The sequence below is a fragment of the Pinus tabuliformis genome, chromosome 1_2, assembly GCF_031772625.1.
Source record: "Pinus tabuliformis cultivar Carrire ecotype Pingquan chromosome 1_2, CPIR1, whole genome shotgun sequence".
In the NCBI taxonomy this organism is placed as follows: Eukaryota; Viridiplantae; Streptophyta; class Pinopsida; order Pinales; family Pinaceae; genus Pinus; species Pinus tabuliformis.
The window spans coordinates 778,707,461-778,772,839 of NC_142298.1; the positions used below are offsets into that span (position 1 = coordinate 778,707,461).

The 65,379-nt window shown below is 35.5% G+C and overlaps 2 protein-coding genes across 2 annotated transcripts; both read right to left on the minus strand.

Annotated features, from left to right (window-relative positions):
- Nucleotides 1-33,987: 33,987 nt before the first annotated feature.
- Nucleotides 33,988-34,794, minus strand: LOC149208178 (uncharacterized). Its single transcript, XM_089394027.1, has one exon. It carries the CDS (start codon nucleotides 34,681-34,683, stop codon nucleotides 34,132-34,134), a length of 552 nt encoding a protein of 183 aa, XP_089250153.1. The 5' UTR covers nucleotides 34,684-34,794; the 3' UTR covers nucleotides 33,988-34,131.
- An 18,518-nt stretch (nucleotides 34,795-53,312) lies between these two features.
- On the minus strand, nucleotides 53,313-55,705 carry LOC149208179 (uncharacterized). The gene is made up of 3 exons (XM_089398255.1): nucleotides 55,604-55,705; nucleotides 53,733-53,864; nucleotides 53,313-53,555 (listed from the first exon to the last, which is right to left on the minus strand). Exons 1-3 carry the CDS (start codon nucleotides 55,703-55,705, stop codon nucleotides 53,313-53,315), a joined length of 477 nt encoding a protein of 158 aa, XP_089254381.1.
- Between the last annotated feature and the right edge of the window lie 9,674 nt (nucleotides 55,706-65,379).

Below are 65,379 nucleotides of genomic sequence, written 5' to 3' on the forward strand. Positions count from 1 at the left end.
AAATGTATAAGATTGCATACATTCATCGTAATGTTGAAATTGAAGTGAAGAAAATAATGGTGCAACCACATCCATGAACCTTAGGAATATAATACAAATATGCATTTTTGTTTTATTATCTACATTCTCTTGCTGACTCTTCCAGTTTATGTTACACAATAATTTGACGATGTTAGATCAACAATTACTGCATTTTCTTGTAAACCTAAATCTTCAAATAGTGTTTCAAACATATCATTGCCATCTAAAATTGCCATCTAAAGCGCCAGTATTTCAGCCATAATGACCTATGTCTCACTTATTTCAGTGAGAAGTAAGGGCTATAGTGACTGAAAAAATAAATATATTCATTTGTTTTCTTTCATAATAGTTCTCATCATAGATATAAGTCAAAACATTTGTTATCACTTTCTTTTTTTCTTTTTTGTTTAAATTACAAGATCAACTCCCTATGATATTTTAATTTCCACACTCAGAACTTCAATTTAAAACTTAGTAAATTCTATTGCAATAGCCTTCAAGGAATATTAATGGGGATTCTCTCTACCTTACATGTTTCTTCTCTAATACTGATTGATTATTATTTGCTTCCTTAAGAAACTCCCCTTGAGATTAGTCTAACATTGTTCACTTTATTATTGAATTGATATGTTGCTCCTTTTAATAACTCTTCCCCACTTTAGAAGTTTTCTTTGTACTATTTTCAGTTCTTTCTGATTCGGTGTTTGCATTGATTTGCTTAGCTTTCATCATTTGTGTACGTTTCCTTAAGGTATTTGGAAATCTGGGGTCTTTGGCTTTGTGTCTAAGATTGCTACATAAATAAGACCTTATTTGACCAAGATATGGTGGAAATGGTTTGTACTCTTTTCTCTTCTTTTCATACAATTTACATTCAACAACTTGATGACCAAATCCATTGCACAAATAACAGTAACAAAGGAAATGATTTGTGTACTCAGTGAATGATTGTCTTCTCCGCTTTCTTGCTTGAGGAACCCATCTTATTTACCATATCTTCTGCTGAATAATTTTGATTTGATTTTTCTTAAATTTTGTTGCCACATGTCGAGGTTCATTGCAATGGAAGCATGAGACATGTTTCCTCCTATTAAACCTTGCAGACTTTGTAACCTCATCTCTTTGAGAAGATTGTGTCCTTTCAATGTAGACTTTCTTTATTTCATTCTTCTGCTTATGGTTATGTTGTTTGTTTCTTTTTCCTTGCTAATCACGTTGCTTGTACCTTCTTCTATATGTATTTTTGATGTTGTATCTTCTTTAATGGTTGCATTTTCTAAGTTCAGCACAAAGGCTATCTCCTCTTCTAGGTTTCTATCTAGTGATTTATTTTCATCTAACTCACTTCTAGATAAGATAATCTCAACCTCTAATATTTCACACTATACCTCTTTCTGCTTTAGCTAACTATTCGTCATTTATTCTACTCTCCTTGCCTCTTCAACTTATGTCTTCATATTAAAAATTTATTCCTTGTATTGATGCTCTCTCTCATCACATATTTGCACAAGTCTCTTCAGCTATTTGTTTTCATTCTTTACTCTATATATTTTTGTCAATGTTAAGTTAAGCCTAGATTGATTTTTATTTGTCTTTTCTTTGTGAGAGTCACGTACATTCACACATGTATATATTTCATTTTACTAAACACTTTCCTTTTGATAGGGTTTTTTCTTCTTCCTCTTTCTCTTTTCTTTCTCTGCACTTTTGCTACTAGTCTCTCCTTCATGCATGAGTTGAAATCATTTCCAAATTTATTTTGAAGAATTTAGTTCTGTTAGTGTATGAAGATTTTTATACATAATAAATTTTTCCTTAGCATTCCACTGTTGTTCTTGCATAGATGAAGAGTTCTTATAGTAGGCATTACATACTAGTTTCCATACACCAGGTCCATAAGCTACTAGTTCATATTTTACCTTATCTCTCCATTAATGAAAGTTTGTTACACTTAGAACATGTACACTTTGATATTCCATGATTGAATTGAGTTTAATTTCAAGTTCTTAGGCTTGCACCAAAGGAATTGACTCTGATACCAACTCATAAAAACTCAACTAAACTGAGAGGGGTGTGGGTGGGATGGAGGAGAAGGGATTGAATCAATTAGTACATTCATGGAAATTGAATTATTTTCTTTAAAATTGAGTAACTAAACTTTAAATGAGCAACATAACACATAATGACCAACATATTTAATATGTGAACAACAAGTAATAAGTATTTCAAAACATCACATAAACACTTAACATAAACACATATGGAGACCAAATTCAAGTGGAAACCTATAAAGGGCGAAAATCATTATTTTGTTATATCTTTTATGCAAAGACAAGATACTACTCCCTTGTTACATCTGGTTTTAAGTAGGCTCCAACCTGCAGGAGGTTGCTACCTCAATTTTTCTACAAGCTACCATAAGCAAGGAAGCTCCAACATCCATAATTTTTTTGTAGGTTACAATCCACAGGAGTCTCCTACCTCAACAGGATACAACCTGTTATTTATCATGCTCCAACTTGAAGGGAGACTACAATACTCTAGTACATACAAGAAATAACAATGTGTAGGGTTACATGGTCTATAAATATGCATTCTTCCATCTATGTTCCTGCTTCTTCTTCTCCTCAAATATGCTTCACATCTAATCCATATGTGCCAAGTAATAAACAACTAAAATCAACTCACATACTCTCTCGCTCTCTAACCCCATTTTCCTTCTAAAAACACATATTCTATAAAGACAATTTTCTAGTTGTTTGTATTCAACATAAGAATATGAAGTGAACACTCTTGACTCTTTTCCTTCCACTCATTCATTTCCAAAATTCTCATATTTTGAATATAAGAACACAAACAAGTGCTTAAATATTATTTTCAACCAGATATAATGTTTATATACACCAACATAAATATAATGCCAACATATGCAAGAAACACATTACAACATCATAACACATGTAAAAATTCACACAACATATGAAAGAAATGTATCACTTTCCAAAGCCAATATCTATTCTGGAAAATATTATATCTGTACTTCTTCTTGTCATTGCCTCAACAACATTGAGTCTTTATTTCGCTGTCATGGAGTTTTTCCTTTGCCTTGCATTGCAAGAGTGGTCATGCTTTTTCCTTTGCCTAGCATCACATCAATCTCCTCAAAGAAGCTAGTCTTAAAATCAGCCTTACACAAAACATATGCAAGCAGAAATCACCAACCCAACATATGCAAGCATAACTCAAAGAACATCTTTACAAAACTATGTGTGCACCAACTGTGCCATGATTTTCATTGCTCCTTTGTTTTTTTTTCAATAGTTCAATACCAATTTAAGCATATGCAATTATTGCCTTGCTTTGCACCTTTTCAACAAACATACCCAAGGTGTTGGTTCTCCTTTACCTTGCTACCGCTCCTTTGTCAACATGCCATATCACCTATTGTTTCTCCTTTTCCATGCTTCTTCTCCTTTGTTAGCATGCCATATAACCTATTACTACTCATTTGTTGTTCCTCTTCCCAATATGCTTTTACCTTGATGCTCTTGCATACCTTATTTCTCCTATTGTCTCTTTTCTATCAATGACAACAATGCCAACAAAATCACGATGGTTGAGAATTTTGTTCCATGTTTATTTAAATGTATATATGTTTAACTATATATTAATTATTTTATAATTAATAATAATTATTATTTAAAAGAAAGTTTTAATTTAGTTGAACTTCAAGTTTTTTTAAATTTTAGCAATGTGATATATATAATGAAGTGCTTTCATATTATTAGTCTCTACCTAGGAAGGATTGTAACAATCAATTTGCACGTTGACTACTATTAGTTTAGCTTTGATTGGACAAAAAAATTGATGTCTTATTTAAGTCTGACTCTCATATGCATTAGAGGTAATTTCAGCCTAAAAGTGTCGATGAAATTTTCACGTAATTTCCATGTCATAATATGTAAACCAATCAAAATCCTCTAAATTTAAAAGAAGGTACATGTAAATATTTTGGAGGGTCTTAGCACTCTAATCATTCCTTTGAAGGAAAAACCAAAGGTAACCACTATCAACTTTTGGAGATCAGGACCTAGTCTTCCTGATGCTCAGAGAGGGCTCTCTCTTTAAGTTTTAACTTTGTTTTAGTTAAGATGTTTTTTGCTAGCTATGATTGTTCGAGGGGTTTTGATTTTTTTTGAAATTGGGTGGTGGGATCTCTTAAACAAATGGATAGATTGATGTCTTTTGGACCATTGGGCTATGGAGTCAATCGATAAGGAAGCAAGGCTGGATAAACTCACTAAAGGGGATGTTCCAAGGGCAAGATAACAGAGTGTATTTCAGAATGTTTGAGACAGAGGGGTGAAAGGGTTTCACTTAGGGTGAGAGAGCAGTTAAGGGTTCTGAGACCCAGATAATGAATGAGGAAGGAAGGGGTAATCAAAATCAAAGGGTGGTTAAGAATCCTTTAACCTGGATTATTTATGAAATCAATATAAACCAAAGAGAAATTAAGAATTCTTTAATTTAAATATCAGAAGAAAACATTCAAATTCTTAACTATTAAAACAGAGTGTGATTTAAACAAGTTCTAAAATATTATTCCAGTTATAGCATTTAGATTGAAACATATAAGATTATGAAGAACTTTGAGAAATTGACAAAGACACATGAAAATACTTGTCTGAAATTCGCTCAACACATGAACCTTCAAATAATCTGATCTTTATTAATCAATCCAGCTTGATGGCTCATCAACTGATACAATCACCTTCTGGGGTCTTCTTGATCACAAAGTCTATAGAAATGTCTAATAGAATCCACCCTACATACTTCGAATTGTGAAGTATTTATTACAAAATATCTCAAACTAATTTGAGATTTAATATAGGAAATTAAAATATCATCTTGCAAGAAGATAGAGAAAACTATTGAATTGTTTCATGCTGTCCTTTTTATTTTGGTACTGCTGGCTTTTATGGTTTGATTTTAGCCCTTTATGTTGCTTTGTTGTTTGATCTTTCACGCTGGAAGCTTCATTTACTTTAGGCTTTCATCTGATACACTTTGACACTGATACACTTCAACTCTACTAATCTGTCTTCATCCTTTTACTTGGTTGTTTTACTTTTACTGTACATTAACCTTTTTACTGCATATTTCTTACAGTAAATCAGTTAATTTCTCCCATGCTTCAGCATCAAGTAATTGGATTTTTAGCATCCTCCTATATATTTCATCTGCCTCAGTGTATTTTGCGAAAGTAGGCTTGTTGATAAACAAGTGTTTTACCTCATGCTGGAGGTAAAACAAGTTTTCAAATGTATGATAGAGTATTTTATATGTTGGAAACGCCTTGACTGATGATGTATTGACCTGTTCTTTTGCTAGCTCTATGATTTTGTTGTTCTAATCCTGTTGTGTCATGAGCTTGCCATTTATCACTAAGGGACTCCGTAACCCTTTCTCTCTCAAAATTTGAAACTTAGCCATAAATATATCAAGGGCTACCTGCATATTCTGACACTTGTCCTCCAAGTTTAGCATTAAGTTTCTCTTGGAGAGGATCTTTCTCACATCCAAAATTGTCTCTGTTCTATCCTCTATTTCCAATTCCTGAAGCTCATACTTATTCTTACTGTTTGATCCGAATTGGATCCTTAAACTCTCTTGAAGCTACCCGAACTCTGTAAAAAATCATACCAAAGTTTAAAGTCTTGTGGATGTCGAAGCCTATTAGGAATAACCTTTGAACAACGACAATTTGCATCCAACACGGAGCAATGAGGACCTTCGGTCAAAAGCATGCTGACCGAGGCCCATGGAGACCACGCAATGGCACAAACTAGCAATTGGGAAGCTCAAACCCATAAATGGAGGCTATTTTTTATGTGTGATTAGCACTAATTGTGCATTGCTAGGCAAAAACCCTCGAGAAGGAAAATTCCCAAGTGCACGGTCACAAGGGAAACCAAGAAACCATAGGAAAAGCATTGAAACGACAGGTAGGTCCCACGCTCCAAAACCAACAAAGTATCGAAGGTGTTTCAGGCAGTAAGTGGGTTTTTCAAAAGACCCAGCGATTCCATACATTGCATGACGCATGTCCGACAGATGAGAGAGAAAAACCACTCTCATTGCAGGCTAATGTTCGAGCAAGTCAACCATGCGATAAGAGTGATAACCGTAGGATCTAGAGGCCCCAGATGTAACGACGAAGATTCCACCTAATGGGAGACCGGACCTGGAGGAAGAAAGAAGCCACGACGCATAAAGGTTTGAAGTCTAATTTGACCGCTGAGATGGCAGATGAATCATTTCATAAAGTAACCAAAATAACGACCGTTTGAGGAAGAGCTGGCACTCAGTTTGTGAAGGGACATGTGGCCACCACTTTGTGAGACATTACATAATGGCGATGATGCAGAGGCAAGGAATTCCAAGCAGAAAGAGGTAGGCGAACTGAAGGGATAGAAGAGGAAGCAAATAGTCAAGAGACAAATTGGCTTTAAGCCACGAACAAACAATGAGAAAGAAGAGACCGAAAAAGAGAGTAGCCTAGGAAGTAGTAAGTAGACCTAGAAGCAGAGAAACTAGAGCCGAGCTTACTGTAATCGGCAGAGCCACTAGAGGTTGGAGGCAGAGCCACAAAGCCAGAGAGCTCTAAAAGACTTCTAAGAGCCACGACGCTGTAGTGAAGTTACAACACAGCAGGAGATCGAATGATCAAGTTGTGGCTGGTTGTCTAAGGTGTGGCAAAGACAGGAGAAGGAGTTCCAGAGACAAAGGAAGAATTCTGAGGGAGTCAAAGAAGCTAGAAGCTCGAGAAGCTCAGAGCACTGATAGAAGGAGTTCAGTCCAAATAAGCCTAGACCTGTCTACAGAACAAGGAAAACCAGGGGTAAGATGTCATTCTAAGCCCATTTGTTCATCTGTAAACCAATGGATTTAAGTGTAGCACTTGTAAAAGAATTGAAGCCATAATCCCAGAGAGCCTAATCGAGTTGATTAGAGCTCAAGGAGACATAGCCCAAGATATCAGGGTGAACTCCATATTATATTGTTGTTTTATGTGTTTGTTTTTACTGCTACCTTAACTACTGTTATATGCATTTATATATCAGTTTAAGTACCTTCCCATATCAGCACAAACAACAGATTTTTAAAGTAAATAATTAGCTAAAAACAAATACAACCATCCAACCATATTTTCAAGCATTTCTTATTTCCGCATTGGTTGATCAAATGGACTTGGGAAAATTTAAAGCTTTGGAAGTGGGAGAGATTCCTGTAAGTTAGACAAGAAGCCTAAGAGCCCCATTTTCAGATGAGGTGGTATCAGAGCTTAAGATTGGTTAACCCCATCTTCAAAGAAGGTTGTATCAGAATGCTTGATTGACAGGGCAAAGATTTCTTGTCTAAAAGGTGTCTGGACAGTCAAGGATTGATTACCTCATCGATTGTATGCTTGGTTGCAGACTGACTATTGTTTGAGTTTGCAGAAGTGAAGAGAAAGCTATTGATAGCTCAGTCGAGGAAGGACAAGAAGGAAGAAGGGTGGAACGCATTCTTCTATCCCAAAGGACCTCAAAACAAGCCTTGAAGCACAAGAGGTTTGTTGCAAAAGATTGCTTGAGTAAGCTCTTTATTAATCTTGTTTGAAGTTCTTTTGTTCATTGGCATAATGACAAATTCTACAAATGAGTCCTCAAATTCTTCTTTCTTCACAAGTTCCTTTGATGGAGACATGAAACAAGACTTGTCCACCATGATGGAGATGGTGAGAGAAATGTATGAGGATGGAAGGAAGAGCAGCATACTTAGAGAGAAGTTGAATTCTGTGGAGGAAGAGAAGCAAATGCTTTCTGGAAAATTGCAGGAAATGGAGAGGCAACTTCATATTGCAAGTATGAACCTGAAAAGGGTGCATGAGTTGGAGTCACAACACTTTGCTGCAAAAGAAGCCTTGGCCAAGTATCAGCTTGAAGAAGAGGTAAACCATTCCTATTTGTCTTCATATTCTTCTAAGAATGCTTATATTGGTTCTTTTGAAAAACATACCAGAGACAGAGGTTCCAAGCTAATGTCTAAGATAGGCTATGAAGGAAAAGGATTGGGCAGACATGCACAAGGTATTGTTGAGCCAATAATGGTTGAGGAAAGGCCTAAGTATTTGGGTCTTGGCTATGGAAAGTCTTATGGAGAGAGTTCCAAAGCTTCCATGAATTCCATTGAAACAGTTCCCAAAAGGAGTTTCATTGCAGGTCCTCTACCTCAGAAGTGTGAGGATTATATTCCGGAGGAATGCAATAGCTCGAAACATCATTCGCAGGATACAGGTGTTTAGAAGCACATACTTGAACTAGAGGGTTGTGGAAACTCTAATAGCGTTGAAGAAAGTGATAGTGTTCCAAAGGGAGCTACTTCTTCATTTGTATCACCTCCTCATGAAGGCAATAAAGGTGAAAGAGGCAAGTATAAATCTGGTTCTAAACACATTCCTTTTGATTTTGTAAAGCATGGAAAAATAATTGCATGTTCCTTTTGTGGTTTGGATAACCATTATGTTTGTAGATGTTGGAAGAGGATGGCCACATACAGGAAACTTTTGAAGGAAAAGAAGCAAGCAGCCAAAGGTCCACAGGATGAGGAAAATCATGTTGGCAAAAGGATGCACATGTGTTGTACTTACTGCCATAAGAAAGGGCAGCTTACTGAAAGCTGTTGGACTTTGAATCCAGCACTACTTCCACCAAAGTTGAAGGAGAAGGTGGAAAAAGAAAATGGCAAGGATGGAAATAAAGATTCCATGATTGTTGTGGTTCAGGATGATTCACATATTGGTGTTGATGTGCAAACAAAGGAGGGACCTTTGAAATGGATTGGTAAGAAATGGTTAGAATTCTTATCCAATTAAGGCTGCATGTCTAGTGATGCATCTGTTTGCATTTCTTTGTGGAATAAATGCAAGTTGCAGGATCTTACCAAAATGGTAAATAGAAAGAAGTTGAGTAAGAAACTCACTTTATTGCTACAACAGTATGTTAATTTCAGCTTCGAAAGTACAGTGTACTTAAGCGAAAGTTGAAAGATGGAATGCATGCATGAGCATGAGATGCATGTGATGCTGGCTTGGGAGAAGTTAACTTGGTTTCTAAAATGGAGATAAGGATGAAGTGTTTCATCTTTTGGAAAAGAGTCCTAAAGGTCTTTTTCCTACATGCTTGACTTGAAGGGTCATTTTTTGAAAAGGCATGTTTTATTAATCATTTGTATGTAGATATAAGACATGGAAGGGTTCACACGATGTGAAATCTGTTCCTTTGTTGAAGCAGGAGTTAGCCCATGCAGTTGTTGTCTATATGCCTGCTGTTGTTAATAGCTGTTGTTGGCAGCTTTTCAAACAAGTACAAATGAAAGTTTTGTGGAGTAGATGTACTTCACATTTGTTTGAGCTACCTTAGATCAAGGATCAAGGCAAAGAAGTTCAAACTACCTTCTGTAAACTTCACAGCAGAAGTTCTGCATGATGTCAAGGAGGAAAATAGTTTTTCCTGAGATGACCAACCCATCCGAGAAGGGAAGTGGTCAGAGATTTTGGTTCAGAGGCACTATGCAAAGGAAAGTGTAGGGAGGCTAAAAGAAGAGGGTGTTTTTACTCTCATTTACTGCTCAGATCAGTATATCAGTCTTTTGGTGGACCAAAAGTTCTTTTAGTGGGAAGGCATGATCCGAATTAGATCCTTAAACTCTCTTGAACCTACCTAAACTCTATAAAAACTCATACCAAAGTTTAAAGTTTTATGGATGATGAAGCCTATCAAGAATAACGTCTGAACAATGACAAATTGTAGCCAGCATGGAGCAACGAGGACCTTCGGTCAAAGCATGCTGACCGAGGCCCATGGAGACCATGCAGTGGCATAAACTAGCAATTGGGAAGCTCAAACCCAAAAACGGAGGCTGTTTCTGATCGCTAATCGTGCATTGCTGGGAAAAACCCCTCGAGAAGGAAAAGCATAAAGCGCATGGTCACAAGGGAAACCAAGAAACTATGGGAAAAGAGCTGAAACAATAGGCGAGTCCTGCGCTCCAAAACCGGCAGAATGTCGAAGGCGTTTCAGGAGGTAAGCGGGTTTGTCAGAAGACCCAGCGATTCCATACATTGCATGATGTGTGTCCAGCGGATGAGAGAGAAAAACCGCTCTCATCACAGGCTAACATTCGAGAAAGTCAATCGCGCGATAACAGCGATAACCGTAGGATCTGGAGGCCTCAGATTTAATGGCGGAGATTGCACCCGATGGGAGATCAGATCTGGAGGAAGAAATAAGCCAAGATGCATAAAGGTTTGAAGTCCGATTTGACCGTTGAGTTGGCGGATGAATCATTTCATAAAGTAACCGAAATAACGACCATGGCCAAGTGGTGATGACGCAGATGCAGGGAATTCAAAGCAAACAGAGGCAGGTGAACCAAAGGGGCGGAAGAGGAAGTGAACAGTCAAGAGACAGATTGGCTTTAAGCCATGAACAGATAGTGAGAAACAAGAGGGAGAAAAAGAGAGCAGCCTAGGAAGAAGTAAGTAAACCTGGAAGCAAAGAAGCCAGAGCCAAGCTCATTGTAATAGGCAGAGCCACTAGAGGTTGGAGGCAGAGCCACAGAACCAAAGAGCTCTAATAGACTTCTAAGAGCCACGAGGCTGTAGTGAAGTTACAGCATAGCAGAATATCAAATGATCAAGCTGTGGTTGGTTGTCTGAGGTTTACCAAAGACAGGAGAAGGAGTTCCAAAGACAAAGGCATAATTTTGAGGGAGTCGGAGAAGCTCGAGAAGGAGTCCAGTCCAGAGATGCCTAGACCTGTCTACAGAACAAGGACAACCAGGGGTAAGATGGCATTCTAAGCCCATTGGTTCAGCTATAAACCAATGGAGTTAAGTGTAGCACTTGTAAAAGAATTGAAGCCATAATCCCAAAGAGCCTAATTGAGTTGATTAGATCTCAAGGAGACGTAGCCCAAGATATCAAGGTGAAATCCATATTATATTTTTGTCTTATGTGGTTGTTTTTACTGTTGCTTTAACTACTGTTATATGCATTTATATATCAATTTAAGTACCTTCCCATATCAGCACAAACAACAGATTTTAAAGTAAATAATCAACTAAAAACAAATACAAGCATACACCCATATTTTCAAGCATTTCTTATTTCCACATTGGTTGATCAAATAGACTTGGGAAAATTTAAAGCTTTGGAAGTGGGAGAGGTTCTTGTAAGTTAGAAAAGAAGCCTAAGAGCCCCATTTTCAGATCATTGTTAAGGAATTGGATAATCCTGGTAGCTTCTTTTGGCATTTATCCTAATTCTTCTTTTACTCTTTCGATGGCCTATGTAGCCATCTTTATTAAATATATCTGTTCAAAAATCACTTGAGAATATGGCCAAATATCATTGACCGAGTCAATGATATTGGCCCATAGTAGTTCCTTAGCCTATGCAAGGGGTTCCTTTAGTGTTAGGTCCTTCTCCATGGATTTTAATCCCTCACTCATCCTGGCAGCTTTTTGCACTTCTTCTTTGTGCATGATCTTGGCAAGCTTGTAATCAGTTTCCAAGCTTCTCACCTTTTCTTTGAGCTTATTCATCTTTGTTGTCTGTATGGACATTTCTTCCATAGCTCTAACAAAATTTGTTGCTTCCTCACATGATGTATCTACTGCTAATGTAGACTCTATGGTAATTGGTTGTGATGTGGCCATAGGAGCTGTGGGACCCAATGAGGCCACCAATGTAGAAGGAACAACCATAGTGACTACTGGGATGACATTCACTGAGGTAGAGGCAATATCAGTTTGCTTTAATTGGATTAGGCTATCCAATTCCTTCTTTGTCTCCCTCAACTGATCATTTATTTTGAGGACTAAGTCCATCAAATCTTCATGCCTAGTTTGGTTTTCCAAAACTTCCTATGTCTAGGGATGTTGTAGTTGAGGTATCTTCAATTTCTTTTTGAGTGCTAGAAGGTCATCATTATTTTTCTTGATCAGTTTTTCAGTAGCCATGATGTCTTTGGGACCATGTCCCAATTCAATCACTAAGTCTTCCAAAGACTTGATTCTAGTGTCTTTGGCCTGTGAACAGGCCCTTTCCAACTGATACTAGGCTGAAATGTTATTCAATGAATTCTAGAATTGATGGGAAACTATGGCTTTTCATGTAAGCGTGGAGTAAATCATTTCTCCAGCCTGTTTGTGAAATTCAATTTGTTCATTGGGATGAATATCCCTTGCCAATACCTCAAAATCAATTTTCTTGAAATCTGTTGATGTCCTTGGTTGTTGTATAGTTGGTTTTACGAAATATATTTGCATTTTTCCTTTCTTGATGTCAAAAGCTTACATCAACCTGGTTTGATTTTTAGGTGTAAGCTTGAAATACTGTGCATAAGACTGTGCCTTTATTTTCTCATTTCTCATTTTGATTTCTTTGAACCTATCCTTTATGTCCTTATCCCTATCAGCAGGCCTACTAAATGAGGAGACATCTACACTGAGCTACCTTTCTAACATTTGAGTCTGTGATGTAGATGGCTCTTGTGTTTCTCCAGATGGAGTTCTGCTCTTCCTCATATCTAACTCAACATTAGTTATTTCTGCTGAACCTTCTGTGTCTTCATGTTCTGAAACAAGATTGAGCCTTGGCATTTTGCTTTGGCTAGCTTCATACTACAAATTTGAAGTGTCCATATTTGAACTGGAGGCTCCCTCCCTATTCCTCTTGGGATTCTTTTCCTCATTCTAAGGAGTCTTCAAAATAGCAGGGGTACTCATGGTTGCTTCTTGCTGTGGTACCTGCAGGAATGAGCTTTCATCAAGCTGTCTTTCTAAATCACACAAGGTATTTTCAACATCTACCTTTGTACTATCCCTATCTATGAGAGTGTTTTCCAACCACTCAAATTGATTGGCATATCTTTCTATCTCTGGTATGGGGTGATGAATGTAAGGCCCCAATTTGACCTTTTGTCTAAGTTTAGTCATAAACCCTTGAGGGAAATATCTCCACATGAAACTGTTTTGGAACTCCATTTGTTGTAGAATCTGATTTGCTTCCTGCCCTGCTCCTCTAGAATTGGAAATGAAAGGGCCTAACTAATTTTTGACTTTGAACTAAGTTATTTTCTTGGCTGAGAGAAAGTTGACTTCATCAAAGTTCATTATCTGTCTATAATACTCTAGAGAAAATAACCTCATTGGGAGGTTTTTGGGGAGTTTGTATGGGGCTAGCTGGCAACCATAGATTCTTATTTTAGTGTGATTTTGGTAAAGGTACCAATCTCCCACTTTACTTTACTTGGACAATTGGAGGACTGTTTTCGTCTTTTGGCTTATTTTGGGTGGAGGACTCCCTGTCAGCATGGTCATGACTCAATGGAAAAAAGAGTCAATGAAGTCTATGTAGGTGTATGGTGATGAATACTTATGGAAAAGTGGTGTCCAAAATATAACCGACCTAGGTTGGCCTTTGGTATCCAGCTTCTGGAGGGTGAAGGGAAATCTATCTGACTGATAATACAAAAACATGTGGTATACTACAGATGAGTACTTGAATACTCTTTCATTGCACATTCTGGTAAACTGTTCATGCATTCTTTCAGCTATGAACTAGGCATAATTGTACAAAGTAGCAGGAGGATTTCCTAGGGTGAACATGAACATGAAGGCCAGGATGAGCTCATAAAAACAATTCATCAGTGGTATAGCCCAAAATACATGATATCATAGTCACAATTTGCTTGCCCCTTTTATAGAAAATGGTAGAAACATATGGAGAGGCATCTTTAGGAATGTGCTTCTCTTCTACAATGCAAGTTTGGAATATTTGGGCCAGTCTAGAGGGACTCAACTTGGTGTACAGGTCTAACAAATCCCCAATGGAGAGTGGGGTTAGGTTTGGGCCTGGTTGGACTTGCAACATCTCATTAATTGATTCAACTCTAATTGTGAACAAAACCTTTTGGTTAGGGGACATTACAACTCTCTGGCTGGGAATGTAACAAGCATGGCACATATAGACAATTTTAGGAAAAATATGTACTTAAGGAAATTGGTATTTGGGCAAATTGTAGCCCCAAAGGCCAATGTCATTAGAATGTTTCAGATATCTGTCTTTACTCAAATAATGATTTTTGAGCAAGACCTCATATGCACTTGTGTCTCTGATTTGAAAATCCTTGTCCTCCAGGGGGAGGTGGTCAAGATCCAAATGGGGAGTTGTGATAGGTCTGACATCCATGGCAATGGGGGAAGCCATAACTCAGTTCTTGTGGATTTGAATTTGGCAATACATGTTTATTCAGAGGTTTTGAAGGAAATTGGAAGCTTTCAGAAGGGTTTGGGTGTGTGCTTTGAATTTAAAGTAATTTCAATTAATTTTACTTAATTAAAATACTTTTAAAGACTGAACATTTTCAAATTTGAAAGGGTGACTAGTAATTTGTCTTTAAATACTTGGAATTGGGTGAATTAACTTCAAATTCGGAGTTCACGGTAACTGCAAAAGTTTGAATGGCTTTGGTACAGATTTGAGAGCTTGATTGGGGTCTTTGCAGCTTCTTCAAGAGTGAAATTGGAGTTCAATGGGTGAATTCAGTGATTGCAAGTGTCGCAATGGTTTGCAGAGGTTTTATAAAGAAAATGAGTGAAATAGGTGAAATAGGGCTTCTCGACCTTTTTATTGAGAAATGCTCACTTTCTGCCTAGTAATTTTACAAATGAATAGTGGGTGGTTTTTCAGGTTTAGTGGGGAGGCGATTTCCCAAGCCATTGCACTGCTTTCATTGAGGAGGTGGTATTTAGGAAGGGTCACCCAATCTATGCTAGCACATGACACGTAGCAGAGATGGGGCCGGGAAAAACCACCTTATCGGGCTGGTAATGGTCGGACATCGGGTGAACCCAATATGGTTGTGGACAGTCTGATGTGGGCACTGATGATCAGATGGTAGTTCGGCAAGGGATGTGTGCGAATGATATGAGCATAGGCTTCGGGGGGGGCAGGGCTTTAACCCTTAGCGGTTTGAGATTAATTAAGATTTAATCATGGGATTAAATGATTGGGTAGGGCTTAATGACAGGATTAGTTTAGCTTTACCGTGCATTGGTGTATTAAGTGGGCTTTGTTGGGAATATGGGACAAAGTATAGTTTATAGCTAAACTAAGGGTTGGGGTCTTATTTATGGGATTTATTTATATACGAGAAAAGTTATATCGGGAACTATAATATTATGTTAAAAATTAATATTAAATTAAATGAGCAGAGTGAACATACCACTAAGCATAATGTAACATTTGCACATTTTATTCACATACACTTTATACTTAGGATAAAATCTTTTTGTGGGTTGTCTGAATGAAATGGAATTTTAACTTGGGGTTGTTTACCTTTCCTAGGAAAATGAAGTTTATCCTTAGGAAAAGGGTTTTTATTAGAGTAGTGAAGGGAAATGAATTTTATGAAGGGAATTCTAACACCTGATGTCCATAAGTCATTATGTCGAGGGTTCGGTCCTACCAAAAGTCAGAGAAATGCTCTGAGCCTTTATGACTTGAAGGATTTTAAGTACTAGAACTTAATAGTGGATGGGGAAATTAGTAAGTAAAGGTGTGAAAAGAATGAAGGGGAGTTAATTAAATGAACTTGTAAACCATTATTTTTGCCTTCGCAACTGCTCATGCACATTGAAACATATAATCAAGCATGATAAATGTGCTTTTATCCAATCAACTTTATACTTCAGCCACCTTTCTTCTACTTACCCATTACTTACGCTACCATTTTTTTCTTCATTTTATTTGGGTGCATTTAGACTAGCAAACCCTTAGCATTCATTTTTCTTTTGAAAGGTAAAATATCTAATTCTAACCTTATATCATCCAAGGGCTCAGATTAAACTGATGAGCTCCTTTTATTTTCTCTACCTATCTAATGATCTGACAAGATTAAACTGTTTGGTCGGATTTTATTCTCTAACTATAAACATAAAACTCAAAGCATTAAATAGCCAATATTAAGCAGTTTGACTACCATGGGTTGTGGCATGTATGACAAGTTTCACACAACCATTATTTAAAATAGTAAAGCAGTAAAATAGTAGTAGCATTTAGACTTGCACACTTTCATGATCAATTTTTGTTTTTCGGGTTCATATATTTTCATTTTTTGATCTTTTCTTATTCTTTTTGTCCTTTGATATTTATTTTAGGACATACCCTCTTTACATTTTTTTTTAATTCTTAATATGGAAAATATTTGCGGAAATCAAAGGTATGTACAATATTACAAGGCTTAACCTTAGCCAATTCAAAATTATGAATCCTATCACTATAGGACCCTAATAGTGGCTCCACTTGGGGGTGGCATTTCCTAGTGAAATGTCAAGAACTCTAAAGATCAGTAGCCTTTGAATTGTGGCTGAAGTTACCTTGCAAAGTGTCACTCTGTGAATCTACATTATTGATACTTATGACAGTAAATTTTTTAAAGCTTAGGGCCTTCTCTCCAGGCTTCAACTTCAAAGGATTACCATCCAATCCAATCTATACTCTGCAATGTTATGTACAATGATGGAAATAAAGTGAAGTACTATAAGTCAGTGGAAAAGTAGTGCTTCAGCATCCTACCATTAACAGGTCCTCCTGGTAGATCTGACCCATCTATGTTTCTCAAGAAAAAGGCATTGTTGCCTCTATAGCCAAAAATGACATAAGGCCCCTACCATAGAAAATAAAATTTTTCATGCTTTCTTTTATCTTCCCTCATTGAATCCCACTTAAGGACTTTGATTCCTATGTGAAAATCATATGCTTTAGTCTTTTTATCAAAGACTTTCTTGATTTTTTCCAGGACTATCTGTGATTTTACATAAACCTCTTCTCTGGCTTGCTGCAGGTGTATAGTTTGGTTTATTCTTCTTTGAATGTCATTTGGTTCCATCTGTAGTTCCTGAAGGATTTTCATGACTGACACTGCCAAGGATGATGGGAAAACTGCATCCATCCCATAAACCAGTTGATAGGGTGATGTTCCAATGGACTTCTTAGTAGTTAGTCTATCTGCCCATAAGGCATTGACTAACTTCTTGTTCCATGTCTTTTTATTATCCTTCATTAACTTTTCGATAATATTGACCAAGATTTTGTTGGATGACTGTATTAGTCCATTACCTTGAGGGTAATAGGTTGTGGAATGGCCAAGGGTGATATGGTATTTATTACAGAAATCTATCATTATTTTGGACTTAAAGGCTACTACATTATCAGTAATGAGCTTCTCGGGACATCCAAATCTTGAAAGGATATTACTCTCTACGAAGGTGATTATGACAGTGTTTGTGGCTTGCCTAGAAAGTATGGCCTCTATTCATTTGGTAAAATAGTCTATGGCTATTAGAATTCACTTATGCTGAGCTTAGGATAGGGGGTGTATTTCCCCAATGAAGTTTAACCACCATTGTTGAAATGGAATCTCAGTGGAAATTGGTATAAGAGGCAAGGGTAACAATTTCCTCCTTCGCTTAAAAATATAACATTTGTGATAGGAAGTCACACATTTTTTGACATCTGTAAACAAAGTAGGCATGTAGAATCCAGCCCTCAGAATCTTGTCAGTAGTACTCTTCCAGTACAAGTGTCCTCCACAATCCCCTACATGAAACTCTTGCAAAATATTGTCATCTTCATCTTTTAATAAACATGTTAAGAGAATACCACTACTATCCTTCCAAAACAATGCATTATCTATAACACAATATCTCAATGACTTCATTTTTAAGAATATAGCTTTAGTTCTTGTCAGTCTAGGAGGAGCTTGTAAATTTAGTAATACAAATGTAATATCTGCATACCATGGTGAATCAGTAAAAGGTTCACTGATCTGTGGAGTCGCCATCTCCTCCTCATCATCCAAAGCACTACGGAAGTTGATATCAAGGGCCTGACAGTTCGATCCAACCATGAGTTTGGCTAAACATTGGCCTATGATGAGCTTGGTAGGTTTTATCTTTATGTCATATTCCAATACTGTGGCAATCCACTTGCCTCTTTTTCCTTCAGCCCCATCTTGAGTCAAAATTTCCTTAACTGCAGAGTTTGGAACATAAGCAATGATGTGAGAGCAAAGAATGTATACTCTAAAATGTTTGATAGCTTTAGCCAAAGCCAATGCCTGTTTTTCGATGATATTGTATTTTAGTGTGGCATCTCTTAAGGATTTACTAAAGAATGCTATTGGTTGTTCATATCCTTTACTGTTCTTTTGTAGCAAGACTGCTGCAATGGTGTGTTCTGAAGCAAAAGAAAAAATAATAAAATATTTGCTAAAGTCAAGACTAATTAGGACTCGATTCTTGGTTAATGCTTCCTTAATAACTTGGAAGGATTGTTTGGCCTCCAATGTCCACTTAATTGATGAGTCCTTTCTAAGTATGTTATTTAATTCCCTAATTAATTCTGCTAGATTTGAGATGAATCTCCTAAGAAAATTAATCTTACATAGAAATGATTGTAGCTCTTTTATGTTTCGCGGATGGAAAATGGTCAAAATGGCTTCTATTCTAGCAGGGTCTATCCTAATCCCATATTTAGAAATGATGTTTCCTAATAGCTTTCCCTCTTCTAGACCAAAAAGTGTATTTTTAGGATTTAAAGAAATCCTAAATTTCCTGCATTGATAAACAATCTTATGAGATGGTCTACGTGTTCACTATTTGATTTAGAGAAGACTATAATGTCATCCTGGTATAATACTAAGAAATCATGGATTTATTTGGCAAAAGCTATGTCCATAGCTCTTTGAAATGTGGCACCTGCATTCATTAATCCAAAGGGCATCTTCAAATACATGAAGGTACCCCAAGGACTAGTAAACACAGTTTTGGGTTCGTCCTCAGGTTGGACTAATATCTAGTTATAGCCAGAGAATCCATCTAACAATGAAATCCTAGTTGAGCCCACTACCATTTGCAATATATGGTCCATTTTTGGTAATGGGTAGTTGTCTTTTTCACCTGTCTAATTTCACCTATCTTTTTCCTAGTTGTAACTAAGTTTGAAATCTAGTCTAAGTATCTAATGGGTGCTATTATTTAGGCATCAAACATCCTTTTAACCTCTTTCTCTATGGATGGCATACAAACTGGGTTTATCCTTCTAAGTTTCTATTTGAAAGGTTTATGATCTTCTTTTAGAGGTATTTTATGTTGGATTATGATGGTGTCATAATATTTTAAGTCTTCATAACTCCAAGAAAATACATCCTGGAACTCTTTAAATAGATTTATGTATTTGACCTTTTCCTCTGGGGTAAGGTTTTAGATATCTTAATAAGCTTTCAATTATCTTCAGTTCCTATATTAACTTCTTCTATGCCAGCTCTTAGAGGTTCCATCTTGGGCTTTCTAGCTACATCATTAGAGTCAAACAAATCCTCTAAAGGTACTAATCCTTCAGGAAAAAAATTATGTTTCAAATTAAGAATCTCAGGATCATCATCCATTATTTCATCTATCTCTACATTCTCTAAACTATCTATTTCTACTTTAATAAATTTAGTTGGTTCATGTATATAAAATATATTTACATCTAAGTTATTTTCTACATTACTGTCTATTGTACAGTCAGTATCTATCTTACAGTTTGGAAATTCACCTTCATTGTTCATGAAATCATAGATCGGAGATTCCTGGGAAAGGATCTGCCAATACTTAAGTTTATCTGGCATAACCGGCTTGTGTCTGACTTCTGCAGTGTACTAGTGGTTTGGTTGAAATGGCAATTTACAAGTACTAGAAAATGTAGCCAGACTGTGGGCCTGCATGTTTTGTATTCTGGGAATGGCAGCAAAGTTTGATTCCAAGAGGTCCTTGACCAAGTCTAAAACAATATCCCTATATCTACCAAGCCTAGGGTTATTGATGGAATATTCACCACTAATCTGTTTCATAATCAGCTCTGAGTCTCCCATAACAAAAATTCTTTTGGCTCCCAATTTCCTAACCAATTGTAACCCTAGAATCAAGGCTTCATATTCGGCCATGTTATTGGTACATTTGAAGTTCAATATGAAAGCATCTCCCTCAGCATGGTTATTTTCCATATTATGGATCCAGACTCCTGCACCAGCCCCCAACCTATTTACAGACCCATCAAAGTCTGAATCCCAAAGTGACTCATGGAATATGTTCTCACTATCAGCTATTCTGTACTTAAGGTATTTGGCTGTGATTTCATTTTTATCAGTTTCTACATTGTATATGGTGAAGGAGTCCATATCTGAGTGCATGGAGTATATAGGAATGTTTTGGGGCTTCTCCTCACTAATAACCGTGTACTTCATCATTGTCTCCCTATATAATTTTCTTGGTTGGCCAAAAATAGATATGGTGGCATAACACATATCCATCTGCAAAGATCCCTGCAATTTTGCTCCCCATGAGCGAGATAGTAGCATTCCATATTTTTGTGGGATATCTGCAACTACAATGTCCATTAGAATGCTCCTTGCAGGGCACTGGACAAGAGTCACACATAAGTCTTTGTTTAGACCAAGTCATTTAACCTCGCTGGAGTCAAAAGAAAATAAATCCTTATAAGGCCTAGTAATATCTAAGTTCAGTCTTTCCATTATTTCCTTTGGCATGAGATTGTGGGATGCTCCTGAGTCCAACATAGTGGTATGAAAAATTTTATCATGAATATTTAAGCTAATGTAAAATGGAGGAACTCCCCCTTGCTGATGAATTCCATTGGCATCGGGGCCAAACAATAATTCAGGTTGGTCATCATTCAAATTAATAGAATCCTCTCTCTCTCCTATGTTCAATGCCTCAGTTATTTGTGACCTATATCTTTAACTTAGCTACCATTTTGGTTAGAGGAATTGATATCTTTAACTTAGCTATCTCATTTTTAATATTGAAAGGGAGCTGACGTTTGTTTGTTTGATTCATATCTTCCTTAATGTGTACAATTTGAGTGTCTTTATCCTATTTCTCAGTGATCGAAATTTCAGTCTGTGTCTCTACTATTTTACCTTGATTTGTTTTATCTTGATTATTTTCAATGATTGGCTCTATTTGGGTTTCAATGGAGGTTATATCTACAATCCTAGGGGTTGAAGTTTCAGGTGTTCCCCTAGGGAGAATTTTCAATACTTTTTAAAATGGAGTTTCTTTTATTATCATAATCTGAGTTTGGATGGATCTTTTAATGGGAGTTTCTTTATTCTTCTTACTCGTCAAGCTATATTGTTTATTTACCTCATATATAGCTGATTACTATCCCTGCTTAAAATCGAAAGATTCACCAAATTCTAACTGTATCTTTTGAAGCATATATAACTCATGTTATTCTTGAGTAAGAAAAACAGTGTCTTCCTCTGTGGTTTCCAGTAAGTTAATCTGGGTATCATCCTCTGCTTCTTGATTTTGTGATTCCTCAACATAGTTTTCTTGGAAGGGTGGCCTAATCTATTGGTCTAGTGTAGCATTTTTGCAGCATTAGGGTTCTTCCTAAAATTTAGGTTTCTTATTGGCGGTTGTTGTTGTTGATTCTCCCATTGACATTTCCTATCCTTGATATCTAACCTATCCATAATTCTTTCTAAACTTTTAGATAAAACATCTACTTTTCCATCTGAAGTTGAAGCTTCTTCTTTAAATACAAATTTCTTTTCATTCCTCATTCTTGCTTTCCTAGCTACCAGGTTGGCTTCTACACTGACATCATTACTCTACATTTGTTCAAGGGTTTCAGGATTTCTCTCCCTTAGCTAGTATGGCATATCAGCATCAAAACAATTAGGGAACTTAATTAATGTTAGGTCAAGTGGAGGCTTTATGTTGGTTGGAATTGCATTACAGATATTATTAAACCTAGTGTAATAGTCCTGAACTAACCCATTGGGAGCTCTCCTAATATTGTCATATTCAAAAAGTATTTGCAATGGGTTCTTCTTTCTTTCCCACCTATCAATGAATAACCTTTGAAAATTTTATAGGTCTGCAATGTGGTTGGCAGGAAAGGCTTTGAACCGCTTCTTGACATCACGAGTTAAAGTTTGGGCAAAGAGTCTCATTTGGACATCTTCCTCGTCTATTTCATGCAATTCAAAAAAGTCAGACATCTTGTTTACATGTTGTTGGGCAGTATAATGACCAGTAGCATCAAACAGGAAAATCTTACTCTGATAATCTATAGGTATGGCATGAAGTTGGGCAGGTAAAACAAGAGGACCATATCTGTTTTCCATTGATGCAATTCTGGTTTGACTGGGGGGTAAAGTTGAGGTTGTTGAAGAAGGGCTTGAAACTAATGGAGGTGAACTAGATGATGATGAAAATGAACGATTAATAAGTGATTTAGGTGATTGAATTGTTGTAGATACAATTAATGAAGTTTTGGTAAAGGAAGGTGGATTTACAGTGAGTGATGATTGTGATGAAATTTGAGATGCAGCAGCAACAAGGGAAGCTAGCTCTACAAATTGCTGAAGATAAGCACTATCTATATTACTAATCAACGTAGAGGTTAGCGCTTCTAACTTGTCAAAAGCATCTAAGACAAATTTATCCAAATCTGGATGAATAACCCTTTTTTATTGAATGAGTTGAGTAAACTCGGGGTCTAAAACTATTTCATGGATATCATTCTCAGATTTGGTTCTAAATGGTGAGAGGTCGAATGACAAATCAAAAGGGACTTCTTCTAAAGTTAAAAATTCCTCAGGGAGTGAATTGGCTTTGTCTAGCTAGCTACTACTGGCTTCAGTTTCTATTATTCTAGGCTGTCTTAAAATCCTCTCTCGTTCATCCATTATAGTTGCAAGGTTTGGGTCTGGGTTGGTCCTTGTATAGTGAATCCTTTTAGGAGCCAGAATTTTAAGTTTCTAAGTTGTTTTTATGAAATTTTCTGAAAATTTACTTCAGGTGATGACCTTAAGGGGCTCAATATTTGATTAAAGGTTTCCTTAAAGTTTTTATGAGACTGAGGATCGAAGTCCCCAGTATGGTCGTCAGAAATGTTAACACTCTGATAATTCCTTTGAAGTAATAAGAAGGAAAAAGCAAAGGTGACCACTATCCATTTTTGGAGATCAGGACCTAGCCTTCCTGATGCTCAAAGATGGTTCTCTCTATAAGTTTTAACTTTGTTTTAGTTAAGATGTTTTAGGCTAGCTATGATTTTTTGAGGGGTTTTGATTTTGTTTGAAATTAGGTGGTGGGATCTCTTAAACAGATGTATAAATTAATGTCTTTTGGACCATTGGGCTATGGAGTCAACCGATAAGGAAGCGAGGTTGGATAAACTCTCTAAAGGGGATGTTCCAAGGGCAAGATAGCAGAGTGTATTTCAGAATATTTGAGACAGAGGGGTGAAAGGGTTTCACTCGGGGTGAGAGAGCAGTTAAGGGTTCTCAAACCCAGATAATGAATGAGGAAGGAAGGGGTAATCAAAATTAAAGGGCAGTTAAGAATCCTTTAACCTAGATTATATATGAAATCAATATAAACCAAAGAGCAATTAAGAATTCTTTAATTTAAATATCAAAAGAAAACATTCAAATGCTTAATTGTTAACACAAACTGTGATTTAGACAAGTTCTAAAATATTATTACAGTTATAGCATTTAGATTGAAACATATAAGATTATGAATAACTTTGAGAAATTGACAAAAACAAATGAAAATACTTGTCTGAAATTCGCTCAACACATGAATCCTTGGAACAATCTGATCTTTATTAATCAATCCATCTTGTTGGCTCATCAACTGATATAATCACCTTCTGGGTCTTCTTGATCATAAAGTCTATAGAAATGTCTAATAGAATAGATCCTACATACTTTGAATTGTGAAGTATTTATACAAAAATTTATTACAAAATATCTCAAACTAATTTGAGATTTAATCTAGGAAATAAAAATATCTTCTTGCAAGAAGATAGAGATAGCTATAGAATTGTTTCATGTTGTCCCTTTTATTTTGGTACTACTGGCTTTTATGGTTTGATTTTAGCCCTTTATGTTGCTCTGTTGTTTGATCTTTCACGTTGGAAGCTTCATTTACTTTAGGTTTTCATATGATACACTTTAACTCTGTTGTTCTATCTTCATCCTTTTACCTGGTTGTTTTACTTTTACTATACATTAACCCTTTTACTGCATATTTCTTACAGTAAATCAGTTAATTTCTCCCATGCTTTAGCATTAGGTAATTGGATTTTTAGTATCCTCCTATATATTTCATCTGCCTCGGTGTATTTGGCAAAAGTAGGCTTGTTGATAAACAAGTGTTTTACCTCATGTTGGAGGTAAAACAAGTTTTCAAATGTCTGATAGAGTACTTTTCCTATTTGCAATGCCTTGACTAATGATGTATTGACTTGTTCTTTTGCTAGCTCTCTGATTTTTTTGTTGTAATCCTACTATGTCGTGATCTTGTCATTTATCACTAAGGGACTGGGTAACACTTTCTCTCTCAAAATTTGAAACTTAGCCATAAATCTGTCAATGGCTACCTGCATATTCTAACACTTGTCCTCCAAGTTTAGCATTAAGTTTCTCTTGGAGAGGACCTTTCTCACCTCCAAAATTGTCTTTTTTATGTCCTCTATTTCTAATTCCTGAAGCTCATACTTATTCTTACTATTAAGGAATTGGATAATCTTGGTAGCTTCTTTTGGAATTTCTCCTAATTCTTGTTTTACTCTTTGGATTGCCTCTGTAGCCATCTTTATTAAATCTATCTATTCAAAAATCACCTGAATAGATGGGAAAATATCACTGACATAGTCAATGGCATTGGCCCATAGTAGTTCCTTAGCCTGCCCAAGGGGTTCCTTTAGTGTTAGGTCCTTCTCCATGGCATTTAACCTCTCACTCATCTTGGCAGCTTTTTGCACTTCTTCTGTGTGCATGATCTTAGCAAGCTTGTAATCAGTTTCCAAGCTTCTCACCTTTTCTTTGAGCTTATTCATCTCTATTGTCTGTATGGACATTTCTTCCATAGCTCTAACCAACATTGTTGCTTCTTCACCTTATGTACCTCATGCTGATGTAGACTTTGTGGAAACTAGTTATGTTGTGGCCATAGGAGCTTTGGGAGCAAATGAGGCTGCCAATGTAGAAACAACAACCATAGTGACTGGTGGGATGACATTCATTGAGGTAGAGGAACTATCAGTTTGATTTAATTGGATTAGGTTGTCTAATTCCTTCTCTGTCTTCATCAATTGATCATTTAGTTTGAGGACTAATTCCATCAACTCTTCATGCCTGGCTTGGTTTTCCAAAACTTCGTGTGTCTGGGGATGCTACAGTTGAGGTATCTTGAATTGCTTTTTGACTTCTGCAATGTCATCATTCTTTTTCTTGATCAGTCATTCAGTAGCTTTGATTTCTTTGGGATCATGTCCCAATTCAACCACTAAGTCTTCCAAAGAATTGATTCTGGTGTCTTTGTCCTGTGAAGAAGCCTTTTCCAACTGATACTAGGCTAAAATGTTGTTCAATGAATTCTGCAACTGATGGGCAGCTATGGCTTTTCCTGTAAGGGTGGAGTAAACAATTTCTCAACCTGTTTGTGAAATTCAATTTGGTCAATGGGATGAATATCCCTTACCAATACCAAAAAATTGATTTTCTTGAAATCTGTTGATGTCCTTGGTTGTTGTACAGTTGGTTTTACGAAAGACATTTGCATCTTTCCTTCCTTGATGTCAAAATCTGACATCAACCTGGTTTGATTGGTAGGTGTAAGTTTGAGATAATATGCATAAGACCATGCCTTTAGTTTCTCATTTCTCATTTTGATTTCTTTGAACCTGTCCTTTATGTCCTTATCCCTATCAGTAGGCCTACTAAATGAGGAGACTTCTACACTGAGCTACTTTTCTAACATTTGAGTCTATGATGTAGATGGCTCATGTGTTTCTCCAAATGGAGTTGTGCCCTTGCTCATATCTAACTCAGTATTAGTTATTTCTCCTGAGCCTTTGGTGTCTTCTTGTTCTGAAATAGGATTGAGCCTTGGCCTTTTACTCTGGCTCGATTCATATTGCACATTTGAAGTGTCCATACCTAAACTGGAGGCTCCCTCTTTGTTCCTCTTGGGATTCTTTTCCTCATTCTGAGGAGTTTGCAAAACAATAGGGGTACTAATGGTTGCTTCTTACTATGGTACCCGCAGGAATGAGATTTCATCAAGTTGTCTCTCTAAATCACATAAGGTATTTTCAACATCTACCTTTGTACTATCCCTGTCTATGAGAGTGTTTTCCAACCACTTAGATTTATTGGAATATCTTTCTATCTCTGATATGGAGTGATGAATGTAAGGCCCCAATTTGACCTTTTGTCTAAGTTTAGTCATAAATTGTTGAGGGTCATATCTCGACATGAAACTGTTTTGGAACTTCATTTTTTGCAGAATTTGATCTGCTTCCTGCCCTGCTTCTATAGAATTGCAAATCAAAGGGTCTAACTGATTTTTTACTTTGAACTAAGTTCTTTCCTTGGCTGAGACAAAGTTGACTTCATCAAAGTTAATTATCTGCCTATAATAATCTAGAGGAGATAACCTCATAGGGAGGTATTTGGGGAGTTTGTATGGTGCTAGCTGGCAACCATAAATTCTTATTTTAGTGTGATTTTGGTAAAGGTACCAATCTCCCACTTTACTTTGATTGGAAAATTGGAGGACTCTTTTGATCTCTTGGCTTATTCTGGGTGGAGGACTTCCTATCAGCATCGTCATAACTCGATGGACAAAAGAGTCAATGAAGTCTATGTAGGTGTATGGTGATGAATACTTGTGGAAAAGTGGTGTCCAAAATATAACATACCTGGGTTGGCCTTTAGTATCCAGCTTCTGGAGGGTGAAGGGAAATCTTTCTGTCTGATAATACAAAAACATATGGTATAATACAGATGAGTACTTGAATACTCTTTCATTGTGCATTCCGTTAAACTTTTCATGCATTCTTTCAGCTATGAAGTGGGCATAATTGTACAAAGTAGCATGAGGCTTTCCTGGGGTGAAAATAGACTTGAAGGCCAGGATGAGCTCATCAACAAATTCATCAGTGGTACAACCCAAAATACATAACATCATAGTCACAATTTGCTTGCCCCTTTCAGATAAAATGGTAGAAACATATGGAAGGGCATCTTTAGGAATGTGCTGCTCTTCTACAATGAAAGTTTGGAATATTTGGGCCAGTCTAGACAGAATCAACTTGGTGTACAGGTCTAACAAATCCCTAGTGGAGAATGGGGTCAAGTTTGGACCTGGTTGGACTTGCAACATATCATTAATTGATTCAGTTGTAATTGTGAACACAACCTTTTGGTCAGGGGACATTATAGCTCTCTGGGTGGGAATGTAATAGGCATGACACATATGGACAATTTCAGGAAAAATATGTACTTGGGGAAACTGGTATTTGGGAAAATTAGAGTCCCAAAGGATAGTGTCACTAGAATGGTTCAGATTCCTATCTTTACTCAAACAATGAATTTTGAGTAGGACCTCATATGTACTTGTGTCTCTGATTTGAAAATCCCGGTCCACTAGGGGGAGGTGGTCAAGGTCCAAATGGGGAGTTGTGATAGCTCTGACATCCATGGCAATGAGGGCAGCCATAATTCAGTTCTTGTGGATTTGAATTTGGCAATACAGGTTTATTCAGAGGTTTTGAAGGAAACGGGAAGCTTTCAGAAGGGTTTGGGCGTGACTTTGAATTTAAAGTAATTTCAATCAATTTTACTTAATTAAAATACTTTTAAGGACTGAACGTTTTCAAATTTTAAAGGGTGACTGGTAATTTGTCTTTAAATAACTAGAATTGGGTGAATTAACTTGAAATTTGGAGTTCACGGAAATTACAGAATTTTGAATGGCTCTGGTACAGATTTGAGAGCCTCATTAGGGTCTTTGCAACATCTCCAGGAGTGAAATTGGAGTTTAATGGGCAAATTTAGTGTTTGCAGTTGTCGGAATGTTTTGCAGAGGGTTTACAAAGAAAATGAGTGAAAAAGGCGAAATAGGGCTCCTCGGCCTTATTACTGAGCAACGGTCACTTTTTGCAGGTAGTTTTACAAATGAACAGTGGGCAGTTTTTCGGGTTTGGCAGGGAGGTGGTTTCCCAAGCCATCGCACTGATTTCATGGAGGAGGTAGTGTTTAGGAAGGCTCACCCGATCTATGCTAGAACTTGACACATAGTAGAGATGGGACCGGGCAAAACCACTTTATCGGGCAGGTAATGGTCGAACATCGGGTGAACCCGATATGGCTGTGGACTGTCGGATGTGAGCACTGATGATCAGACGATAATCGGGCGAGGGATGTGTACAAATGATATAAGCATAGGCTTCGGGGGGGCCCAAGGCTTTAATCCTTGGCGGTTTGGGATTAATTAGGATTTAATCATGGGATTAAATGATTGGGAAGGGCTTAATGACGAGATTAGTTTAGCTCTACCTCACAATGATGTATTAAGTGGGTTTTGTTGGGAATATGAGAAAAATTATAGTTTATAGCTAAACTAAGGGTTGGGTTATTATTTATTGGATTTATTTATATACGAGAAAAGTTATATCAGGAACTATAATTTTATGTTAAAAATTAATATGAAATGAAATTAGCGGAGTGAACATACCACTAAGCATAATGTAACATTTGTGCATTTTATTCACATACACTTTATACTTAGGATAAAGTCTTTTTGTGGGTTATTTGAATGAAATGGAATTTTAACTTGGGGTTGTTTACTTTTTCTAGGCAAATGAAGTTTATCCTTAGGAAAAGTGGTTTTATTAGGGTAATGAAGGGAAATGAATTTTATGAAGGGAATTTTAACACTTGATGTCCATAAATCATTAAGCCAAGGGTCTGGTCCCACCAAAAGTTAGAGAAATGCTCTAAGCCTTTATGACTTGAAGGATTTTAAGTACTAAAACTTACTTGTGGATGGGGAAATTAGTAAGTAAAGGGGTGAAAAGAATGAAGGGGAGTTAATTAAATGAACTTGTAAACCATTGTTTTTTCCTTCTTAACTGCTCATGCACATTGAAACATATAATCAAGCATGATAAATGTGATTTTATCCAATCAACTTTATACTTCAGCAACTTTTCTTCTACTTACCTATTACTTACCCTACCATTTTTTTCTTCATTTTATTTGGGTGCATTTAGACTAGCAGACCCTTATCATTCATTTTTCTTTTCAAAAGTAAACTATCTAATTCTAACCTTATATCATCCAAGGGCTCAGATTAAACTGATGAACTCCTTTTATTTTCTCTACCTATCTAATGATCTACCAAGATTAAGTTGTTTGGTCAAATTTTATTCTCTAACTATAAACATAAAATTCAAAGCATGAAATAGTCAAGATTAAGCAATTTGACTAGCATGGGTCGTGGCATGTATGACAAGCCGCACACAACCATTATTTAAAATAGTAAAGCAATAAAATAGTAGTGGCATTTAGACTTGCACACTTTCATGATCAATTTTTGTTTTTGGGGTCATATATTTTCATTTTTCGATATTTTCTTATTGTTTTTGTCCTTTGATATTTCTTTTAGGACATACCCTCTTTACATTTTCTTTTTTTTTTAATTCTTAATATGGAAAATATTTGCAGAAATCAAAGGTATGTACAATATTAAAAGGCCTAACCTTAGCCAATTAAAAATTATGAGTCCTACCACTATAGGACCGTAATAGAGAGAAAAGAAGAAAAACTACATTTTTTTAATTGTATTTTTGGCTTATCTCCTATACTCAAATTTAAACTGTAGATACTCATTGGATATAGAATTAAATTCCATATCCAACAAATATCCATTATGCATACTTTTCAGAAGACACACATTGATAAAAAAATGAAGATAGATTAAAAAAGTATGTTGAACATTTTTTTTTAATGTATCTTCAATTTTTATCAATGTTGGTCTTCTCAAAAATATGCATAATGGGTAGTCATTGGATGTCGAATTTATTTCTGCATCAAAAGAGTATATACACTTGAAATTTAAGTAAAGATATAAGGAGATAAGCCAAAAATATTATTAAAAAAAGTAGTTTTCATCTTTTCCATAAAAAACTCATAACTATTATTTTATTATTTTAACTATTATTTTATTATTTTTCCTTAGAAAGCCACTTTTAGGTTGAGATTTCCTCTAATGTCTCAATCTCACCAATAATATTTTCTAACCCTGAGAAGTCTTTGATATTCATGGCTAGCTTATGCCATCATGCTTTATAATTCGACATCATACCATATTGATAGGTTTTTGACAAATAAAAAACACATATTTTATTTTTAAAATATGAGCCTTCCCTAAATTCGAAGTGTGCATACTAGAAAAGATGGAATTACATCTATACATGATTGTGGATGCATCATCCTTAACCTCATGATTTCAGGTCGAATCTAAGGTGCCTGGTACACAATAGCTTCAAACAAAGAAATTTTGCTTGGTTTGATTAAAATTTTGCTTCAAGAGAGCTTATAGAGAAATGGGTTCGTTAATGGGAGGTTGTGATTCTCCCACTTCCAGTTCTCCGAAAGGTAAAATCACAAAGAATTATTCAACCTTATCATGAATAGATTTAATATTATTTTGTACATATTTGTTTGATCATTTTGGGCAAGCTTATTTAGATATAGTCAGGTATATTTAAGAGAAACAAATCTCTAACTAATGAATATATTAAGATATTTTTTTAAATAAATCTTAAGAATCAACCAGAACATTTCAAGATAGTTTTTGAGGCTCAAGTTCAAGTTCATGCCTCCTACCTATTCAACGCCCAATAAATAACAATATAAAGGCGAGTTGAGTGTTCCTGCTACTGCTAGTATCATCACCAACCCTACAAAAAATGTAACTACAATGATCAATTAATTTCTTTGTTGTGCATTTAACAAGCTTACGAATAAATCAAAATAATTCTCTCTTATATCCATATCACATATTAATACATTCTGATATGTAAAATGTAGGTTTGGGAGTCATTAAATTTTATTTTGGTATTTTATGTTTAAAAAATTCCTAAATATATATAGTTCAATTAAACCATTCAAAGGCTCATAAATATTTGAGGCCTTATATTCTATTGGTTCGTTCCTAAATATATATAGCTCTATTAAGCCATTTAAAAGATCATGAATATTTCAGGGCTTGTATTTTAATGGTTCGTAATAACTTATTTTATCTCCTCATATATTTATTTATATGATGATTTTGCGTGACTGAGGGTTGGTATTCTATCATAATATTTTGTTTGAATTAATCAAAATTTCAGCAATGATGCTATGTGGAGTGTTTAGATGAATCTATGACTTGCATAAAGAAGACAAAGTTCACTACTCCCTTTCCTTTTCTTGCTTTTCATCTTCAATTTCTCTATGTATTTTTCAATTTCATTTCCAATTTATTTATATATATTTTCTGTCTCACTATGTATCGGAATAAAAAAAGGTTTTTGTCTTAGGTTTCTCGCTGAAAAAATTATGCATAGTAATGTTTTTTCAAATAAAGATAAACTCATGAAATCTACATTAAGAAAAAGAGGTTTGTATCCTATTTCTTTATTCCTTCAAGGAAAGTTTATATTCAAGCAGTTTAGCGAAGCCTGCACTTTTAAGGTTTTTTAAATTAAATCAACTAAAGTTTTCATAAATTAAATTTATATTAATTGTGGCATGAGTTGGATCTCGCTTTATGTTTACTAAATTTAATAAATTTATAAATAAGATGAATCCATATCTTTTGCTTTTTATTTTTCAAGGAAAGTTTGTATTTTAATAGTTTACGGAAGCTGGCACATTTAAGGTTTTTGAAATAAAGTAAATCTCCCTTTATGTTTGGTAAATTTATAAATTTATAAATAAGATGAATCCATAGTTTATGCATCACATGATAGTTAATAAATTATTATTAAATATGAAACTAAATGAACTCATAACATAGTTTTCTATAAACATTTTTAATGCTATTTAATGGTAAATTTATAAATAAGATAAATCCATAGCTTATGCAACACATGATAGTTAATAAATTGTTATTAAATATAAAACCAAACGAACTCATAACACAACCTTCTATGAACATTTTTAATGCTATTTAATAAATTGATTAATGTTATGTTTTTAAAGATGAAGTTATGTTTTGTTTTGTTTTCAATGTTTTTATTAAATTTTTTTAATAAATTTATGGATATTATTATTTTACACAACACAATTTTTTAAAATATTTAAAATATTTTTAGTTTATATTTTTATTCTTTATAAATTTATCTCTATTATATTTTGAAAAGTCAATTTATGTTATGTTTTTAATTACAAATTTATGTTATAATTCTTTTCCATATATTTTTAATGATGAATTGATGTTATAATTTTAATAATAAATCTATGTTATATTGTTGTTGTTTTTTTGTTTCTGTTTTTTTTTTTTTAAAAGTAAGTTCAACTTTACTAAAGCTGCATCATGGTTATGTGCAGGAATAACATTCAAATAAAGCGCGGAAGTAAACAATAACATCTCAGACATGCGTTTCAACAAAATTGTATTTTTTTAACATTTTTCACCTTACCAAACAAAAATGATATACATTTTATTTATTTATTTTTAATCTTTTAAATATACTCTCTTTTTTTTTTTTGGTATTAGATTGGCATTTTTCTTTAAATCGGTAAATACATTATGGACTGCATTTTTAAATCCATAATTGCATTTTATTATCTATTTTTTAATCTCAAAATGTGTAAAAATGAATTCAAAAATTGTGGAAAACCCAGAGAAATTAAGATATATAATGTTTTTTTAAATGTATTTTTTTTAATTCTTAAATGAAATGTATAAATAGATTTAAAGTTTTGGAAAATTAGGGGTATTTATTCATTCAATAGATATTTAAATATTTATAAAAAATTTAATAAAATTTCGAATAAACTTAAAAATATATACTTATGAAAAAGATAATCTTTAGTAATTACTTTTTACTAAGCTCACAACAAAATAAAAGTACAAAAATAAATTATGAAAAGGAAAAAGAAAAAACCGTAACAAACTAAGCAAAATAAAAATATATTCCTAATAAAGTGAAAGGCAAGAAAAGAAACAAACTCGAAAAAAAATTCAATAAGCAAAACATGTCCAGTAAAAGAGCAAGAACAAAAAACGTAGACGTCTTAAAATATACTTTGGTTTTATACATCACATCGCTTTGATGAGTTCATATTTGTATACCAATCTCCATATGATACTTAATACGAACCATTTTATTCATTTTTTTATATAGCACAACCTAAAATTTTTATATAGTAAAGCAGAAAATATAATTCAATATTTCACGCACTTCAACATAACGTTCTTTATTAGTCCTTTTTTTGGTAGCACAGAGAAAATAGTGATCGTTGGGCGTTGACCGAGCATTAAATTGCCTTGATTAACCATTGTATTCACCGTTTTAACCTAAAATACTTGATCAAACAAAATTTTAGTGGAGTGTATCATAAATATGGAGTCTGGGTTCATTGTGTATTACAAAGTGTAGAACATAGTGAATTGCCTGTTGAATTGAAATTCACAAAATTTCAATTCAATCCTGAACTGCATGGAATTCAAGAGGGCAAGGACGTAATTATTTTTGAGCAATTTTATGAGATGTTAATACACCTTCTTTATCATGCATATGTTGGAATGTAAACGCATCGAGATTGAGTGTGTATGCAAAGCGTAATTGGTGCCCGGTTGGAGTTGGTGCATCAAAAATCGTTAAAAATAATGGAAAAGAAAGTCTAATTATTTTTTTTCCTTTTAAAATTCGTATAGTCGTATGAATCTTATATCCAAATTAGGTAAGAAACTGTCCATCCGGCTCTTCAAATATACAATTGCATTAGCACACCATATTATTTGCTTTTCTCATTGAAACCTATAACTTGTATTAATTACAAGAATAAATCCTACATATAAATCCAAGATTGGTTAAAACACTCGTGAAAACCGGATATCTCAAATTATTCACTCGTGACCTTCATTGTCTGGTGAGGCAAGGCGAGAAGCAATGACAGAATGATACATGCCGTCACGAAACGTAGAAGTGTCTCGAAGGTTTTTCCTCAATATTTTCGCCTTCTCTGCAGTGAAGCGTCCCCTTAGAGGCTTGGAACGCTTGGGCGACATTTCCTCCCTTGCTTTTTCACCATCAACTGATCTCTTATCCATGCCTTTGCCTTTTGTTTCCGACCCGTTTATGTCATCGTTTGCCCAGAGGTCCTGATCAGCCTCGGACCAACCAACGAGAGGAAGCCACCATTTCTTGTCACATTCTTCGTCAATATGTGAATGCGAAATAACATCATCTCCTCGTCCTCTTCTCTTTGCCCCCCCATTCTCATTTTCTGAACAAACTGATCCATTATTGCTGTTCTTGGAGGAGCTGCATTCCCATACTGAAATCCTGACAGAAAAGGCACCACCAACATCGTGGGAAATAAAATTCTCACCACGGCAGAGAGCCGTTTTCTCAGAGAAGGGCCCGCACTCCAGAATTCCACATGAAATAACAGCCATTAAAGCAAACCAGGCCAAATAGCAGAAAATCAAACCAGGCCAAACAACAGAAAATCAGGTTGTAAAATAAATTACTCAGTGCGGATGAAGGCTGGCAATCTCTCTATATAAACCAGGTCATATAGCAGAGAAAATGAGAGAAACTAAATTACTCAGTGCAAATGAGCACGAAAATCTATAAAACCATGCATGCAGGAATTCTATTTATATACCTAGAATGTGTGATGATATTTTTATGATGCCGCTAATATATACTTAGAATATCTGCCCATACCTTTCTAATTTTCAGTCCAGGAATTTTACACGAAGCTGTCGATGCCAGCCGGTTAAGTTGAACAGTAGAAGATGATAGCTCGTCGAAAAGGACACAGAAGCGCGTTGAAGATAGTTTTTGTCGTTAGGCTGAGAATTCTGACATGAGTACTGCATTTGTTCACGATGCGACTTAACATGCGTATAAATTCATTGATTCTCAGGATGGACCAAATTTAATTGACAAAATTTAAAGGTTCTTGATGCATCGCCGTACGCTTTTCTTCAATTAAACGGTTCATGAAATTAGAGTTTTGGATTTTAGTATATTGAATATAAGACTAAATGCATTGTTTGTATTCAGTGAATGCACTGTTAGTATACAAATCTTAAACTATGAATAGGAGAACGACATGAGAGGATAGATGGTCAAATAATGCTTCATTGTACAAATAACCAAACGAGAGAAATTTTGTTACATGAGCACGCTTTCCTAAGAAAAAATCATTTGGAATAGGAAAATGGTCTTTCTAGAACTTCTAGAATTTGAATTTAATTCTAATTTAATTACACATTATTATATAGATAATAAATATTTAATATTTATAGAATATGTTAGAATATTTATAATATCTATAGATTAAGGGTTAAGTTTATTTTTAAGTTAATTATTTTATTTTAATAAATTAATTAAAAAAGTCATATTAATATTTGTCATCTTGAATATGTGATATCAAAAAATTATGGTATTGGTTAGGTAAAGTGTCTCAATTTTTATGGCTAAAAATATTGTTACATGTTTTTAAAAATATATTTATGTTTAACTCATATATTAATTTTTTTCATAATAATAATAAAATAAATAAATTTATAATTAAGTTAATTCACTTTTTTTTTAATTTGAGAAATATGATATGCATCATTAATTGATGTTTGTATTTAATTTATATAGCTACAGTGGTCTTATACATCTACAACATAACAAAAATTACATTAAAGTTATATGAATCTTTATCCATCTATAAAAGAATATTATGTCTAGTATTTAAAGGTATGAAATTAATTTTAGCATTTAATAAGACTACTATAATATTGTAATAAGAAGATTTATTTGGAAATATAATTAGGTTGATAAGGATGTTTATTTTGGGATAGGGGTTTTAGAGTTTTAATTTAATTACGAATAATTATTAGGTGGATGGTGGGGATTTAAACATTATGAAATATCTTGAGAATATTTTGATAGGATGTCTATTTTGGACTAGAGTTTCTAGAATTTTAATTTAATTATCAATAATTATTAGATGTATGGTGGGAATTTAAACTCTTTGAATATTATGAGAACATTCGTAGTAGTATACACAAATCAAAGGTTCTGATTTATCTCCAAAGCAGTTATGTTTTTTTTTTTTTTTTTCCTTGGTTCCTTTTAACTAAATTAACTTAAGCCATGGCATTTTAACAAAGCCTATATACAGATAAAGGGTCTTCATAGTAATGTGGGGATAAATTTCCATGGTTAAGAATTTTGTTCCATGTTTCTTTAAACGTATATATGTTTGACTTATACATTAATTATTTTTATAATAAATAATAATAATAATAATTTAAAATAAACTTATAATTTAGTCAAACTTTGTGATTTCTTAAATTTTAAAAACATGAGATATATAATGAAGTGTTTTGATGCTTATTAGTCACCATCTCGGCAAGACTATAGGAATCAATTTGCACTTTCACTACTATTAGTTTAGCTTTGATTGGACAAAAAATTAATGTCTTATTTGAGCCTTAACATTATCTATCTCTATCTCATTGATAAACTCTACTAACTCTGAGAATTCATTGGTATTCATGGCCAACTTACGCCATCATGTTTTATAGTTTGACATCATACCATATTTATAGTTATTTATGAATGAAAAACACATATTTTATTTTAAAATTGTGATTGTTCACTAAATTGAAACTTTGCATACTAGACTAGACGGAATACCATTTGTACAAGATTATGGATGCACCAACCTTATCCTTGTGTGTAAAAACCCTAGCGAAAATTCCCTTTAATAAAAATTAAAAACAATAACCATGGAAGAATGAAACACTTATTCGAAGCTGAATGATGGGCGGGACATCCTAGGAGGTGTTAGTTTGGTTTTTTATGGCTAAGGAAATTGGCAATGGCAATGGCTAAGGCTTTGGAAAGGAAAATTGGCATTTTGGCATAGTTATTTATGAAAATAATGGAAATTAGGAGAAAAGAAAGGTGAAAGGTGTAGGAATTTACAGGGTAAGTTCCTCAGAAAGAACACCAAAATGACACCGCTCACAACCAGATCACAGATCAATACACCAGTATTTTTGACGTGGTTAAAACCCTCAAAGAGGGAAACAGTCCACGGCCTGTCCCAACGTGGGTACTACAGGCAATTTATTAATCAAAGAATGAAAATTTACATAAGCTTCTCTCATGCACGGATTACCCGAACAATGACCCTCCATGCGCTTTAAATAGAACTCATGGACCAATCGGGTGTCAAGCCACGGATCAAGTGTCGGTAATACCGAGGAGAGAGTGAACCGTCGGATCACTACATATCGTGACCGTCGGATTGTAAGTTACAAAATGTACAACGGTAAAGAAACACACTTTACCTAACTCTATACCTAACTCTATACTAGACCAAGTTGAACTTAACTATTTCCTATGTGTCGGAATATCCTAACATCCCCCCTTAAGAACAACTTGGGATAGGATTGAAGGATTTACAAATATGACACAATAGGAGAAGGAAGGAGGCACTAGAGCCTATCCCCCCTTAGTGACAACTTCCTGAACTCCAAGCATATATCGAAGTTTAGTGAACTTCGCCTCTGTGAGAGCCTTTGTGAAGATGTCTGCAACCTGATCATCTGTTGAACAATATTTCACTTCAAGAACATGGTCATGAATGAGATTTCTGATGAAGTGCATGTGTAGTTCAATGTGTTTACTGCACTGATGCTGGACTGGATCTTTGCATAGCTGAATGGAACTTTGATTATCACACCAAAGTGTGGTTGGATGCTGCTGCTCAAAGCCAAACTCTGATAGGATCTGACGAAGCCACAAGGCTTCCTTACTAGCTTCCACGGCACCACGATACTCTGCTTCTGCTGACGAAAGAGAAATGGCAGCCTGTTTCTTACAAGCCCATGTAATAGGTCCTGAACCAAGAGTGAAGACATAACCGGCAGTAGACTTCCGATCATCAGGGTCACCAGCCCAATCAGAATCAGTGAAACCAACTAATAGAGGAGCTGCTTTGGCACTGTAATGAATCCCAAACTGTACTGTACCTCGAACATAACGAAGTATTCTTTTGGCTGCTTTCCAATGACTTTCACGGGGGTTTTGCATAAAATGAGCAACAAGGCCAACAGCAAAGGAAAGATCAAGACGAGTATGGGTTAAGTACAAGAGTTTTCCTACAAGTTGACGGTATAAGGTAGCATCAACTTCAGGAGAAGTACAAGAGACTGAAAGTTTGACTCCAGACTGAAAGGGAGAAGGGGCTGGCTTACAGTCTTCCATGTGAAAATGACGAAGAATATCACAAGCATACGTGGACTGGGAAAGGGAAATACCCTCCTTGGATTGCAAGACTTGAAGACCGAGAAAATAGTGTAAGTGTCCTAAGTCTGTCATTTCAAATTTCCTTTTGAGGCTAGACTTCACATGGTTTATAAGGTTGGGATCACTACCAATAAGGATAAGATCATCAACATAAAGAACAAGGATGATAAGAGAGTTGCCCACTTTCTTGGTGTAGACAGTATTGTCAGAATGACACCTAGAAAAGCCAGATTCTAAAAGAAAGATATCCATTTTGGCATACCAAGCCCGAGGAGCTTGCTTGAGACCATAAAGGGATTTCTTAAGTCGACAAACAAGACTGGAGTCTGTTTGTATGAAGCCAATGGGTTGTTCCATATAGATTTCTTCCTGCAAGTCCCCATGCAAGAAGGCAGATTTAACATCCATCTGATGGACTTCCCATTTTTTTTAAAAACTAAAGCTAAATATGCTGAAAGTAAGTGTTCCAATGGATAGATCTCGAAAAATTAGGCTGTTTTAAAAAAAATGGCTCTGAAAAAGGCTTCCGAATGAAGAAGTTATGGCTTTTTGAAAAAAAATTTGTTGAAGTTGCCGGCAAAGTGCGCGAATGTGCGGGAATGAAAAAATCCGCCCCCACAAAATGGAGACTTGAACCCAAGACCTCTACTCTCTTAAAATAGCTTTGAACCAATTGATCTATACAAAAAATTTGAGAGAGAGAGAGAGAGAGAGGGGGGGGGGGGGGCCTTGGTTTGCGTGCTTGCCTTGAGAAAGCTCTTTTTCCCTACAAAACACAAAACCCAACACGAATATGCAAAGAAAAACGAACCTTGCGGCTCGAAGTTAGCTTTAGCCAAAAAACTAGATATTTTAAAAAATGAACCTTGCGGCTCAAAGTTAGCTTTAGCCGAAAAACTAAATATTTTTCTCAATGTTTCTGATTTTCCGAGATCACACTAAGGTGCAGGGAAAAGAGCATACGCATGAGAAAAAAACCTTCCTTTCTGTTTCTGATTTGCCCAGATCGCACAGAGTCGCAAGGCAAAGAGCATACGCAGAAATGAAAGGTATAGATCCGGTTAAAAAAAAAGGCTAAATAAACCAAAACCGAAATAAGCAGAGAGAAAATAACAGTAAACTGCAAAAACATTGTATACCTCCCGATCTAAAAAATGACGCAGCTAGGGCTACCGGAAACCTTTTCGTGTGAAACGAAAGGGGTTCCTCACTGGAACAGATGCTCCGAACGCAACAGAGCAGTCCTATCGGCCCGAAAGCAGTCGGAAACAGTAGATCTAGGAAACGACAGCCGCATGCAGTTCTACCGGCTTCAGATTTGGATCACCAACGGACGCGGCCCTCAAATAGCTCCGATACCATGTAGGAATTTACAGGGTAAGTTCCTTAGAAAGAAAACCAAAAGGACACTGCTCACAACCAGATCACAGATCAATACACCAGTATTTTTGACGTGGTTAAAACCCTCAAAGAGGGAAACAGTCCACGGCCTGTCCCAACGTGGGTACTACAGGCAATTTATTAATCAAAGAATGAAAATTTACATAAGCTTTTTTCATGCACGGATTACCCGAACAATGACCCTCCATGCGCTTTAAATAGAACTCATGGACCAATCGGGTGTCAAGCCACAGATCAAGTGTCAGTAATACCGAGGAGAGAGTGAACCTTCGGATCACTACATATCGTGACCGTCGGATTGTAAGTTACAAAATGTACAACGGTAAAGAAACACACTTTACCTAACTCTATACCTAACTCTATACTAGACCAAGTTGAACTTAACTATTTCCTATGTGTCGGAATATCCTAACAAAAGGTCACAAGTTTCATGCGACAAGGAAAATGAATAAAATAGAGGCCTCATTCATAAAAAGGTTTCTGAGGATCGGTTGGTAACCTTTTGTCAGTTCAGATTTGGAACACTCTGATTATTCTCTCTCTCTCTCTCATAATCTTGGACATACCCTCTAATTTCACTTATTATAATAGAAACCTTTGATAAACTCTTTCCCAATGACTGACTAAAAATCCACTCTCTTTAAAGCTTGAGCTAAAGTATTAGAAAAGGGCATCCACCCCACCCTTTGATTCACCTCCAATTTTCCTTCCATCAAAGAAAAAACATAAAAACCATGAGATAAACCCATGTATGGCATAAGGAATCCTATTGGAGAACCAACTCCTACTGTTAATGAAACCAAAATAGTATCATACCATATCTTTCGTGCTAATAAAAATCCTCCATAATTTTAGTTAAACAAGGAAAATGGTGAAAAAAATAAATTCTATTTGAGAGATCCCCAAAATTATTGACAAGTAGAGTATTCACCCTTAGAATTCAAAATTACACAATTTCTTATAGATGGGAATGACCACCTTTTGGGATAGAGCTACATGTAGACCTAGAAAATCATCAATGTTATAGCAAAATAATTAGTCCACTATCTAAGATTCGCAGGTATCCTCCATGAGAACATCATAAGACGTCAAAACCCACTCATTTTTTACCTTTTATATTAGATCGGAGGAAATAAAACCGTTTTCCTCCACTTTTTATGGGCTAAGACCCTACTACGGAAGTACCACAAAATATGACTAGAGATATAGTATAACTTGTATATAAATCATGGTGGAAGTGTCATCTCTAGGGTAGCCGTAGTATGCACACAATATAGATGCGACTCCATGTGGTTCCCCCCCTCCCTATCTCAGTCTAGCGCACGTCGATAGGAAAGAAGAGTTAGAAAAAGAAACATTTCATATATTCAACATCAATGTAAACAAGTTGTGCTCCCTTTAATGGATTGTAGTTTCAAACTTGGTGCAATACCTGAAGAAGAGTATTAAAATCAGTTTGCAAATCCCTATTTAGTTACAGGTCCTACTCTTCGAATTTAAAATTTTGTAGGATTCTCTCCAGCTAAAGGATTGTCGCATCTCACGAAACTCCATCATAACTATGAACCTGAGGCTGTGAGGAGGTGCCTTGGGACCCAAATTTTTAATGGGATCTACCTCTTACAAGGACGTGACCCAAGTAAAGGATCAAAATCAAGTAGAAAAACCTCAATTTTTCCTATGGCCCTACATCATAGAACAAATGGAACAAGTGCCAGCCATGGAGGTAAATCTTCTACAAGTAAGCTACATTTTTTCTGCATTCCAATCCAAAGTTGTGATTTCTTGTTTCAATGTATTTTGGCATAATATGATGCTTTATATAAATGGATATTCTCTTCTTGGATCCCCAATTGTGATATCTATATATTCTCCAAAGGGTTTTTTATCGTACATTTTGAAACTCAGGAAGACTTAAAGAGAGTATTGAGTGAGGGACACTAGCTTTGGGGAAGTGATGGGCTCTTCATAACCCTTTGGTTCCCATATTTTGCACACAAAAAATGGTGGTTTCAGCAATTTCTATATGGGTGATGCTACCAAACCTCCCCCTCCCTTTCTAGAATCACAAGGTTCTGGAAGAGATTAGAAACACCTTGGGAAAAATTAAAAAGATGGACCTTGATAGAAAAAAGAAAGGTATATTTAGTTTTTGCTAGAATCTATGCAGAAATAGACCTTAGTAAAGGACTACTTGATCACATTCATTTGAAACACCAAAATTTTCAATGGACCCGAGTATCAAATTATCAGAATATGGCCTTCAAATTCTAAAGCGGTTTCCAAATAGGACACCTGCATAACTCATGTCCTCAGCAAAAAAGTGTTTTCAAAAAAATAGAAAGGGGTAGACCCATAAGTCAAAGGCGTGGAAGCCATCTAACTTGTACGTATCATAAGAAGAAGAAGAGGAAGAAGAGGAAACCATGGAGGATCTTCCCAAACAAGCAGAAGTGGATGAAAAAGTCCAAAATTGTTCCACATCCAAAACAAAAAATGATATTAAATCATGAGATATTCAGACATACGTACAATAAGAAAATGAAGCATATAGAAAACATGGGTCGAGGGGCACAAAGAGAGCTCATGCTTCTAAGAGTTCTGACTTAGATAAATAACCCTCTTCAAAGACAACTAGAAGTGAGTTGGCAATGGATCCAGTTGTTCCAAACTCATGAGGATGGTAAAAAGTGTAGAAAAATAAAGGCAAGGAAGATAAGTTAAGTGATTATTATCGCACCTAACTTCCAATTCTATTATGTAATTTTTTTCAGTTTTTCTTTCTCTTTAGCTCATAAGCCAAAAGGCTTATCTTCTGGAACACTGTTAGCATTCGAAAAATGCAATATTTTTTTTCTTGTTTCCAGATCAATAAAATTATGGGTCTTTTCCCTTTGTAAAAAGAATAACTTTCATATAAATGGAATGATCTCATAGCTTATTTTTACTCCTTGAAATCTAGGGATATTTTTGTTTTCTTTTGGTAGCCCACCACTTAGGTTCAATAGAACTAGAATATATTGAACCTCTTCCTTACTTATGGTTATATAGTGGATCTTTGAAATTTTATTTGTGGTTAATCAATAGTGCCCACAAATTTGTAAATTCAATTAATAGTCCATCTCTCTCATCACTACCAAAGAATAAAAATGCTTCAACTAACGAAAGAGAACGACAACCACATTACCATTTCACCAAGTCCCTCCATTAGAATGAATTCATGATCCTACAACATGTTGTATATAAAAGAGAGAAAATCCATTTTCAAAGACAATTTATATATTCCTATGAAACAATTCCTCCCCCCCCCACAAACATACTTTTCTAATATAGTGTCACATCTTTGAGTAAGAGTGATTTTCCCCATAGAGGTAACCATATAGAGCTCCACCATCTTTGAATCAACATAAAAGGATATTTTTTCGCCATCCTTGATTTGAATGTACTGTTTTTTTCACTTGTATCCTAATTTTTGTTATATTTTAAGCACAACCACATGATCTAAGTGTAAAATAATTACTAGACTAGCTACTTGCAAAACAAGAAAAAAACGAGACTTAAACTATTGAGCAATTGAGTAATTAACCAAGGAGAGAATTCCAATTACTCATAAATTTTTATGGTTTATTATTGATGAATATGAATACAATATACGAACTCTCCAAGAGACCGTTGAGGTTGGACTAGGTTGGGGTTACATGTGCATTTAATTAATATAACTCAAAATTATTTTCTCTAGTTGGCGAGAAAGTCAAAATTAGATTGGGAAGCCAAAAGTTAGTAAGTTATCCTAAAATGGAGTGAAATGCATGCAAGTTTAGTTATAAATGGTATATATCTAATTAAGAACTCCGACGTGCAAAATACTAACTAGTTAAATTTAGTTAAGCTCCAAAATAGGACTACACATCATCTAATAAGGGAATGAGAGAGAAAAATGGTGGTTAATTGCTACAAAGTAGGAAGGAGGTGCATAGCCACTATAGGAATTCCTATGCTTGAGGTAGTACAATTTCACGGAGTGGAAATAGCTATTTAATAATATAATAAGTGTCTATGTAGTGCCATATGTCATCTTAGGAGGCACCCCTTGCAAGAAATATATCTTCTAAAAATAGAAAACACTAAAAAAAGAAAATGTGCCAAATGATAGGGAATGTGTAGTAGTGAATGAAAAGTGGTCATACGTGCCCCTAATAATGTATGGAAGATGGCATAATGATGCAAAATTTATAGTTCCTTATGAAGTCTTGATGAACTATTGAGTGAAATGTACCCCAACACCCCTCATGAAGCCCAACTATGGAGTCTAGTAATGAACGAGGCTCAACCACTCTCAACCATGTTAGATACTTACGTACAAGAAAAAAAATCAATGATTACAGAAAATTTGCAGCCATGTTTGGTACTCATGAAACAAATTACACAAGACAAAATATGATAGCAGTGAGGTAAAGAGAGAAAGTCTAGTGGAGGGAAACCCCATCTTAATATACAATGCATACTTTGTCAACTATGTAGTTTCTACAAAGAAGGATGGTTTTGTTGATCAAACCAATCATGAATTTGTATTACAATATGCCCTATGCCATCATATGAGAAGTGATTTTCTATTGGTCAATCCTTGTACTTGCTATTAATAGCAATGGGAGCTCATTGAGTACCAAAAGAGTGATTAGCTCGTTGTGACTTACCAGTTTCACCCATTATATTACTAGCTAATTCTAGAGTATTATGTGCTTTCTATAGCATGTGGTATGGTTATACAATCGGATTATGATGCAATTATAATTCATATAATAAAATTATTAAACACACACATGGCAAAAAGAGTATGAAAGATAAAACATGAGAGTACACTTTTTATTAACAAATGATATACATTTATAGTACATTGTGTGACTCTTGTTTTTGTATTCCAAGGTCTCTCTCGGACTTTGTTTGTCTATTCGGCTTCCACACTAACCCTTAGAGGATTAGGTGTCCAACATTCCCCCCCTTAATCTGAAGGGTTATGTATGAGTCCAAGAAGAGAGCTGTAATACAATATGTGCAAAAATGCATGGCAGCACTAGGCTGAATGTGCTCTCTGAAATGTTGGTATAAAGGGCAGTGGTTTAAGGATGACCACCAACACTGGAATGCTTAGTGCAGTTCCCGGAACTCTTCCAAGTCTGGCATGAAGCTCAAGTCTTTAGCTAGAGGAAGTGCTCCTATTGTTTTGAAGAGGGAAACCTTCAACCATGAAAGGGAGGTCTCACCCCACATAAAAGGGAGAATCTCAACCTAAAAAGGGAGGTCTCAACCTGTGATGGTTTAAGGATGACCAACAACTCTAGAATGCTTAATGCAATTCTTGGAGCTCTTCCAAAACTGGCATGAAGATGAAGTCTTCTGCTAGAGGAAGTGTCCCAAATTCTATTCCTGGAATTCTTCCGAAACTGGCAAGAAGCTGAAGTCTTCTTCTAGAGGAAGTGTCCCAAATTCTTTGAAGAGGCATCATCGACTAAAGGCATGTTCAAGAGAATATTTGTCTTTGGCTACAACTCTGAAACTGGTGTGATAGGTTGTGGCTCATTCTCGCTTGATGTGTCTTTGAAGCTTGTAGATGACCATCATTTCCCCCCCTGTCAGATACAAGGTGAGATGATGGAGAAAACTCAACTGCAAGACTGTTCAATACTCTAGAACAAGTTTTGACATGTGACTAGAATATCTTCTTCGTTGTTGAGGCTCATTGCCAAGAAGCAATCCATCCAAGATGAATCTTTGTTCTTACAGCAGGTTTGTTTTTGAAGCATATCTTTGAAGAATGACTAGTTTTATGATAGTGCTTACATGGATGAAGATCAAAACAGTGATATTTCAAATGGCCAACTCGATCACAGTGTTGGAATTTCACAATCTGTTATGGCTACTGTGGAAGAGGGGCAGAATCTAGAACGACTAGAGGAGAACTGTCATGAGGAGCAGGTGAACTGTTGTGAATGAATCCAACACTTTGAAAATGGATTGGTTTAGAGTAGTCTGGAATATGAAAGGATAAGTCCTTGTCATATCCAAGACCAGTTTTGTGCTTGTTGTGGACAGGTTGTTCCCAAGGCCTGATGATGGGCTTGGGAAGTGCAAACTGAACTTCTGCATCTGCATGTACAACTACTGCTTTATGGGAGTCTGTTTCAATCTTCTGAACAGAAACAGGTTCAGAATGACTCCTCTGTTTTAATTCTTCTTGTTGTAGCTGAGATTTGAGCTGCAAAAATTCAATCTTGTCATGTACATCTTGTAAAAAACTGTGAATATTGGTGAGAAAATAGTTGTTGATTTTGATTGGATTATCCATAGTAGAGAATATTAGATATTCTAGTGACTCTAGTATTGCACTAATTGGAGCCATTTTTCAACCTCAAAAAAATAGTAAAACAATGATGAAGAGATGGACACCAATTGCTCTTTTATATAAACTTATGGCAACAACTTCAAATCAATCTTGGCAGCTTGCAATAGATTCAACACAAAAAGAATGGTGATATCCAGAAAATAGACACCTCATTCAAAAATGAATTTTCTCCAATTCACCTGAGAAGTTAACTTCCAACAAGGCAACAAGCAATTTGGGCCTCAAAAAGATATGTTCCTGTACCAGCCTTGAACTTGTCCTTGCAGCAACTTCAATCTAGTTCAATAAAAATCTCTCCTATGAACAACCTTAAAGAAAATACACCAATTTGATCTACAAAGAATAGTCTGGGCCTGAAACAATTTTCACTGAACTCCTAAATAATCCCAAATTGTTGCAACTTTAAAGAATATAAACAGTCACCAATTCTTATGAACATTGAACTCTGTCATTCCCAAAAATCCCCCAACATATTTACTTTCAAAGCAAAAATAATGGCTATAAAAAGGAAATACCCTTGTGGATTATCTTCCTTTCGAATTATAGAAATGCAAGTATCAAAATTAATAAAATAATTATTTGAAGTATGTGGGAATAATTATCTGAAGAATGGAATTTTGAATGCCAAATTGACAGTATGACTACGCTCGGAGTAATACGATAATAGGTATTCCAATAGACATAGACTAATTTTCTGTGGACTGTTCTTAAGCCTTAATTTGACAACAAGATTGCAATGATGAATAAAGAAGAAAATCAGAGGCAACAACTTCTTCAATCTGATTACACAGGCAAAAGGGCACCAGAACCTTCCCAAGGGCTTCCTTCAGAACCTCCCACAACACTCTCCACTGACTGTGTAAAAATAAACAGTATCCACAACATAAGCAACTTCCTGATCAATATTTCAATAGAAAGAAAGAGCATTCCTCAGTGGATTTAACCGTTACAACCATTTCAGTCTCCATCTCAACATCTAAGTGGGTTATCAAGGATGAGCTAGCTACTGTTAAAGAGCCTATTATACCAATCAACTGCTAGCTGAAAACTCTGCTAGAAATCTTGCCAAAGATTTAAGAAATGTATAAATATTACAACAACAAAAGCCACAAAACCACGAAATCTTGGGAAGTACAAGAAGCTTTTGAAACCAAGTGGAGTAAGATTCCAGAAATCATTGGTGATTACACTCCTGGAAAGTCACTCCTAGCATGCATATTCTAACCCAACACTTATCTGGCATTTTGTTGGAGACATAACTGAGAATGCGTTAGTTCCAAGCATCGACGACAGCTTTCCAACCATCAGTTTACTTTTCCTCCGACAACAACTTATGCAGATCGTCTCACACCCCGCAAGCAGTGTGACGTGTAGAGTATTTCTTTCAAATGAATGCTTTCGCTTTGGATGAATACTTCTTCAATTTCCACGGTGTTTGTCAATCAATTTTAAGATGCAAACTACACCTGCAAGCATCAAATGACCATCTTTGGAATATACAAATACAAAACACTTTGTACAACATTTTTGTCGGATTTATCTCATTGAACAGTGTATGATCTAGAAAGGAGAAACATATTTTTCATGGAAGGTTTTGATGTCGTATGGTATATGCAATGTAATTTTTTATAAATTACATAAATTCCTCTTCAACGACTTTCTTGAGAAACTCCATTCTTTGAATGACTATCAGATTCATCAAGGGGTTGCATCGTTCATTAAACAAGAAACACAATATGCGTAGTGGTTCATTAACCGAGCAACACAATTCAGCGTGGGAGCTAAACGAAATGTTTCAATGCAACAATTAAGTCACGGTTTCATTGACCATAAAAACATAATTCTGATAGAATGATGGAGCAAAGATAGACGAATGCAAAGATGATGAAGTTGAGGCAGGTAAGATATAGATAACATGATAGAGGAAGCTCCAACATACATATGATTGCTGCAACTGCATGCAGCAATGTTGACCCACATAAAGATTCTTTATGTTATGCAAACACACAGGTGTTTAGTGCTTGACAACTCGTGAGTTGTTATGTGGTCCTCTCTGAACGGATAGTGCTGACCATTGTCTCAATGTTAGGCAATGTTCGGTGCTCAAAGCAATTCACATAAATAACTGCAGTAGGAGATATATCGACATTCACTGCACCAGGAGATATATCCACATTCCCACACCAAGAAACAGATCATTATTCAACGAACAACCACCAGTATTCAATTAACATGGAATTTGATTATTCAAACGGACAGACAACACTTGGATTATATATGAAATCAGCAATGACGGTTCATACACATACGATTTTGTAGGAGTACACATCATTCAATGCACATCACACCAGCATAGTTCCAATGCATAGTTCAAATGCACCATAAAACTAGTATTCAATAAGAACCAATGCATGTGCACAACTACCAAAATTGATTCGTCAGCTTTCGAAATTAGTTCAGCGGATTCCAAAATTTTTGCATAGATTAAACATATAATATAGTTTACTTCCATATAAAAGGAACTCAATGCAGATCTTACAATCCAATGCACTGGTATAGTTTAGGGTATTGATTTCAACAACCATAATCAACGTGCAGAGTAGATTGTATAATCAATGCACAATCACAATCCATCCTTCAATTCATTTAAGTGCACAATCACAGTCCAGCCTTCAATTCATTTAAGCGCCCAGACTAGCATACACACACACCAAGTTGTTCAATGTAGAAAGTAGAGAACGCTTTCTCAATGTCAGGGAATAATGAAGGTAAATAGGAGTTATAGGAGTAGAGGGAAGCTAAAAAGGGGTCTAGAGAAATGTTAGAGGTTGCATCTAGAATATAGCTGAGAAAATATTCATGAACTGATGGCAGAAATGACTTGCATAGAAAGGCCATAAAACAAATGGCTCAAAGTAATTATGCAGGGCGGGAATACGCCTGCTCTAATACCATGTTAAACACACACATGGCAGAAAGAGTATGAAGGATAAAACATGAGAGTACATTTTTTATTAACAAATGATATACATTTATATTACATTGTTTGACTCTTGTTTTTGTATTCCAAGGTCTCTTGGACTTCATTTGTCTATTCGGCTTCCACACTAACCCTTAGAGGATTAGGTGTCCAACAAAAATATTATTAGAAATATGGTCTGAAATTTATGTGAAATCATCTTGAATATCTCCCTCAAAAAAAGGTCTTCCAAAAGTTGTTGTAGAAGGACTAGTGCAAGGTATCAAAGAAGAATTCTTTAATGTACCAATATGATTATAGGAAGATTAGTTGAAAATGAATTTATTATATGATGAAGCAATCATAATCAAAGCATCATCCATACCTTGATCTTCTCATGGGTGGCCTTAATTCTTCTTCTTGAGATTCTTTGCAATGTAGTAATATTGTTGTTTAAGTACCATGGCCAATAGATCAATTTTCTCCTACATATACGAATATATAGATGGAACCCCATGTTGTAGTGGATGCACTTTGTACTCTCCCTCTTATATTTTTCTCACTTGATAATCTTAGTCTCCTAACTAGATTGAGAGCTTTCTCCATCTGTATTATCAACATCCCTTGTTTTTGGCTTTCCTTTATTGTTATCGTCCTTCACTATAAGTGAATAGGGTGTGGAAGATTTAATCCCAATTGTGTATGAGATTATTCTACTCATGTGATGGGACCAACCCTTTATATCTAAGCGTTAATATTTAACTGTTGATTGAATGATATTAATGATGTTGTTGGTTGACCTTTATAGTATTGTACTATAGTTTAATTGTGATGAGGACATGTGTCCTGGCCTCGGGCCTCGTTCCTTCCCACTCTTACTATCCTTCGAAACCCTAAACTGTTCATTCCATTGTTGTTTCTCTATGCTGCTTGCGAGGTCTACGGTTTCACAAAATGAGGGTCTACTCTATTAGTTTTACGGTGTTTCATTTCACTGTGCTTGGGTGTGTAACTCTGCGAGGGTTTCCACTTGTGTATGCTCTCAGTACTTCTAGTTCCATGCTTGGTTTTAAGGCTCTGGGTCTGGAACCCTTGGACTCGATCTCTGTCATCAGTTTCGCTCAGTTCTGGTTGTGCTTCCAGTTGCAGGCTTTGGTTGTATACGATTGTATTCAATGCACTTGCTTCGTAGTCGGATCGTTTGCTTGGTTTTTTTGACACAGGTTATAGTTGTGGATTGGCTCAGCTTTTGGCTATCACATGACGGTCATCCAAAAGGTGATTTCTCTCTCCATGCTAATCTTTTCTGCTTTGTTTTCCTCTCTCGCTGACAATATTGGCTCCTTTTGGGTAGCGAGCACCTCTGCACTATAACCTTAATTTCGTGGCTTCTCTTCTGGTGTGCACGAGCTCGGCTCTCCCTCAATGAGTTTCTTAATAACCCTTTCCTCTACTTTTTGTTTTGTTTTTGTAACTATGGTTTCGTTCTTTGGTTCTAATGGGCTGCTTGTTGACCAACGCAGGGGAGCGACGGACTTCATTCGTCATTCTCACACCTTGTCTCCTATGCTTGAACCGGGTAGGGTCACTCCTCGGTGCTTTTCATGTTTGATTGTTTGAGGGTTTCACTATTCATAGGGTTTTATGGGTCGTTAGTTGAGATTTGGCTTTAGCCTTGCTGCATCTTGGCCTCACTGTGCCTGTAGCTTTACTATATATTTTTATGGCTCTGCTATTGTAACCATGGTTGTATTGATACGGTCCTGTGATGACCTCGCAGTGGTTTATAGTTTTGTCAACTCTATTTTATTTGCTGGTCTCTGAACAGTGAACTGTGGAGGCTCGGCTTTGACAAATATATATATATATATATATATATATATATATATATATATATATATATATATATATATATATATATATATATATATATATATATATATTTATACAGTAGTTTCGATTGTTAAAAATTTGCAAGGAAAATGGTTATGCGTTCGTTTTTGTACCTGTAGCTTGTTTTCTTGGTATTCCTCTGACTGTGGCTCTCTTGTTTCTCCCGTAGGCTTGCTCTATTACGCTGCTGACTTGTTTGGGTGCTCTCCTCACTTCGGTGCTTACTGTTCACTGTCTGTCATCATTGTGCTTATAGAAAAGAAAATGAATTTAATTGTATTTCGAAGAAAAGATGTTAAAGCTGTAATATGAATGGATTCAAATGTGTTTGTTCTTCAAAATGCTTCTGTGCATTTTCTTCATTCAGTTCTATGATGGTGAAAAAAGATTACAATAGTCGTTTCCTCTTTTTGTTTTGTAGAGAACACTGGACAGTTAGCAAACTGCCAGTAGTTACATTAAGTGGTTTCTGAATAACTGTCTTTTCTTGTTTTGTAAACTAAAAGAAAATTTTAAATAAAACTAAAAACTAAAAGAACACGTAAGAAAAAACACCAACAGTGGCTAAGACAGCCATTACTAGAAATTTAAATGAAAATGAAAACTAACAAAACTCATACTGTTAGAAGAGACAAACTCCCAGCCATGACCTCCCTGAGTTGGATGCTCCTCCATCAAGCTCCCGGGGTAAGTGAAAATTCATGGCTCTAGTCCATGAGCTCCTCGATAGAATACCCTACACGTTGTATATGTCGTGCATCAAGCTACGAATTGTCCTCAATAGGGCGGTTCTTCCACTTGATGAGGTATTGTAGGTTCTCCTTTCTCCAAGTCCGCCTAGCCACCTGTGTATCAAGGATTCCTTCGATTTCAAGTGGCTAATCTGAAGGCATTTGTGTCATCCATGAACTACTCTCTCCGTGGGTATCATGCTTTGGCTATGCCGAACTGTCCTCTTCCGGACTAGCAATGTATCGGAATAAATCTGCCACATTAAAGATGGGCGATATTCCTATACCTGGAGGCAATTGCAGCTCATAGGCATTTGCAGAAACTTTGCGGAGAATTTTACAAGGTCCAATTTTTTTGAATTTTATCTTATTGTATTCACCCTTAGGAAATCTTTCCTTGCGTAGATGCGCTAGAACCTGATCCCCTACATTAAATTGTACCTCTTGTTGTTTCAGATCTGCTTTCTGTTTGTACCTTTGACTGTTGTCCTGTAATTTCGTCTTCACCTGCTCATGTAGGTCATTAATTGCTCTTGTAAAGTCTTCCCTGTCAGCACTTCTTCTTCGTAACTATCCCAAATCTCATAGCTCATGCACTCCTCAGGGATGCATTCCATACAAAATTTGAAAAGGACTATTTCCTGTGCTTCAATTCAGTGAATCGTTGTAAGCAAATTTCGCTTGAGCAAGTACACGATCCCACATTAGTGAATTTTCTCCAACTAGACTCTGCAGCAGGTTTCCTAAGCTTCTGTTTACTACCTCCGTCTGCCCATCAGTCTGTGGGTGATAAGCGGAGCTGAAATTTAACTTCGTGTCCAGCTTTTTCCACAAGGTGCGCCAGAAATGCCCTATGAATTTCACATCCCTGTCGGAAATAATGGACTTGGGTAAGTCGTGTAGTCTAACGACTTCAGTGAAAAACAAGTGTGCTACATGGGTAGTGTCACTGGTTTTTCTGCAAGGGATAAAGTGTGCCATCTTCAAAAATCGGTCCACCACCACCATGATGGAATCAAAACCCTGCTGTGTTTTGGGCAGACCCAGGACAAAGTCCAGACTGACTGAATCCCACGGTCTATTTGGAATAGGCAAGGGTGTATACAACCCCGTGTTCTGACTGTGCCCTTTCGCCAACTAACATATCTTACACCTGGTCACATACTGCTGCACGTCTCTTCGCATCTTCGGCTAGTAATAGAAATGACTGAGCTGATCCAAGATCTTATCAATGTTGAAATGTCCAGCTAGACCTCCACTACGTTTTTCCGAGATGATGTTCTCCCTCATAAAACATTCTGGGACACACAACTGTCCTCCCTTAAATAACAGCTCCTCTTGTAAGTTATAGTCCAGCCATGGACTACTGTTCCTCAACTAAGGATTCTGGCAGGCTTCATAAGCCTCCTTGAAATCTGCATCTGTTTGATACAAGTCCTTTAGGTGTTCAAATCCGAACACTTGTATTGTGCTCTCCTGCAAGAGTAGAACTCTTCTGCTTAGTGTGTCTGCTACCTTGTTTGCTTGACCACTGATATGCTTCAATACAAATTTAAAACTCTGCATGTACTCCACCCATCTTGCATGTTTGTGATTGAGCTTATGTTGCTGCATAACATACTGTAACGCAGAATTATCAGAAAACAAGACAAACTCATTACCCAAAAGATAATGTCTCCAATGCTTCAAGGCTTCGACGACGGCATAAAACTCCTTGCCATAAGGCGTATACTTTTGCCTACTTTCATTTAACTTTTCACTAAAATAGGCTACTAGTTTGTCTTCCTAGCTGAGTACAGCTCTAATGGCTATACCGCTGGCATCACAACGAAATTGAAAAAGTTTGTTGAAATCAAGCAATCTCAAAATTGGCCTCTCAGTGATATTCTTCTTCAATATCTGTAAGCTCTTCTTTGCAGCTTCAGTCCTCTGAAAAGGTTGACATTCCTTTCTAATTGTATCCAACATAGGTGCACAGATTCCACTAAAATTCTTTATAAACTTGTGATAGAAACTTGCGAACCAATGAAAACTTCGAACTTCGAACAAACTCTTAGGGGATGGTCAGCTAAGTATAGTTGCAACTTTTTCTGCGTCCATCTTCAGCTCATTTTTTGCAATCACAAAACCGAAATAAACTAACTCCTTCTGAAAGAAAGTACATTTTTTCAAATTTATCAGCAACTTGTTTTGCTACAGCTTCTCTAGAACATATCGAGCATGTCGAAAATGTTCTTCCTTTTTCTTGTTGAAAATCAGTATATCATCAAGATACACAATCACAAATTTCCCAATGAACTCCTTCAACATCTCGTTCATCAAGTGCATGAAAGTACTAGGGGCATTACTCAACCCAAATGGCATCACCAACCATTCATACAGCCCTTCATTAGTCTTGAAAGTTGTTTTCCATTCGTCCCCTTCTCTGATTCTAATCTGGTGGTATCCACTCTTCAGATCTATCTTTGAAAAATATGTTTCCCCACTCAAATAGTCCATCATGTCATCCATTCATGGCAATGGAAACCTGTATCTGATCGTAATTTTATTTATTGCTCGTGAATTTGTACACATCCACCACTCGCCTCCTTTCTTGGGAGCTAGAACTGTCGGAACTGCACAGGGACTTAAACTTTCCTGTATCAAGCCTTTGTCCAACAATTCCTATACCTGCTTCCTGATCTCTTCGTTGTCCTTGGGACTCATCTAGTAAGCAACTTTATTCAGTAAACTAGCTCTAGGGATGAAATCTATGTGATGACTGATACTCCGCTTTGGCGGTAATTTATCTAGTAAATCATCCACCACAATGTCACTGAATTCCTGCAACAATTCCTGGATTTCTTCAGGTAAGTCAGAAATTTCAGTGTGCAACAACACTACTCTCAGTCTCCTTACAACAGCATACTTTACCTCGTCATCTTCAATCTGTTTTAGAAATTCTTTTCCACCCACCAACAATACTTTTGTCCCACTAGTTTCTGTTGTTTCTTCTTCCTTGATGGGTACTAGCGTATGCTTAATCCCATCGTTGACAAACTTGTAATAGTTTGTTTTCCCATCATTAACAACTTTTTGGTCATACTGCCATGGTATACCTAGCAGAATATGACACACATCCATGGGCATGACGTCACAAATCACTTTGTCCCTATACTTGCCAATATGGAACTCCAGCTCACACTGCTGATCAACTAGCAATTGGTGACCCTTCTATAACCACGACACCTTATATGGAGTTGGGTGCTTCAATCTTTTTAAACCCAATTTCTCCACCATCTCTGTTGCAACCATATTATTAGTGCTTCCACTGTCTATAATCAGCTTGCAGCATTTGCCATGTGACTTGCACACAGTCCAAAATAATGCCTTTCTTTGGGTTTTTTCAGTTGTTTCCTTTGCCGGTTTTAGCGGTACCTTGTTCAAGACTAAGGCCTCTCCTGTCTTTGGTACATTCTCTACCTCTTGAGGTAGTGCCTCTGCTTCCTCTGTCTGAGCAACATATGCTCCTCTTTGACCAGCCTGTTCTCCTTCAGGACACTCAAAGGACCTGTGCCCCCACTTGTGGCACTTGTAACACTGGTAGTTAGCTCCTCTTCCCCTACCATTTCCCCTTCCTCTCTAGTATGTCCTTCCTCCCCTAGTGCTACCTTCTTTCTCTACTATACCTGAGGTCTTTGAACTGCTACCCTCTTCACTATTGTTAGTAGTTCTTCCTCTGCCAAAGGATTTTCCTTTCCCTCTACCAGTTCCTCATCCTCTCCCGGCATTCTGCTTCCTTGTGATCTTTTCTTTTGCCTTTAAGGCACTATGTTATGCTTCCTCTATGGTTTTTGGAGAAAGAATACTTATCTCGTCCAATATCTCTAGCCTTAAGCCATTCACAACCTTGCTGTCTTTTCTGGGGTGTCTTCAGTATAACCAACTCTCAAATTCACCCAATAGAATTCTTCAATATATTCTTTCACCGTCATTCCTCTCTGCTTCAAATTCTGCACCTGTCGATACAGAGCAATCTGGTAATCTTTGGGAAAAAACTTACCCTTCATCTTGGCAACCATTCTGGTCCACTTTTTTAATGGGTAACTTATTCAATCTTCTCCTCTCTACTTGGACACTGTCCCACCATAAGGCCGCATGTCCTTTTAGTTTGGTGGCAACAAATTTAACTCTCCTATCTTCGCTGACCTCCTCACATTCAAAATATTTGTCTAACTCACTAATCTAGTCCAGCAGCACTTCTGTGGACAAACTACCATCACAGTTCGGAATTTCAGGCTTTGGCTTACTGCTAGCAAACAAAAATGACCATAACAATTTGATTTTAGGTCCTTCTTCATCTGATCCATCTGCCGTAGCTACAGCTTCTTCATCACTGTCGTCCCCTACTTCTGGATCCCTTCTCCTTCCTGCTTCTACTGCCGCCAAACGGGCATTCAAGTTCCTAATCTCTTCCCTCAATCCTTCATCTACTACTCTTCGAATAGCTTTTCCACGACCTCCCTGAGAAAAACAATTAACTATACCTGCTATGATACCAAAATTGATGGGACCAGCCCTTTATATCTGTGGGTTAATATTTAACTGTTGATTAAATAATATTAATGATGTGGTTGGTTGACCTTTATGGTATTGTACTACAGTTTAATTGTGACGAGGACATGTGTCCTAGCCTTGGGCCTCATTCCTTCCCGCTCTTACTATCCTCCGAAACCCTAAACTGTTCATTCCATTGTTGTTTCTCTATGTTGCTTGCGAGGTCTGCGGTTTCACGAAATGAGGGTCTGCTCTATTATTTTTACGGTGTTTTGTTTCACTGTGCCTGGGTGTGCAACTCTACGAGGGTTTCCACCTACGTATGCTCTCAGTGCTTCCGATTCCGTGCTTGGTTTTGAGGCTCTGGGTCTGGAACCCTTGGTCTCGGTCTCTATTATCAGTTTCGCTCAGTTCTGGTTATGTTTCCAGTTGCAGGCTTTGGTTGTATATGATTGTCTTCAATGCACTTGCTTCACAGTCTGATTGTTTGCTTGTTGTTTTTGACACAAGTTGCGGTTGTGGAGTGGCTCGGCTTTTGGCTCTCACTCGGTGGTCATCCAAAAGGTGAGTTCTCTCTCCATGCTGGTCTTTTCTGCTTTGTTTTCCTCCGTCGCTGATATTCTTGGCTCCTTGTGGGCAGCGAGCACCTCTGTGACTATAACCTTAATTACGTGGCTTCTCTTCTAGTGTGCACGGGGTCGGCTCTCCCTTGGTGAGTTTCTTAATAACCCTTTACTTTGCATTTTTTTTTTGTTTTTGTATCTGTGTTTTTGTTCTTTGGTTCTAATGGCCTTCTTGTTGACCAATGCAGGTGAGCGATGGGCTTCATTCGTCGTCCTCATGCCTTGTCTCCTATGCCTGAACCAGGTAGGGTCGCTCCTCGATGTTTTTCCTGTTTGACTATTTGAGGGTTTCGTTGTTCATAGGGTTTTATGGGTCGTTAGTTGAGTTTTTGCTTCGGCCTTGCTGCACCCTAGCCTCACTATGCCTGTAGCTTTACTATATATTTTTATGGCTCTGCTATTGTAACCATTGTTATATTGATATGGTCTTCTGATGGCCTCGCGATGGTTTATAGTTTTGTCAACTCTGTTTCATTTGTTGGTCTCTAAACAGTGAACTGTGGAGGCTCAGCTTTGACAAATATATATATATATATATATATATATATATATATATATATATATATATATATATATATCTACAGTAGTTTCGATTATTAAAAATTTGCAAGGGAAATGGTTATGCATTCGTTTCTGTACCTGTAGCTTGTTTTCTTGGTATTCCTCTGACTGTGGCTCTCTTGCTTCTCCCGTAGGCTTGCTCTATTATGCTACTGACTTGTTTGGGTGCTCTCCTCACTTCGGTGCTTACTGTTCACTATCTGTCATCATTGTGCTTATAGAAAAGAAAATGAATTTAATTGTATTTCGAAGAAAAGATGTTAAAGCTGTAATATGAATGGATTCAGATGCATATTTTCTTCAGAATGCTTCTATGCATTTTCTTCATTCAGTTCTATGATGGTCAAAAAAGATTACAATAATCGTTTCCTTTTTTTGTTTTGTAGAGAACACTGGACAGTTAGCAAACTACCAGTAGTTACATTAAGTGGTTTCTGAATAACTGTCTTTTCTTGTTTTGTAAACTAAAAGCAAATTTTAAATAAAACTAAAAGGTAAAAAGAACACGTAAGCAAAAACACTAACAGCAACTAAGACAACCATTCCTAGAAATGTAAATGAAAATGAAAACTAACGAAACTCAAACTGTTAGAAGAGACAAACTCCCAGCCATGACCTCCCTGAGCTGGATGCTCCTGCATCATCATGCATCAAGTACTAAAGGAAATCATCTAAAGATGTAATATTCTAATTCTTACCCATTGAGAGTTAGTGGTATGTAACGAGGAGATAAACACGGAATATTTAGGACCTAGTTTAGAAAGTATAGAAAGGACAACTTGTTCCTCTTTTCTATCTATCTGACAAGAATTTCATTGTGTCATTAGAGTCTTCAACCTTAGGAAGAAGTGTTATAGGATATTTAAATGGATAGGATCTAGAGAGCTTATCCCATTCTCTAGTTGATGTCTTCCAAAACTATCTTTCTTGCTAAAAAATCCCTCCATTTTTTCCCAAACTTCCTTAGGTGTTGATCATGACTAAAGATAAAATAGAAGATCGAGGGAGATATAAAAATAAAGTATCTTGTATGCTTTATCCATCCTGATGACGTATTTCAATTTCTCAATGGATGATGTAGGATTAATTTTGATACCTATTGTAATCCTTTACAAACTCTCACTATAGAAATGGTAGTGTCTTTGGCTGCCAATAATAAAAAAAATTAAAAGAGTGAGAATCACTATGAGCTAGTCCATTCTCTTTGGGATGTTCTTACCTTGTCAAATCTACAAAAGAAATTTAGTATTTTTCACAATCTCACTTGTGATATCATACAATATTGGATTTTAAGCATGATCATAAAATCTAAGTGTTAAAAGAAAAATAGAATAGCTACTTGCAAAACAAGAATGAAGAGAGAATACAATTGTTGAGAAATTGATTAATGAACCAAGAAGACAATTCAAATTACTCATGAAATTTGATGATATATTATTGTTGAACATGTATACAATATATGAACTCTCTATGAGGGCAGTGAATTTGAATTAGGTTGGGGCCCCATGTGCATGCACTAAATATAGCTCAAAAGTACTTTCCCTAGTGGCTAGTATGTCAACATTAGATTGGGAGATCCAAAATTACCAAAATATCCTAAAATGGAGTGAAGTGGATGTAAGTGGAGTTAGAAATCAATCATAACTAATTAATTACTTCCTCATGAAAAATAATAACTAGTTAAACTCGAATAAATTTGAAAATAACACTAAAAGTCACCTAATAAGGGAAAAAAACAAAATTAATTTCTACAAAATAGGGACGATGTGCGTGGTCATTCTAGGAAGGAAATCCTCCAACCTATTTCCATTTAACTCCTAGGTGGCACCCTTGCTAAAAACAAACCAACTAGAAATAAAGAAATCCTAAAAAAAAAAATGTATCAAATGATAGGAAATGCATAGTAGTGAATAAAAATTTGTCATATGTACCTTGCAATACCATACTTCGTAGCAATCTCCTTTGATCCAATAACACCCCTCTTCAACATCTGCCATTGTTACACAACTACCAAAAAAAACCTATTTTCTTTAATTTTTAGCGTACCTCCATTCATTCCCATCCTAAACCCTTCTTCAAACCTAGTTAGAATACCAATAATTTATAATATATATAATAAAAAATAAAACACGTGGACAACAACACCAATAAAAAATGCAGCCTAACATAAGGTGTCATACGATAAGATTCTAATGATCTTATATCAATCCAATAATTGCATAAAACAACCTAGAACTGTATTAATAAAAAAATATATATGATATGGTTTCGCATCATCCATAAACATTATATGAAGATTTTGAGTAGTTTACGTAAATTGTTGAGTTTGCAAAGAAAGCAAACAAAATTTAATGGCATGGTAAATTAGAGCACCACCAAAAATCAAACCTTTTACAATACAAGTTTTAAGTATTTGAAATAATCCAACTGTAATTTTTTTGTCTATGTCTCACATGGACATGTATAGCAAACTCTCTACAATTTAGTTTCATTGTAGTATGGGTTCAATTTTGTAGGAGGCAGAGACTAAACTATAGTATTTGATATTCATGCATATGTGCTTGAATCCCTTCATTAACGTGTTGTGGGGTTGATTGGCTACGCTCACGGTTACATCCACATTGGAATTTGCATCCCAAGATGTGACCCTGGGGTCACGATATGTACTACATGTGTTTAATGTACTTTTTATCATCTTCAATTATTTGTTGGTTGTGTTTATTGAAGGTGCCTTTACTACTCAACAGTGGCAATTTTATTGAATGTTGTTGTGGTTTTGATTTGGGTTTTAGCGTTTGAATTCGATTCTCCTAGTGTTGTTGGAGTTTCAAAGTTCTAGGTTTGCCCTACTATGAATGTATATATAGAAAATGGCTCGCATTTTAATATCCTAAACTGCATGATGAAAAATTTAGATAAATTTAGGAAGAGGCAGGTGCATATTGGATTGAATGAATTGGTTAATTTATCATTTGGTTGCTTGGAGTTTTGGTGGCTTGGAGTTTGGTGTTGAATTTCCGTCCTTAGATGCGGTGTTGATGATGTGTATTATGTTGCATTAATGGTTTTATTTATTCTATTGAGTGTTTGTTTATTTCTGGATGATGTGTATTATGTTGTATTAATGGTTTTATTTATTTTATTAAGTGTTCGTGTTTATTTATTTTTATTAATTGTTAGTTAAGTTTATTAAGTGATTATTTTGCCATTTATCATTATTTGTTTTACCACCATGGTGGTTTTATTTTGTTTACTTGTGTTTTAGTTCTATTATTGATAGAGTTTGGCTTCACAATTTTTTTTACCATGGTAAAGGCAATTGGAAATAAGTGTAGTTTTAGTTTTAAGAGTGGAGTTTAAGTTTTGTTTTGTTTATTATTGGTAGAGTTTTGGTTCTATTTTTTTTTTAGGTTTAGGTTATTATGTTTGGTTTTTTCTTAACTTGTAGGGATATATAGAAAATGATTCATGTTTAAGTTTGGTGGCTACGTGTGTTGCATTTTTTTGGAAGATAATAGTTGAAATATAGCTGTGAAAAATAGTGCATATGTTCTTGAATATATTTGTTGAAATATTATGTGTTTGATTGGAGTTTTGATTCTATTGTTTATTGGGTTATGTGATGCTCCTCTATTCTTCTTGATGTAAATGGAGTCATTTTTATTGTTTGTTTTACTTAGTTTTTATTTTGCAACATTCTTGTGTAGTTTTTTCTATATGGACTACTCATTTATGTTCCATTACGGTATCTTGTTCTAGGTCTTGCTATAGTAATTCTTGAATTAGGTGGTTGTGTTTGTGCATTGAAAGTTGTTGTTTTACATTTGGTCCTAGAATTTTGGGGGCAAGGGTCTATTTAGTAGTGATAGAGGATATTTTGAGTTGCAATTTTTCTAAGTACTTAATAAAACTTGTTTATTTGTGAAAAAATGATAGTGTTATTTTCTTCATGGTTAATGGGGTTACTTTTTAGTATCATTGGATTTCCTTACATTTTTTTTTATCAATTGTAGTGTTATAGTGAATGATCTTAGTGTTGGATAAGTGTATGTTTATCCAAACATAATACCCAACAAGTTTTTTGAGTCACCCTTGAAGTCAACTAAGGAAAATTGGCTTCTTTTGTTTTTCATAGCTTTTGTTAATGCAATTCTTTTTTCTTGATTACTTTTTGGAATATCATTATATGTGGAGGGAAAATCCCTCATATTTTTCATTTTTGTTGTCGATTACTCCTTAATTGTGATACATATAAGGATATAGTCTAAGGATTTGTTGATTAGATTTTAATCTTACTTTTTAGTAGTTTCCAAGAGGTTTCAATTGCATAGTAACATGTTCCACGTAATTATTCTTATTATATTTTAAGAAATTACAATGTTCAAACAACATTATTTATGGTGTGTGTTATAATAGTTCTATGTATCGTAGGGACAATGTAAAGTTTTCATGGTTATATTGACATGTATATGTTATATTATTTTTTTATAGAAGATCACTCATGTTATGTATTGATTCGAGGTATTGGAAAATGTACTATCATTTTTTTTTGTTATTGTATTTGTACATAGTGCACTCTACATCAAATGGATTTTTTCGATATATATAAATGTGTGTACTAATAGTAATTTTATAGTCACTTCAAGTGTAATGAATGTAGATACCTTACAGTCCATTATAAATTTGCATAATTACAAACACTAAGGCTGTAAGAACTACATGGGTTTTTTAAAATACTACATTGGAAACAAGAAGGCTATACAAATGTAACTACCACTAAGTTTTTCCTTCATCACAAATACTATATTTGCATTATAGGATGTAAAGAATGTAGTCTTAGTCCCTGAAGGCTATATGAAATCCAAGAAAATATTTTGATTTATTACTAACTAGCAAAAAAATTGTAATAAAACTCTTGCAAATAACCTCATTCCAAAAAATAAGGAAATTGTGGTATAGCCTAGCTTACTACTAGAACCATGCTTGATAAAAAAAAAAAAAATTGTTTATCAAGTTAAAATCAAATAATTACATTACACTATATGTAATAAGAATTACTTTTCCAAATACAAAAACTTTGCAAAGTACAAAGCAATAGTCTTCAATACAAGCAACTATGGTTTTTCTTTAAGTAAAAATACCAAGACTAAAAACTATATATATATATATATATATATATATATATATATATATATATACATATACATATACATTAAAGTTCCAAATAATTTCAATATTAATATTACTCTCAAAACTACCATTAAAAATTATGACAATTAAAATTAAAACCTACCGAATGAAATTAGCATTAAAACATAAAAAGCTTACTTTATACTTTAAACTAATGTATATGATATAAAAACAAGAATCTACCTATAAAATTAAATAACAACAACTAAAATACATTATATACCATAAACACTGTATAAATACCACATCATTGAATACTAAGTATTATTAAATATTATTAAAACCTCAAGGTAATGATATTTAATACAACCAGCTGTGACAATAGTTAAAGCAAATAGAAAGCACATTCCGAACACTAAAACAATTCAAACTCCTTAAAAACCAATCTACATTAAGCAAAGTAGTTTATAATTAAGCTTAGACTTCAAACAACATTTACATGTTCATGCCAATAGATCTATGAGAAATTTTGTTCTCTAGTCTGAGTATCATCTATGAAAGCGAATTTTGTAGAAACAACATATACCATTGCAGCATTAAAAAAAACTTTGTTACATTAGTCAATGGGTGGTGCCAGTTTTTGTCCTTAAGGACACAAGATACCTTCTAACCATGTCAATTCCTTTTTCTAAAGATCATAAGTTCTATAAGTACATCATCAACTTTGTGTTTTTATGTGTTACGTTGTGCTGTCAATAGAGTTTTTCTTGTCAATTAGTTAATTACTATTACTGTCGATAAATATATTCATAGTGCATTTTACTGGAGGTGATAAATGTTAGATGCACATAGGAGCATAATAAGCAATTTCTTTTTTCTTTTTGTTTTGTGGACTAAAATTTTCGTTTGTTTTTCGAGAATTTTATATGTACATGTTGCTTTTTACAGTTAAAAAAGTGCGTTTATATATACAAATACGTTTTATAGCTTTCTTTATCGAAAACTTATCAGCTTTGTGTTTCTTTAGCTATTTGTCTTGGCCATGGTAAGAAATAAGCGAAGATTAACCAAAAATAACTGAATTGAACGAGAGAGTTATGAGCATATTCAAAATTAATAAATAATACTACTTATTATGTTTATATTCTTTTAAATTATATTTTAAATAATTGTTTTGGTTCAACATTTGATGCATTGCAGGTTAGGGTAATAAAATAAAAATTAAATAAATAACACCCACACCAATGGTTAAAAGGTTAAATCTAAAAGTATAGATAAATATATATATTTTTTTATTCTAACTACAAAAGGGTTAGCTTACAAGGATAATGGATAATGGATAATAATATTGTTGAGTTTTAACATGGATAGTTAAGTTAAATTTCTTATAAGAACAACAATAAGATGATGATTAAAACATAAGTATAGTAGAATAACATTGGAACTAAACAAGTATTATTAGGGCAAATGTATACTTAGAGCTTTATTTATACATAATTAGGTTGATATATGGCTATTTTTCTTTATCTACTAGATATTTCCTAGCATTTGTGATTGTCTATTATTTAAATAGTAAAACTACTTTTAATAGAGGGTGTCACCTTTGATCACATGTGTAGTGATCGTTACTAACATGGTGATATTCTCTTCATTATTTCACAATACCTTATCCTCTAAGAGGGACCATAGGGAGTAGTGAAGGGAAATTTCCTTTGTGTAGTGTAGGCCTTCCATGGTCATAATTTTTTGTGTCATTAGCCCCGAATCATTTCTTGAAAGACGTAATCCATGTTTCCTGCAAGTGAAGCAAAATGACCTTTAAACGTTAGACTCTAATTGTTTAATTTTCTTTAGTGAAATACTCTTCAAACATTGGATCTGACTGAGGGGTATCCAGGTGCAATAAATTTGTTATGTAGTTGTGCCTACGTTTGAGTGGATATTAGTTGTCCCTTCCTCAGTTTCCATCAAGTTCAATTGGAACATATAAGTGTAGTCCTTGTAATTGAAATGTAGTTGTTGTTCAATGCTTCATCTTTATATACTATGCTGGAATTCACTATGTACATATGCAATGGTGGATTGAAAGTTGTGTCATATTAGATATGTATGATTAGTGTGCCAAGTAACTAATGTTTTTCTTGAATTTTGATATGCATCCTTTTATGAATGTTAATTTCATACACTATGGAAGCCTTTCTCTAATGTTAAGTGAGACATCTATGTGAAGTAAGTTCATAAATGGGTTTGGTTTTAATGGATATATATAGATATCCATATATTTCCCACTAATAAATGTTTCCATGATAAACCATTGTGTATGATATAAATTTGAAGCAAGACATATATGGTTATGGGATATGAAAGCTCCATAGGTCTATGAAGATAAGCTCGCATGCATGCCTCCCTATAGTATAAACAATTCCGATAAGGAAGCTTGAATATGCCTAGTTAAAGGTAGTGTGGTGTTCTATTTGGTGCAGTTGGAGACCTTTGAGTTTATTAGAAGTTAAATTTTGGCAAAATATTCCCAAGTATTCCTTATAAATTTGGATTTTGGGGATCTCAATTTTTAGCCCTTGGTCACATATGTC

Excerpts from the sequence above, each read along its gene's own strand:
- LOC149208178 (XM_089394027.1), bottom strand. The coding sequence starts at position 34,683 with ATGGCTGTTATTTCATGTGGAATTCTGGAGTGCGGGCCCTTCTCTGAG.
- LOC149208179 (XM_089398255.1), bottom strand. The coding sequence starts at position 55,705 with ATGCCGGGAGAGGATGAGGAACTGGTAGAGGGAAAGGAAAATCCTTTG. Across the intron at positions 53,865-55,603 it reads TAGCAGTTCAAAGACCTCAG|AGGACTGAAGCTGCAAAGAA; the intron begins GTATAGTAGAGA and ends CAACCTTTTCAG. Across the intron at positions 53,556-53,732 it reads GCGGTATAGCCATTAGAGCT|TATGTTATGCAGCAACATAA; the intron begins GTACTCAGCTAG and ends TCTGCGTTACAG.